Source organism: Callospermophilus lateralis, chromosome 7 (assembly GCF_048772815.1).
Source record: "Callospermophilus lateralis isolate mCalLat2 chromosome 7, mCalLat2.hap1, whole genome shotgun sequence".
Classification (NCBI taxonomy): domain Eukaryota; kingdom Metazoa; phylum Chordata; class Mammalia; order Rodentia; family Sciuridae; genus Callospermophilus; species Callospermophilus lateralis.
Genome location: NC_135311.1, coordinates 121,059,935 through 121,132,023, shown reverse-complemented (window position 1 = coordinate 121,132,023; position 72,089 = coordinate 121,059,935). Strand labels below are relative to the sequence as shown.

Below are 72,089 nucleotides of genomic sequence, written 5' to 3'. Positions count from 1 at the left end.
GCTCTCTTCACTTGGATTCTGGAATGCCATGCCCTCCTGACTCCCTCCTACCTCTAGGGCATGTCCTTCTCAGTGTTCTTTACACTCTGGTTGCTGGCATATTCCCAGAGCTCAGCCCTCTGCTTTTCCATGTCTGTAATCATTCCTCAAGTGATCTCATCAAGTCCTGTGATTTTAAATGTCATAAATTTGCTGGCAACTCTCAAATTTTTCTCCAATTCAAACATTTGTGAATACCAGGGTCATCGTGTATATTTTGATGTATAATAGACATATTGAACTCAATATGTCCCCAAACTTCTGATGTAGCCCACTTAAATTTCCTGCAAACTTTACCACATCTGTAAATAAATGGCAACCTTTTTTTCTTCTGTTGTTCAAGTCCAAAATCTGGGAGTTATCTCTGATTACTCTTCTTTCATCCAAAACTAATCCCTCAGCAAATCCATTTAGCTCTGTCTTTAAAAGAAAACCAGAATCTACTCACTTCTCAACACCTCCACGGCTCCCTTGTAGATCCAAGCCATCATCACCTGTCACCTGCTTAACTGCAGGAACCTTTAACTGATATCTCTGCATCCACTTTTACTTTTTTAAGTTTAGTTTTAGTTTTCCCTGAAATTAATCTTTTTTAAAAACCTAAGTTGGAATACAGTATGGCATTTCCTCAAAAAATTAAGCCTAGAATTACCATGTGATCCAGTGATTCCACTTCTGGATATATACCCCAAAGAACTAAAAGCAGAAACTTGAACAGATATTTATACAACCATGCTCCTAGTAGCATTACACACAATAGCTAAAAGATGGAAGCAATTTAAGTGTCTACTAATGGATGAATAAACAAAATATGAAACATACTTACAATGGAATATTATTCAACCCTAAAATAATTCTGACACATGCTACAACATGGATCAACCTTGAAAACATATAAAAGAATAAATATTGAGTCCCGGCCCGTGGTGCATGCCTGTAATCCCAGTGACTCAGGAGGCTGAGGCAGGAGGATCGCAAGTTCAAAGTTCAAAGCCAGCCTCAGCAAAAGTGAGGCACTAAGAAACTCAGTGAGACCTTATCTCTAAACAAAATACAAAATAGGGTTGGAGCTGTGGCTCAGTCAAGTGCCCCTGAGTTCAATTTCCAGTACTAATATATATATATGATATATACATATCATATGATTCCATTTATAGGAGACACCTAAAGAAGTAAAATTCATACAGGCAGAAAGTAGAATGGTTACCAAGAACTGGGTACAGAAGGGAATAGGAAATCTGTATGTTTGTATGTGTGTGTGTGTGTGTGCTGGGGATGGAACCCAAAGCTTCCTGTGTGCTAGGCAAGTGTTCTGCCAGTGATGTCCTCAGCTTGGAAATACAGATTTTTGTTTAATGGGTATAGTATTTCAGTTTGGGAAGATGAACAAATTTGAGAGATGGATGATTGTGGCTGCACAATAATGTGACTATATTTAATTTGCTGAACTGTTCATTGGTTCAGTTCATGAACCATTTAAGCAAAAATGGGTAAAATTGTGTTATATATACTTCATCACAAATAAGACATCTATCTTATCACAACCCTCCTCTGTTCTAACCAATGTCTTCTATTTAACTCAGAGGAAAAGCCAGTAACTCTACACATTTTCCTTGAAGGTTCTACATGGTTGATATGACCTTGCTCTACTCTAAACGCATTCACTACTTTGTTTTTCTTGCAAATTCCTGAATCTTCCTTGACTCAGGGCACTTGAACTCGCTATTCTTTCTGTTTAGAATGTTCTCACTGCAGATATCCATGTGCTTCTAACTTTACCTCTTACAGATCTTTACTCAAACATAATCTTTTTACCCATTCTTTCCACATTATTTAAAATCGCAATTTGCAGTTGGGTGCTGTGGCTGTGTTTGTAATACCAGATACTTTGGAAGCCAAGACAGGAGTATTGCAACTTTGAGTATCAGCAACTTAAGTGAGACCTTGTCTCAAAAAATAAAAGGGTTGGGGTATGGCTCAGTGGTAGAGTGCCCCTGGGTTCAATCCCCAGTACTGGAAAAAAATAATTGTCATCTTGAGCTTCCAGCACTCTCATCTCCCTTCCCTGCTCAATTTTTTTTTTCTTCATACCACTTATAACCATCCAGCATATATTTTATTTTTTAAATTGCCTTCCTCCTTCTGACCAGATATGTGACCTTCATGAAGGCAAAATTTTTGCTTTGTTCACCTGTTTATTCCCAGCACCTAGAAGCGTCTGGTGTATAACCCACACTCAGTATTTGTTGAGGGAATGAAAGAATAAGTACATGGAGAGCAAGCACTTATTTGGTGCAATATAGAACAACTAATATGAAAAGGAAAAAGAGGAGATGGATGTGAGGCTGTAAAGGTCATTAACATCTGGACTCCAGAATCCCTTGTATTCAGGGCTTAATTATTACTATTTTTTGGAGGGGGTACTAGGGATTGAACTCAGGGGCACTTGACCACTGAATCACATCCCCAGCCCTATTTTGTATTTTATTTAGAGTCAGGGTCTCACTGAGTTGCTTAGGGTCTTGCTTTTGATGAGGCTGGCTTTGAACTCATAATCTTCCTGCATGAGCCTCTTGAGCAGCTGGGATTACAGATGTGCACCATGGTTCCTGGCTGTATTCAGGGACTTAAAATTCAAGGATGAAGGAGAGTCACCAAAGGTGTTTGTTGTCTGACACTGAGTTACACCCCCAGTCCTTCACCAAAGGTTTTGAATCAGGAAATGACTTGTGCTAAGAAGATGTGATCAAATTGTCACATTCCACTATTGACAGATCTAATGGGCCATTTATTAAACAGGTGAGCATTTTAAACAGCATGACTTCTCGGTTGTTCTATGAGGTAGGAAATATTTTTTTTCTTTTAATATTTTTTTTTTAGTTGTAGGTGGACAAAATACCTTTGTTTTATATATTTATATGTGGTGCTGAGGATTGGACCCAGGGCCTCACACGTGCTAGGTGAGCGCTCTACCACTGAGCCACATCCCCAACCAGAGGTAGGAACTGTTTTTTAATTTTCATTTTATAAATGAAGAACCTGAGATTCCAAGAAATGGAAAATAACAGAACTCTGCTTTATACCCAAGGCCACTAGTAAAACCAAGTGTTTGCACATCTCATGTTAGGTCTTAACTTCTTTGAGCACGATGTCCTGACACCTCACCCAAATGATAAACTGCAGACAGTCCAGGACTACATCCTGTCCTTCACCATATGCACCCTACTTCATTCCTCCACTCTCAGGCCTAGCACAGTGCTCACCCGTGAGCTCCTTAGTGCTGGTGGACTTTGTAAGACTCTCCTTGGAATTCTTTTTTTCTTCCTACCTTGTTCATTCCCATACCCTGAAGTGTGGCTCCCTCTCCCTTCATTGCAATGACCTCTGTTTTCAAGTGGATCTGGATTCAAATCCCAGCTTAGCCACTTAGCAGCAATGTGACCTTGGGCAAGTTGGCTTCCTCAGGCTTTAGTGTCTTCATCTTTAAAATGGGGATACTAATCCTGGTTCCTGTGAGGATTAAAGAAAATGATCAAAACACATCATATGGCATGAAGTCCTACATGTGGTATTCATTATTGTTTTAGCCCCTTACTCCTGTCCTCAGTGCCTAGAAAGTAGGCTCTGAGTTCCAGGGCTAATAAGCAGCTGTTGAATTAAACAGTATGTTGGAAGAACACTGGTCTGGAAGTCAGCAGGGCAGGATTTTATTACTGGTTTATGGGCACTTCTCACTTTTTCTCTCTGCAACAATTAATTCACCATCCTTGGTTCCCTAAGATCTCTTGTAGTTCTTAGGCAAGGTATCAATGAGTGCAAATTCACCCATCCCTGACCCTCTGACCCTCCCTTGACCCAAATCCCCCATTCAGCATTACTAGACCTCTTTTGGTAGGTGATTCTTGCCCCAGGATCCTAGCTCTGGTTCTCAAGGAGCCCTGACAGTAGGAGCCACCAGATGGTGCTGTTGACTCATTCACACAAAGCTTACTCTCCAGGCAGGGCTGCAAGGAGTAGTCCTGAGAGACTTTCTGGCTCCTTTGGAAAGAATGACTCAAGCTTTTTAAACTTTCTAGAAGTTTCTTTTTTTTCTTTCTTTCTTCTTCTTCTTTTTTTTTTCCAATATTTTTTAGTTGTCTATGGATCTTTATTTTATTTATGTATATGTGGTGCTGAGAATTGAACACAGGTTAGGCAAGCACTCTACCACTGCGCCACCACCCCAGCCCCACTTCTAGAAGTTTCAAAGGCCAAAACTACTCTGGTTCTGCCATGGAGATTTCAGCATAAAGCTGGCAGGAGGAATGGAATATTGTGGAACCCGATGCCAAATGATCTGCCTAAGTTGGTAGAGGCAGCATAGGAAATGCCTAAAGCCAGCAGAATAATTCTAGTTCAGCCTTCTAGAGCTGATATTAACATTTCAGGACTTTTATGAATTGGTTGTTGAATATAACCATTATTAAAAAGAAATTATATAAACTTATACTTAATAAATACTATATCAACAAAGGTGCTAAGTAACCCCAAAACTCCTCACTACCCAGTTATTAAAATTTGAGTGTGTGTTGGGGGGGGTCCTGATATGTCACCCAGTCTGGCCTTGAACTCATGATCCTCCTGATTAGCCTCCCAAGTAGCTGAGATTATAACCTGTAATTATTTTTAGATACTTCACTATCATCTGTGCTCTTAAAGTGACTTAGATTCATTTTTTTCCTATATGGTAGAAATATTATATAATGGCCTGCTGCTTGCTATATCTTTTCCCAGCCACACATTCAGTGATATCACATTGGTAGCTTAGAATTGATGGAGTCTGCAAACAATGGCTAAATGGTGAAGTTAATCTCTCTATAGAACTATCTAGAGACAATAGTGGCAGAAAGAGAGAGGAGAGAGAAAGAAAAGCATCTATTTATTTTGAGGTGTTTATGCCATTGAATCTACAAAACTACAAATCATGTCCCATTCTCCTCCCAAGCCAGTTGTTAAACTTTTAGTAGCACACCCCTGGTCCTGGCGGTACTCCTAACATGGAGTGGGATTTGGAGCTGTTTCTTCCAGCTTCCCAGATGTTTATGTATCACATTATTCTTACAAAAAGTGAGCCTCCTTTGTGGGGTGGGCACTGAGTGTAACTCTTAAACCACCAGGAGGGAGATCATTGAGGCCCAAAGAGCAAAGGATGCTGCTTCAAAAACAGCTGAAGTCTGGCTCTGGGGGTTGACTCTGTCAACAACACTTCCAGAAGCTAGTGCTGTGGACTGGCTCAGGGGTACAAGCCACCCTTTTCTTTCTCTGCATGGATAAAGCCATTATTGTAATAATGTCTTCCCACTTGCCTCAAGTGTCCTTTTTTGGGGACCCACACGACATTAGCCTGTTCTCTGGCTGTATGTGGGAGTGGGGAGGAGAGATCTCTCACCCTATGTTTCTGTAGAAGCCACAGCAGCAGGAGGAGAGAACTGGAATTTCCTTCATGACAACAGTTAGGTTTATCCCAAAAAGGAGGTGGGTTGACTATCAATGGCCCAAACATCAACTATCTTATATACCCCACTTGCTGCACGATGCACACTCCATGTCCCAAGCTTGGACTTACTTCTCAATTAGCATAAAGCAGCTATCATTTCTGTAAGTAAAAACTTTTAATTACTCCCTAAGGAAGGGACCCCAATGCCTTAACCTACTTCTCCTATTCTCTCTCCATCCTTTCTCAATAATCTGCAACCCATAACTAATCTAATCTGCCCATACAACTACCTGGAGTCAATAGTGGTGAAAGGGAGGAGGAAGAAGAGGAAGGTATTTAAATATGTAAATATAGTCTTGGAAAAAGGAAATTCAAGTAGAGACTGTCATCCTTCCCTCTGCAATCCATTCTAGGCTGATTTGCATCCATGACTTCTCTTCTTCACTGTAATTCCAGATTCCATCCTCCCTCAGTGGCAACAGATGGTCAAGTTCTTTGCCCATGCGACAGACCCAAGCCCTCATCCCTCAGAGATCCCGCCCTAGGGATTCTCTTGTAGAGACCTGTAGGCTCACAGTGACTTGGATCACAGATTATTGCAGTAGGAATAGAATCCTTCAGAGTGCTGGAAAGTCTACCACGATTCCTCCCTGCCTCCACTCCTTCATAACAACCTGTTTCCCCTTGATTATCTGAATTTAAAATTCTCAAAAAATCTTAGTTTCTTTTTTTTTTTTTTTTTTGCCTCTCTGTTCAGTGGCATGAATCACCCCCAAATAATTGAATCCTCATTCAGCTTGTTTTCGAGCTATGTGTCTGACTGAAGGAGAATGAGAACATATACTGCTTCTTGTAGACAACTCAGTCTCGCACAGTGTTGTGGTACCGTGTGTACTAAGTGTAAGTCAGTACCTTACCTGGGCCTTTAATACGCCTCTCCACCATTCCAGAAGCCTGGTTGACAGAACACAAGCTAAAACAATGAATCTTGTGGTATCAGCTAACTGTTTCACTTTCTTTCTCATGAAGTGGATACCATTCAGAAATGGTATAGTGTGGGAACTAAGATGGTGGACTAAGTCCACGAAAGAAGGTTCTGGCAGAGATAAATGAGAGGCAGGGAAAGCAAACCTGAACCTAGAGTAAGTGCCTCTTCCAGGGACACAAATTGCTCCTCTTTCTCAAGGAACATAGTCCTATGTAATCCATCTGTTACCAAGTATTTGGTGTGACACCAAATCAATAACAATTATACACACAATAAAACAATTATACATATTCAGGAGGTACCAGGTGATGTTTTGCTTCATCATGCATACACTGAATAATGATCAAATTAGGGTAAGTAGCATATCCATCAACTTAAACTTTTATCATTTCCTTATGGTGAATTCATTCAAAATCCTCTCTACCAGCTATTTTAAGATATACAATGGCCAGACCTGGTGGTGCATGCTTGTAATCTCAGCTGCCTATACTCAGATCCTCAGGTGGCTGAGGCAGGAAGATGTCAAGTTTGAGGCCAACCTGGGCAATTTAGTGAGACTGTCTCAAAACAAAAAGGCCTGGGATTGAAGCTCAGTGGTAGAGCACTTGCCTGGTATATCTGAGGCTCTGGGTTCAATCCCCAGCACCACATACACACAACAAAGATATACGATGCATTATTGTTAACTGTATTCATCTTTCCATGCCATAGAACACCAGAACTTATTCCTATCTATTACGTTGTACCTTTGGATTGACTTTTGACCTCTATCTCACCCTCTTGTCCAAGAAGTTGTGAAGCCAACAGTATTTTCCAGATTCCCTTGCAGCTGTGGCTCTGAGAGTGAATTACATTCCTTTAAGTAGACACACCCTCATGAGATCTGGAGGAACAGCTTATGTCACCTTTCTGTAGCTATGACTGCTGGCACACAAGGTTTGCTAGAAATACATAGAGCAGCTTCTGTTTCCTGCCCTGAACTGACTGATACAGATGGTGGCAGAGTCAAGATTCCTGCAGACTAAATTAAAGCACAGAGCAGAAGGGCTGGCATGGTTTTGAGGTCGAATTAGAAATGAATTGCTTCTTATATTCTTGGTCATAATGGAGAAAAATCCATTTGCTTGATAAAGTTTTCTGAGCTATTCCCACCCAAAAACCACATCTATAATACCATTTGCAACTGGGGGTCACTACTTGATTAATATTCCTCTGCCTTCTTCAGGACCATCTGTCTTTTCCACTGTCCAAATCCAAGACTTGATTATGGATGTGACAGAATTCACCACCTCTATGTTTTAAGTCTTTGATATTGGCATTAAAGACTTTTTAATCTTTTTTTTTCTTTTTTCTTTTTTTGGTATCAGGGATTGAACCCAGGGGTGTTCAACCACTGAGCCATATCCCAACCCTTTTTTATATTTTATTTAGAGACAGGGTCTTGCTGAGTTGCTTATGGCCTTGCTAAGTTGCTGAGGCGAAATTTGAACTTGTGATCCTCTGGCCTCAGGCTCCAGAGCCACTGGGATTTTAGGCATGTATGCCAACATGCCCAGCTGATGTTGGCATTAATCTTTGCCATGTTTCAGGATTTCTAAAATTTAATTGACATTTTGGTGGGAATGAGGAACTTCAATGAATTCTACTTTGCTTCTCTCTTTTTTGGGGGGAGAGGTACCAGGGATTGAACTCAGGAGCACTGGGCCACTGAGCCACATCCCCAGCCCTATTTGTATTTCATTTAGAGACAGGATCTGACTTAGTTGCTTAGCCCCTCGCTTTTGCTGAGGTTGGCTTTGAACTCGTAATCCTCCTGCCTCAGCCTCCTGAGCCACTGAAGTTATAGCTGTGTGCCACCAGGCCCCCCTACTTTGCTTCTCTTATAATAATAGTTTTTAACCTATGGTCTGGGAGCCAAAATAGGATTCTGTCAGTAGTTTAAGATATTTTTTCCCATTACACAAATAAGGACTACTTCTTGCATTTGGGAACCAGATCCATCCTCAAGTGGATTTTGATCAAAATTCCACTTGTCACCTGACTCTGAATGCCTTGTATCTTGTTAACTTAGCCTCTCACTTGCCATTTTGTGATCTCCCCTCTACTATCAGAGATAGAAACTAGCAAATAATACTTCCCAGATCCATTGATAGCTGGGTCCCAGTTAGGTTCTGCCAATGAAAAGGACTTATTTATATCTGAAGGTGGGAAGAAGGAAGAACCTTTGTGCTTTGGTGTCCAGCTCGGACAGCAGTGGGTGGTAGCAAGAGTGGTTCTATAGGCTTCATTCCAAGGGTGGCAGCTGGATTCTGGATCATGTCACATTTTACCCTTAGCTCCTTCAGTATTGCCAATGTCTTTGTAAGCAAGTTCTTGCATTAAATAAAATTGTAATTTGTGCCTGAAATATTTAGAATGGTCTGTTTTTCTTTTTCTTTCTTTCTTTTTTTTTTTTTTAGATTTTTTTAGTTATACACGGGCACAATATCTTTATTTTATTTATTTATTTTTATGTGGTGCTGAGGATTGAACCCAGGGTCTCACACGTGAGAGGTGAGAGCTCTACCGCTGAGCCACAACCCCAGCCCCGAGAATGGTGTGTTTTTCTTTCTGAACACCAAATCATTCATTTCATAAGCCAAGCCTGCATTCCAGTACAGCACAAAGACTTTTGTGGTCTCTAGGAGTTAGTGTTACAACCTTCTGATTGTCCCCAAAAGGTTTAGGTATTTGCTGGAACATATATCTTTGGGAGAAGACCAAGAGAAAGATTCATAGTTTGGACTTGTTATTATTATCTCTTTCCTTAAGGGTCCTATTTTTTGTTATTGTTGTTGTTGTTGTTGTTGCTGCTGTTCAATGATCTGTCACCCCTGAATTGATTTATGTATGGGAATTGCATAAGAGATAAAAATTATCCATTGTGTCAAAACAAGCCTTGGTTTACTGGGTATGAAGATATTTTTTTTTTTCCTGTTGTTATAAAAGTTAAATAGGAACTTGGCAGGCTATACATGATCAGTTAATTGTTTCCCAAGATTTCTGTAGATCAGACCATTCTGATTTCATATCAACCCTGCTGCTTCTTGGTATCTCTTCCCAGTTTTTGTTGATGGGGAACTGCTACCACCTGGCCTCTACCAACCCAGAATTCTTTCATCCTCCTGAGATCAGAGGAGACCAGTCCACCACATTTCCTGGCTTAGTGAAGATGGTCAGTAAAGTGCTTTTAAATGATTTTTGGCACTTCCCTCATCAATTGTCCTTTAACTTTAGTAATGGAAGTGAAGTCGGGGACTTTTTCAAGGAATATAATTATTGGAGTGGTCAGCAAGGTGTATATATAGATTCAATAAATCATTCTTGTCTCCTGACACCTTTACTTTTCTTCTTCTCATTTATACTAAGAGACTTCTACTGTTGTACAGATTAACAATGGGCCAGTGTGGTATTCAGGTTTGCATAAACCCACACTTCAGATTGCTAGAATAACAGCTGCCAACTGTCAGAGGAACCACACTGGAGGCAGAATTGCCAGTAAATATACTCAAATCAATAAGTTCATTTTGATCTAAAATTATAGTCAGGCTTTTCTTAGTTAAGTACCCTCTGAATCCACCTCCATAAATAGTCCCCAGTTTTTCCACTAAACAAAATAGCAACTTCCTGCGATTTTTTTTTTTTTTTCTTCAGGCGGACCCACTCTTCCCTATTTCTGTCTGCTTTTTGTCCCCCTCCCCAGGACATGCTAGATTTGGATTTTGAGTTCTGGTCCAGGAGTCGGAAGGGACTTGTTTTCTTCAACATTGAGGATAATTTTCTCAATTAAGGGAGAATCAAATTCTTTAGGCAAGAGAGGAAACACTTCTTTGGGATTCAGTAGACAGTTCTCTACACTCTCACTGGAAAATCCAATCTGGCTTCCTAGCTGGGAATAAATGTATTAGGAAAACCTCTCTTAATTGATCTACACCTGACTTTCTGGATTAAGTGACGTGCTGATGTACCCTATGACTACTTTTTCCCCTACAATTAAAAAATTGGAGGTAAAATCCATGTAATATACTTTTCAATTTTTGGACAGAGGATTGAATTCACGTTCACTTAACCATTGAGCCACATCCCCAGCCCTTTTTTTTCATATGTGTGTGTGTGTGTGTGTGTGTGTGTGTTTCGAGACAGCATCTCACCAAAATGCTTTGGGTCTCACTAAGTTGCTGAGGTTGAATTTGAAACTGCCATCCTCCTGCCTCAGCCTCCTGAGCTGCTGGGATTACAGGCATGCACCCAGCTTAACATACCATTTTAAAGTGTACAATTCAGTGGTGTTTAGTGTACTTACAATGTTGTGCAACTACCAGCTCTATTTAGTTTCGACTTTTTCATCACCTTAGAAATACCCATTCCTCATTTCTCCTCCCTCTGGTAACTATGAATCTGTTTTCTAGTCATTTGCCTATTTTGATTATATCACATGTAATACTTAATTTTATATATCAACTTGACTGAATCAGGGAATGCCCAGGCTGACTAAACATTATTTCTGGGTGTTTCTGGATGAAATTCCCAATTGAATTGGTGGGTTCAGGAATGTAGATCATCTCCCCAGGGGAGGTGGACATCATCTAATCAGCTGAGTCCTGAACAGAACAAAAGGCAGAACACAAATGAATTCAATCCTTCTTTTCTGCTTCACTGATGGAACTGGGGGATCTCAGCTCATCCTGCACTCATTCTGGGATTTAGAACATCAGCTCTCCTGGTTCTGAGGCCTTTGAACTTGAATCGGAGCACTGGCTTTCTTGGGTCTCCAGCTTTTTGATGGAAGATTGTAGGACTTATTGGTCTCCAAAACCCCATGAGAGGAGGCTGAGGCAGGAGGATCACAAGTTCAAAGCCAGCCTCAGCAACTTAGCAAGGCCCTAAGCAATTTAGTGAGACCCTGTCTCTAAATTAAAAAATACAAAAAAGGACTGGGGATGTGGTTCAGTGGTGAAATTCCCTTGGGTTTTATTCCCAGTACCAAAAAAATAAATATATAAATAAAATTTTTTTTAAAAATCCCATGAGAAATTCCCATAATATCACTCTCTCTCCTTCTCCCATCTCCTCAGAGATTTATTTTGAGGAATTACTCCTAATTATCTCCTATTGGTTCTCTTTCTCTCAAGAATCCTAATAATGGGGCTGGGGATGTGGCTTAAGCAGTAGCGTGCTCGCCGGGCATGCATGAGGCCCGGGTTCGATCCTCAGCACCACATACAAACAAAAATGTTGTGTCCGCTGAAAACTAAAAAATAAATATTAAGAATTCTCTCTCTCTCTCTCTCTCTCTCTCTCTCATATATATATATATATATATATATATATATATATATATATATCTTAAAAAAATTCCTAATAATAAGTGCACATGGGTTCAATCGTCTGTACAAAAAATTAAACTCAACCTACGATTGATGTAGAAGGATTGTTGAGTCCAGGAATTTCAGACCAGCCTGGGCAGTATGTCAGTTGTCTTTTCACATTCTTTTTTTTTTTTTTTTTTGTAGTTGTAGATGGACAGAATGCCTTTATTTTATTTGTTTATTTTTGTGTGGTGCTGAAAATTGAACCCAGCACCTCACACATGCTAGGCAAACTCTCTGCCACTGAGCTCCAGCTCCAGCCTTCTTTTTTTTTTTTTTTTTAACTATTTATTTATTTTTTAGTTTTAATTGCACACAATACCTTTATTTATATGTGATGCAGAGGATCGAACCCAGGGCCTTGCACATGCTAGGTGAGCGCTCCACTGCTGAGCCACAATCCCAGCCCCCCCTCCTTCTTTTCACATTCTTGATAAAAGTTTTTAATGAGTCAAAGTCTATGTTTCAATGATTATGTGGTTTTGTTTTTTTGTCATCAAATATAAGAATCTGGATCTTCGGTCTTAAAGATTTACCCCTAGATTTTTCTTTTAAGAGTTTCAAAGTTTTAGTTCTTTTATTTAGGTCAGTGATCCATTTTGAGTATTTTTTGGGTGGCAGGATACTGGGGATTGAACCCAGGAGCACACTGACCTACGTTCCCAGTCCTTTTTTTTTTTTTTTTTTTTTTTGCACCCAATTCCAAAGGCTTTATTGGTAAATAGCTTTAGAAAAGAATGATCTACCCTACCCCTTCTAAGTCAGTGGAATGAACAGCTGGGTCCAAGGACTCCTCAGACTGCTAGAGGGGACCCTGCTTTGACCACCTCTACTCATAGACCCAGTCATGAGCCCAAGACTTGTAGTTAACTAATTCTTCATGCTTAAACCATAGGCTGATCTCTTTTTCAGCACTTTTTATGGAATCACTGCCATGAATGATGTTCCTGCCAACTTGAATGCAGAAGTCCCCTCGAATGGTACTTGGTTTAGAATCTGCTGGATTCGTCTCCCCAAGCATCCCTCGGCCTGTCTTCACCACATTCAGCCCCTCCCAGACCATAGCTACCACTGGCCCTGAGTTCGTGTACTTCACCAGCCCTGGGAAGAAGACTCAATCTTTCAGGTCAATGTAGTGCTGCTTCAGATGGTCCTCAGAGGCCCGAAAGAACTTCATGGCCACCAGCCAGAACCCCTTCTGCTCAAAGCGCTTGATGATCTCGCCCACCAGGCCGCACTGCACGACGTCCAGCTTGATGGTGATGAAGTTGCGTTCGAGGTTTGCCATGGTCCAGGGAACTGCTGGACCGGCAGTGGCTGGGCTGCAAGACCGAAATCTCCCCAGTCCTTTTTGTTGTTATTATTATTTTTTAATTTTGAGACAAGGTTTTGCTAAGTTGTGTGGTTTGGCCTCAAAATTGTGATCCTCCTGCCTCAGCCTCCTAAATAGCTGGGATTATAGCATGTGCTATTATAACTGGGTTGAATGAATTTTTGTACATGGAATGAAGTAGGCATCCAACTTCCTTCTTTTGCATGTGATATCCACTGTCTCAACACCATTTGTCAACCCATTGTTCTTGGCTCCTATGTAGAAAATCAAGCATTTGGTTCATTTCTGGACTCTATAAGTTCTATTCCATTAATTTATGTGTCCATCTTCATACCAGCATCATTCTGTTTTGATGACAGTAGTTTTGTAGTAAGTTTTGAACCAAAGAGTATTGAATTCTCTGGAACCAGGTACAGTGGTACACATGGGTAGAACCAGCTACGTGGGAGGTTGAAGTAGAATGATTGTTGAATCCAGGAATTTCATACCAGCCTGGGCAATATAGTGAGACCATGTCTTAAAAATATAAAAAGACATGTGAGTCTTCAATTTTTTTATTTCAACACTTTTGGGGCTATTTGGGTCCCCTTGCAGTTCTATATGAATTTGGAAATTGGTTTTTCCATTTCTGCAAAAGAGGCCATTGGAGTTTTATTTATTTTTTATTGGTTATTCAAAACATTACAAAGATTGCAGAATCACATCGGCCATTGGAGTTTTAAAAAGAATTGTGTATTGTCATCTTAACAGTATTGTCTTCCAGGCCATCAACATTGAATACCTTTCTATTTAGGTCTTCTTTCATTTTAGTAATGTTTGTTTCTATTCTTTCTTTTTAAAAATTTATTATTTTTAGTTATACATGAGAGTAGAATGTATTTTGACATACCAAACATACATGGAGTATAACTTCCCATTCTCATGGTTATACATGATGTGGAGTTATATTGGTTCTGTATTCAGATGTGAACATAGGAGAGTTATGTCTGATTCATTCTACTGTCTTTCCCAGACCCCCATCCTTCCCTTCAGTCTCTTTGTCTAATCCAAAGAACTTCTATTCTTCCCTCCTTACTCCCTTATTGTGTGTTAGTATCCACATATTAGAAAGAACACTTAGCCTTTGGTTTTGGGGGATTGACTTATCTCACTAAACATGAGTATCTCCGGTTCCATCCATGTACCGGCAAATGCCATAATTTCATTCTTCTGTATAGCTGAGTAATATTCCATTGTTTATATATACCACATTTTCTTTATCCATTCATCTGTTGAAAGACACCTAGGTTTTCCCCATAGCTTAGCTATTGTGAATTGAGCTGCTATAAACACGGATGTGGCCATGTCACTATAGTCTGCTGATTTTAAGTCTTTTGCCAAGGAGTGGGATAACTGGGTCAAACCGTGGTTCCATTCCAAGTTTTCTGAGGAATCTCCATACTGCTTTCCAAAGTGGTTGCACCAACTTTTGCATTCCTACGAGTAATGAGCAATATATGAGAGAACTTTTTTTCCCCACATCTTCATCAACATTTATTATTCTCTGTATTCTCAATAATTGCCATTCTGACTGGTGTAAGATAAAGTATCAGTGTAGCTTTTTAAATTTTATTTACTTCTCTTCAATAGATGTCTTTCATCTCCTTAACTAAATTTATTCCTAGATATTTTGTTCTTTTAGATGCCTTTGTAATTGGATCTGTTTCCCTAAATTCTTTTTCAGATTGATCAAGGATAGCATATAGAAGCAAAGCTATTTTCGTGTTATCCATGCCCTCTTTAAACATGCCTGCCAACTAATGCCCACAGCATGTGGAATGCTTTTGGCTTAGTGGGCCACACTGTTAGCATGTGCTGATAATGTTGATCCCACCAGCTGAGATGTGCTTACCAATGTTCATTTCTTCTTTTCCTTCTTACTAACAGAATTCTGGTTTTGGACAGCAATATGCCCAGTTTAAAAAAAAAAAATTATATACTGTAGCTTCTCTTACAAAATAGGAGTGGCCATGTAACTACATTCTGGAACAAACTGTAAATAGAATTTATTCTAGGAAAATGCCTTTAGAATATAGGCTATCTCAGTTGGTATATACCTTCTATCCCTTTACAGGCCTCTTCTTCCTTCCTGGAACTCGGCCTTAATGACTGGAGCTCTAGCAGTCATCTGGTGATCACGAGGAAAACTTGAATATGAAAGCTACGTATCTCACATAGCAGGACAGGACCGCAAAATCCACCTGGCTCCTGGCTCCTTGATGATTTTACAGAACTACAGTCTTGGCTGTCTATCTCCAGACTTCTCATTTCATGAGGAAAAGTAAATCCAGAATTTAATTTACAGTGTTTTGTGTCTCTATGACTTACAATGCCTAATTTAATTAGAATTTCATATCTGTTACCATAGGAAACAGGATCTAAAAAGTGGACTCCCGGAGGAGGTGGGACTTGAATCAGTGAAGAAACAGAATTTGCTGGTTAGAAAACAGGTGATCCCTCGAGTGGAGAAGTTAAATATGTAGTAAGAACGATGCCTGTTTTATCTTAGAAAACAGATCCCGAGCCAACAGAGGCAGTAGGTTTGGAGCAGCAGCAGGAACATCCAGATTGCTGGTGTGAACTGGACCCTCTGCTTCTTGCTACATTGAGCAAAGTCCTTTGACAGAAGGAGGAACTCACAGGAGAATTAGCCAGTTTGCAAGGAGTGATAACAGGAGCAGAGCATTATGAAGGGAGGAATTCTGCTGAAGCCCAGACTGCGAGTTGACTGGAACCCATCATTTAGTCTTCACAGCTGAAAAAGACACCTTTATTCATGATGGACCATTATTCATGATGACCAAAACTTGGCCGCCTTCAAAAGGAGTTAAAACTGTACCTCCAAGACTTTTTTTTTTTTTTGGTACTGGGGTTTGTACCACTGAGCTACATCCCCAGTCCTTTTAATTTTTTATTTTAAGACAGGGCCTTGCTAAGTTGCTAAGGCTGGCCTAGGAATTTGTGCTGGGATGACAGGTGTGTACCACTGCACCCGGCTAGAAGCCTCCTAAGTTTTTGAGCAACTGTGTGGGAAAAACAAAAACACTATGGGCCTGGCTGGTGAAAGCCTGTGACATTTCAACCTTTAAGCCATTCCTAGGTCCCTGATGTCCACACCAGCAAAAAGTAAACTGTGCTATCTATCATCCTGGATTCAATCAAGAGATAGAAATGAAATCAATTATTTTAAGAGAGAGAATTTAATATAAATAATTGTTAACCAGGTGGTACAACACCAAAAATGCAAAAGGGTAAAGTAAAAATTCATAAAGGGAATATCTGCAAGAAGTAGCTGCCAGGCGGGCACAGTGGCACATGCCTATAATCCCATCACCCAGGAGGCTGAGGCAGGAGGATCACAAGTTCAAAGTCAGCCTCAGCAACTTAGTGAGACCCTAAGCAACTTGGTGAGACCCTAGAAAAAGACCCCAGAAAAAGCTCTAGGGGTTATAGTTCAGTGGTAAAGGGATTGAACCTTTTCAGTCCCCTGTACCAAAAATAAATTAGCTGCCACCCCAATGGGAAGAAAGGAGTGAAATTATTTCAGTTTAGAAGCTAGAACTAGATTTACCAAGTAAAATATAGGACACCTCATTAAGTGTGAATTTCAGATAAACTGTGAATAATTTTTAGTATGCACGATACGATATTTGGAACATACCTATACTTTTTTAAAAAACATTTTTATTTGTCAATGGACTTTTATTTTACTTATGTACATGTGGTGCTGAGAATCAAACCCAGGGCCTCACCCAAGCTAAGCAAGCGCTCTACCACTGAGCCACCACCCCGGTCCACATGTCTACACTTTTAAAGACTATTCATTCGTTGTTTACCTGAAATTCAAGTTTACTGGTGTCCTGTGTTTTCCTTTGTGGAATCTGACGATCCCAGCTGCACTCATCTGAGGAGAGGAGGCTGCTTGGTGGTGACAGGTGTTTCTGAGGGGCCACAGCAAAGTTCATTCCATGAAGGGTAGGAAGGACAAACCCAAATCACCCATGGATACTGGAGCAAGCTGCAGCTGACAGGGTGAGCGCCATTGCTGAGGTGGTAAGGACAGGAATGGGAAGTAGATGGGAAGAAGGGTACCCTTCTCCCTCCTCCAGCTTGGCAGCTTCCCCCTTGTGTCCTCCCTTGGCAGCTGGCGAACAGCATCATGGTTTCTGGAGTCGAGCTCTGAATCACCAAGCTGAGCAGAGACAACAGATTAGTGACGGGCATGGCTGGACAGCTGCCCAGGAGAATATTTCTCTAATATTCCCCTGAGATGCCGAGACAGAGAACAGACTAGGAAGATCCTTCCAGAGAAGAGATTCAGGGCTGGCCAATTGGCTAATCAAGAATTTACAATCCTGGGTTTTGGGGTGTAGCTCATTGGTAGGGTACTCGCCTAGCCTGTGTGAAGTTCTGGGCCCAGTGCCAGGGGGAAGAAAAAAGATTCACAATCCTACCTGGACAGAGAATCCTTGCTATTCCTGTCCTAGATGTTTGATAACTGCCATGGATAATGACTTCTGGAGTGTCACATTCTCTGTTTTGTGAATTATAGTGTTTTTTTTTTAATATCTCTTCTTTATTTATAGGTGGACACAATATCTTCATTTTATTTTTATGTGGTGCTGAAGATTGAACCCAGTGCCTCATGCATGAGAAGTAAGTGCCCTCCTTCTAAGCCATAATCCCAGCCCCAGTGAATGATAGTTTTATGGTTACAGTTATCCTGTTTCTTCTCTATCATTGTATATTGGAAATATTGAATCATAAGTAGATAAAACTTTGCCAGATCTAAAGTTGGTGAAGATGCACATCATAGAGATTTTGAGTTATGGGACCTTAGATTGTCTCTCAGGGAGAAGGAAATTATGTTTTATATTTGGGAAGAAATGGACAGTGGCAGAGACTTGAGTATTAGTCGTCAGCTTTCTGCTACTATGACAAAACACCTGAGAAAATCAACTTAAAAGAATTGAAGGGGGGCTGGGGATGTGGCTCAAGCAGTAGCGCGCTCGCCTGGCATGCGTGCGGCCCGGGTTCGATCCTCAGCACCACATACAAACAAAGATGTTATGTCTGCCGAAAACTAAAAAATAAATATTAAAAAAATTCTCTCTCTCTCTCTTAAAAAAAAATACATTTAGCAAAGAATTGAAGGGTTTATTTTGGCTCATGGTTTCAGAGTTTTCAGTCCCTGGTCACTAGGCCCTATTGTTTTAGGCTTGTAGTGGCATAGTATATCATAGCAGGAGCATGTGGTTAAAAAGGCCTCTTCACTCCATGGTGGCCAGGAAAAAAAGAGAGGAAGGAAGGGGCCAGGATTCCAATTGCTCCTGCAAAGGCATACCCTCAGTGATTTAACTTTCTGCCACTAGGGCCTCACTTTCCAAAAGCTCCACTGCCACTGCCTCCCAGTATGCCACAGGTTGGGGATCAAGCCTTCACCAGGTGGTCTTTGAGGGGCATTAAAGACCTAATTGGTAGCAGTGACCTCTTAGCTGAGGCTCTAATAAGGAGGAGTGAGCCACACTCAGATGAAATAGAAAAGCATCCAGGCAGAGGAAGAGCTAATATCAAAGCTCTAAAACAGATTGGAACATGTCTATGAAGCAGGGATGCTACTGAGGTGAGGGGGTGGACCACAGGCAGTCCAGCTTTGTGGGCATGCAGCCGTGCAGCCACATGGCCCTTACTCAGAGGGGCCTGCATTTGGTTGAATGCTCCGCTGTTGCTCAGCTGTAACTCTCGATCATGTTTTAATAAGGAGCTCTGGTTTTTCATTGTTCAAACATGTGTTTATCAAAAGCATAGTTAGTAGTGTGTTCATAAGATTTGAACAGAGTGATTTCTTTTTTCTCAGGCCCCAGGAGAAAGAGGGACGAGGTTGCAGGCCTTCTGCCAGGGCCATCCTTCCCACAAGGGAGCGTTTTAATCTTATGCAGGATATTTATAGTAAATGTACTGTCTTAGTCTGTTTTGTGCTACTATAATAGAATAGCACTGACTGGGTAATTTATAAGGAACAGATGTATTTCTAAAGGTTCTGGAGATTGGGAGGTCCAGGATGAAGGTACCAGCAGGTTCAGTTGTCTTATGAGGGCCCAGTCTAGGATTCCAAGATGGCCCCTCCTGAGGGGAGGAGTGCTGTGTCCTTATATGGCTGAGGCAGAAGGAATGAAGGGACAGACTCCCTCCATCGACCCCTTTTAGTAGGGCACCTAATCTCACTCATGATTCAGTCACCTCCCCAAAGCCACTCTTACCAATATTGTTGCATCGGAGGCTAAGTTTGAATATGAATTTTGTTGTCATTGTTGCTTTGGTTTTAGTGTTGGGGATCGAATCCAGGACCTCACACATGCTAAGTATGTGCTCTACCACTGAGCTATGACTTCAGCCCTTCAACATGAATTCTGAAGGGAACAAAATATTCAAACCATATCATTATGCTCTGGCTTCCCAAAATTCAGTCCCTCTCACATGCAAAATATTCCACTCTAAACCCCATGCATCTTTACATTAAAATCTAAGTCCAAAGTCTCATCCAAACACCATATTGGGTGAGAGTCAAGGTATGATTCTTCCTGAGGCAAATTTCCCTCCCACTGTCAGACTGAAATCAAATAAGATATGTGCCTCCAAAATGCCATGGTAAGACATGCACGGGAGAGACTTCCAGTCCACCTGGGAGAAATAGGAAAGAAGAAAGGACTAACTTGTCTAAAGGAAGTCCAAAATGCAACAGGACAAATGACATTACATCTTTTTTTTTTGGGGGGGGTGCGCTACTGGGGATTGAACTCAGGGGCACTCAACCACTGAGTCACATCCCTTTTTTCTATTTTATTTAGAGATAGGGTCTCACTTATGCTGAGGCTGGTTTTGAACTTGTGATCCTCCTGCCTCAGCCTCCGGAGCCACTGGGATTACAGGAGTGCACCACCTTGCCTGGCAGACATTAGACATTACATCTCAAGGCTGGAGAATATCCTTTGATGTTCTACTATCCTGACAGAGCGGGGCATGGCTTCTGGCAGCTCCACCCCATGGCCTTGCTGGGGGTGGAGCTTCGGCTCTTGTGGTTGGAGCCGGGTGCCTGCCACTCTTCTAGACTGGTGCTGCACGTTGGTGGCTGGCCCCATGACTGCCCCTTCTTTCTCCACTAAGCATTGCCCTGGTGGAGGTTCTCTTTGGTGGCCCTGACCCTGCAGTTCTGCTGGACATTGCCCTCGTGAGGACTCTGCAGCAGCCCTGCTCCTACTACAGGTCTCCAGATGAGTCCCCAGGCTGTCTGAAGCGTCCTTTGAAATCTAGGTGGAGGTAGTCACGCCTCTGCACCTCTTGGACATCAATGGAGTTAGTACCACACGGAGGCTTGCAAGACTTCCCACTTGTGCGCTTCAGAGAGATGTCCCTGGCTGCCCACTTGAACCACAGTTGGGGTGGGTGAGGACCATTGCTCCAGAACATGGGAGCAAAGACCCAAAGTAGCCCTCTGCCATGAACCCCAAGGTCCATAGGTGCCCAGAGCCCCTTCTGGAAAACCATTCGGCCCCTGAGACCCTAGCACTTTGGGCCTGTGATGGGCATGGTAGCCATTCCCTCCCATTGCCCACCCCTTGCCCCAATATCTCCTAAATACTTTGGGGGTCATTTTCCCATTGTCTTGATGAAGAAAGAGCACCTAGGTTTCCTTCTAGCCACACGAATCTCCATATCAAGGGTGCCATTTGGCCATATTTCTAATTTTTTTCTCCTAAATGTAATTTCTTTTTCTTTTCCAGTACTGGGGATGGAACCCCAACCACCGAGCTACATCACCAACCTTTTATTTTTCATTTTGAGACAGGGTCTTGCTAAGTTGCTGAAGCTAGTCTCCAACTTCCCATCCTCCTGCCTCAGCCTGCCAAGTTGCTGGGATTGCAGGCATGCACCCCACCCAGTTCTGAACATGCTTTTTTATTCTTTACATGTCCAGGCTGAGAACATTTACTTTCTGCTTCCCTTTTAATTATAAATTCCACCTTAAATTGTCCCTCTCTTCTCACATTTTACCATAAGCCATCCAGAAAAGCCATGCAGCATTCTAACCACTGCTGCTTAGAAATTTCCTCTGCCAAATATCTTAACTTGAACAAGATAGTTATCTAGAGGTACCTGGTGCTCTTCCCCCATAACAAAAGGCCAAAAGAAAGAGGCAACAGCAGCAATTTCACTGGAGTGTGTGAGACAGAGCACCAGAGCACAGTGAGGATGTAGTGAGATACAGAAAGGAACTAAGGCTGGGGGTGGAGATCCATGGTACAGTGGTGGCTTAGCATACACGAGGCCCTGGGTCCAGTCCCTAGCTCCACAAAGCAAAAACAAACAAACAAACAAATAAATAAGGTGGGAGTAAACAAAGCACACAGCATCTACCATCCATTCTTTGAGATCAACCTTGAACCATGAATGACTTTGGTGGGAAAAGGTAAGCAGGAAGCTCCCAGCAGTCTCCATTCACACCATGGACACTTGCACATTTACTGCTGGAGAAGCCTGAAGTCCTCACAGGCCCTGAGCCCAGTTTGGGGAGCTGCTGGGTTACCACACTGCATTGCCCCACAGAAGGAACCCCAACCCACACTGTATCCCCACTCCCCAGGTTCTTGCTGCATGTGCAGTGCTGTCTTGAGACTCCCCCATCTGGGGTCTTGTGAAAGATGCTCATCTATCCACACCCTGCAAAGCAAATCAGATGGGTAGCTCTTCCTCTCCACTTTCCTCAACAGACCAGTTCTGGGAAAAGCTGGGTGACCTTCCCCACCCTTCTAGAGCAGCATTAGGGCAGGCTTCTCTAAGTGGTTTGGCTTACCGAGGCTCCCAGGAAGCAGAAAGGAGGCCTTACCCACCAACCTTCAAACAGCCTGGTAGCCAGCCCTGAGCAGCTTGGGCCACAGGGGCCCTGGGAATCAAAGGGCAGCTTGCCCATCCACCTGCCACCTCAGCAAACAGCTGAGTGGCTCAGCCCACCAAGGCCCCAAGGAAGCAGCAGGCAGCCCTACCCTTCCTCCCACTGTCCTCAAGTTCTCAGAAACTCAGTCAGCTAGGGATGGTGGAAGCAGCCAGGTGGCCCTGCTCACCCATCCATACCCTGCAAGGCAAATGGGTGGCCGCTTCTTTCCACTTACTGCCCAGAAGCAACAGAGTAGTCTGCCCTCCATGACTTGCCTTGCTAAGGCCTGTGAAACAGAAGTATGGCCTGTCTTCATGTGGGCCTCAGGCACTGAACAGTGTCCCTCCCACTCCAGGGCATGTTGCACCTCACCCACCTGGGTCTACCAGAGTGAACCTCACTTCCACTGGTCCTCAGAAACTGACGAGAGCCATGCCTCTGTGCTGGGCCTCTAAGCCTCACCTGCATGGGCCTGCCAGAGGGCCCCACCCTCACAACAACCTGCATAAACTGCTGGTATCTCAAACCTGCAGCTGGGCGTACCATACAGAGTTGCCGGTGAACTTGTTCCATGTAAGAGAGCTGCATCCCAGGCTGCAGTCCCATAGCCTGGGTCTTACAGACCACCGACACACCCACAGACGTTGCACATGTTGATGACAGCCAAAGAAACTCACAAACATGCCACCTAGAACCAAAGCCAATACAGTCTACCCATCTGACACCCTAGGATGCACTGCCAAGAGAAGGTCTTACTACAAAGTTACCCTATAAAGTCAGTAGAGGCCATGGATTCACCAGATGCAGAAGTATCAGGGTAGCATGAAAAAACAAGGCAACAAAGAATGGCAAGGGACAGAACCCTTCCAAACTTCTCTACCCAGGCCAGCATTATCCCTATACCAAAACCAGACAAGGACACAACAAAAACGAAAACTGCAGACCAATATCCCTAATAAATACAGTTGCAAAATGTAGAAGACCAAATTATTCCTGTTTTTAGATGGCATGATTTCACATATAGAAAAACCCACGTTCATATATTGGAAGAACTAATATTGTTAAAATATCCATTCTACCCAAAATGATCTGCAGATTCAACACAATTTCCATCAATGACAGCTGGATGTTGTAGGGCACACCTGTAATCTCAGAGACTTGGGAGGCTGAGGCAGGAAGATCACATATTAGAGGCCAGCCTCAGAAACTCAAATGAAATTTTTAAAAGAGCTACAGGTGTAGTCAGTGGCAGAGCAGAGCACCCCTGGGTTAATTTCCCAGTACCACAAAAGAAAACAAATAAACAAACAAACCAAAAAAAAAAAAAAAAAAAAAAAGCAAATGCAAACAAAAACTAATGAATTCTTTTTTTTTTTTTTTTGTACAGAGGATTGAACCTAAAGAGTTCAACATTGAGCCACACCCTCAGCTCTTTTTATTTTTTATTTTCAGACAGGATCTTCATAAATTGCTTAGGGCCTCACTAAGTTGCTGAGATTGGTTTTGAACTTGCAAGCCTTCTGCCTCAGCCACCTCTGAGTCACTGGGATTACAGGTGTGTGCCACTCCCTGCCCACCACCGGCCCCCCATTTATATGACATTATATGACAGCAGAATGCATTACAATTCTTATTATACATATAGAGAACAATTTTTCATATCTCTGGTTGTATACATAGTGTATTCACACCAATTCGTGTCTTCATACCTGTACTTTGGATAATAATGATCATCACATTCCACCACCATCATTAATAACCCCATGCATGCCCCCTTCCTTCCCCGCCAATGGATTTTTAACTTTGTTTATTCATATGTGGTGCTGAGGATCAAACCCAGGGCCTCACACATGCTAGGCGAGTGCTCTACCACTGAGCCACACCCCAACCCCAACAATGACATTCTTTATGGAAAAAAAAAAACAAAACACCTTTTTTTCTTAAATACTTTTAGTTGTAGATGGCACAATACCTTTATTTTATTTATTTTTGTTTATGTAGTGCCCAGTGCCTCACACAAAGCAAGTGCTCTACCACTGAGCTATAACTCTAACCCCATAAAAGAACACTTCTAAAATTTATATTAGATCACAAAAGACCCCAATAGCCAAAGCAATCCTGAGCAAAAATAATAAAGCTGGAGGGGCTAGAGTTGAGGCTCAGTGGTAGAGCACTTGCCTAGCTTGTGTGAGACACTGGGTTAGATTCTCACTTGCCTAGCTTGTGTGAGACACTGGGTTAGATTCTAAGCATGACATATAAATAAATGAATAAAAAAAAGTCCATCAACATCTAAAAAAATTTTTTTTTAAAAAAAGAATAAATAGGGGCTGGGGTTATGACTCAGAGGTAGAGCGCTTGCCTAGCACGTGTGAGGCACTGGGTTTGATCCTCAGCATCGCATAAATATAAAATAAAGATTGTGTCCACCTATAACTAAAAAAATATTTTTTAAAAAAGAATAAATAGAATTGGAGGCATTACAATACCTCATTTAAATCATAATACAAAGCTAGAACAACCAAAACAGCATAATACTGGCATAAAAACCAACAGAGATAAGTGGAACAGACTAGAGAACCCAGAAATAAATCTGTGGGGCTGGGGATGTGGCTCAAGCAGTAACGCGCTCGCCTGGCATGTGGCAGGACGCTGCGTTGGATCCTCAGCACCACATAAAATAAAATAAAGATGTTGTATCCACCAGCGAAAACTGAAAAATAAATTAAAAAGAAAGAAAGAAATCCGTGCATTTACAGCCAATTGATTTTAACAAAGGCTTTGAGAGAAAGGCAAGTTTCTTCAATAAATGGTGCTTGGAAAACTGGATATTCAATAAGCAGAGGAAAGATACTGGACCCCTGTCTCTTGCCACATACAAAAATTCTACTCAAAATTGATCAAAGACTTAAATGTAAGACACCATATTATGGGGCTGGGGTTGTGGCTCAATGGTAGAGCGCTTGCCTTGACCTTGTGAGACCCTGGGTTTGATCCTCAGCACCACATAAAAATAAATAAGTGGGCTGGGGATGTGGCTCGCCTGGCATGTGTGCGGCCCAGGTTCGATCCTCAGTACCACATACAAACAAAGATGTTGTGTCTGCTGAAAACTAAAAAATAAGTATTAAAAAAATTCTCTCTCTCTTAAAAAAAAAAGAAATGTCATGTACATTTAAAATAAATAAATAAGTGAAATAAAGGTATTGTGTCCAACTACAACTAAAAAAAATATTTTAAAAAGACACCATATTATGAAATAATGGAAGAAAACACAAGGAAAACACTTGAAGACATTAGTTTAGGCAAAGACTGTTTGAGATACAATCCCAAAAACACAGGTAATGAAAACAAAAATTGACAACTGGAATTACATCATATTAGCAAATTTCCACACAGTAAAGAAAAATAATCAGTCAGGTTCAGTGACACATCCCTGTAATCCCAGCAGCTGGGGAGGCTGAGGCAGGAGGATCATGAGTTCAAAGCCAGCCTCAGCAACTTAGCTAGGCACTTAGTAACTCAGTGATACCCTGTCTCTAAATAAAAATTTTAAAAGGGATGGGGATATGGCTCAGTGGTTAAGCACCCCTGGGTTCAATTTCCAGTAAAAAAAAAAAAAAAAAAAAGAAAGAAAGAAAGAGAAAGAAATAATCAATGAGTAAAGAGACAACCTATAGAATGAGAGAAGATATTTGCAAGCTCTTCATCTGACAAGGAGTTAATATCCCAACTATATGAGGAGTACAACAAGTCAATAGTAGGAAAAAAAAAAATTCAACTTAAAAATGGGCAAATGGCTGGGCTGGAGTTGTGGCTCAGCAGTAGAGCGCTTGCCTAGCTTGTGTGAGGCACTGAGTTTGATCTTCAGCACCACATAAATTAAATAAATAAACCAATTAAAGACATTGTGTCCATTTACAACTAAAATTATATTTTTTAAAAATGGGCAAATGGGGGGCTGGGGATGTGGCTCAAGTGGTAGCGCGCTCGCCTGGCATGCGTGCGGCCCGGGTTCGATCCTCAGCACCACATACAAACAAAGATGTTGTGTTCGCCGATAACTAAAATAAAATAAATATTTTAAAAAAAAAAAAATGGGCCAACAGGCCAGTGGTTATGGCCAGCACAGTTTCTGTTAGAACAAAGAGACCAGGCTGGACGCAAACTTCACAGATTATTTCAGCCTTTATTCAGGAACAGGAGTACACCTGTGGGAATGGGCCCACTTTCCTGGTGGAAAATGAGCCACTGAACAAAGAAAGGGACTGGGCTTATGTAGGTTATACTGAGAGATGACTTAATTAATGAGCATGTCAGCTTGGGCACTCAGGAATTTGGGGTCTAGGGTCAGCAGTCAGTGTCTGGGATTTATCTTACTGGAGGGCCTGGGGTCAGTGGTTGGTATCTGGAAAGAATTTACTTAGGGAAGGATTAATGCTTTGGCCTCTTCCCAGAGACTGCCTTTCCAGATTTGATGGACACCTCTTCCCCAGGGTTTGTTTTATCACTGGGAAAGAATGTATTAGGAAAGGATCAATGCTTTCAGTATATGGCTTTCCTTCTCACTCCCCCTTTCCCAGGTCTCACTATTTTGGGAGTTTTTCCATATCTAATAGCTACAGCACAGGTTATAATGACCTGACCCAGGGCTCAGCAGGAGGAGACTGCACCAAGGACAGCTACGGTGGATCATCACAGGCACCAAACAAGTCTGTAGGTTCTGGGCCTGGGAAAGGAGTATCAGTGTATTTAAGTATCACTGGCCTGCTTGGTATGACTGGTTCTGTCTACAAAACGAAGACTTTTTTTTTTTTTTTTTGTAGTTGTAGATAGACAGAATGCCTTTGTTTTATTTATTTATTTATTTATTTATTTATTTATTTATTTGTATATGGTGCACATGTCAGGCAAGCGCTCTGCCACTGAGCTACAGCCCCAGTCAAAACACACAAGCAGGGATTTCATACAGGAACACTTCCACCTTTCAGCCTGCCCTTGGCCTTGGGTTCCAGTGGGACTATGGCCCCTGGAGCAGCCCCTGGCTATGCGCCCCACCATTCCTGTACATCCTGACGGCTGACCAGCAGCTTCACTCATGGCTGCTGCACCACTCCACTCCCCAGAACACCCAGAGTGGTTCAAGTCAATGCAGCCAGCCCAGCTCCCTGCAGCCCAAGTCTCAACCCTCCAAACCCACCTATGGTAATTCTCCATACTGGACAAACTAGACCCCTAAGAGAGGGGTGGGCTTTGTGGTAGGGCTTCTCCTGTACTGGAGAGAACACTTGAAGCACATTTCTGGGAGCCCGGTGCCTTTCCCTAGAATTCCTGAGACAAGTCAGCTGAGCCTCAGTGGGGAGCTCCCAGACTCACTATTGTGTGTAGTGAATTCATAGAAATAAATGTGAGAGAAGCCCAGGGAGTGGGGGTATAGCTGCTGAAGGCAGCCAATTCTGCTTTCCCCATTCAGACCCCCTTTCACTGGAGCCAAGTAAGACTCCTGCAAGTCTGATGCCTTCAGGCCTCCCACAGGGTCCCCTACCCCATGGGGTGCTAGGAACTGCCACTGGAAGGACTGGTTCAAGGCACATTGTGTAATGGGGTCAGATACCAATGAAGAATCCTGACTTATCTCACTCCCTTGTAACCATTATTTGAGTTTTCTTCAACTTACAATTGCTTTATACCTGTTTATGAAAGACTGGTCCTTTTGTCCTTTGTCATGCTCGTATTCCAGGGAATCTTGATCTGGGAATAACAGGGATGATCCTGCTGCCCAAAGTAAACCTGGGTCTTGTCTGTCTTCATGTAGATCAGGGGCTTCTTCTGGTCTGGTCCTATCCCTAGAAACTTGCTGCCTTCTGGCTGACCACTTAAAAAAAATCTGCTCTCAGAGATGTTTAGCCTGTCAGCTCCCTTTTAAAAATCTAAGATCTGCTTCCACTTCAGGGAAAGCCCATTTCCAAGCAAAAACTCCTCTATTCCAGTTGTCCTGAACCAGGTCTCCTGCCCAATCTCCACCTAATAAATTTCTGAGAACATTAAAAAAAAAAAAAAAAGAGGCAAATGTATTGGGGGTAGAGTACTTGCCTAGCGTGTGTGAAGCCCTGGGTTCAATCCCCAGTGCTCCAAAAAAATAAAATATAAAAGGGGGCAAATGACCTGAATTAATATTTCTCAAACAAATAAATAAATAAAGTAGACATGAAAAATATCACTAATTATCAGGGAAGTGAAATTCAAAATGACGACGGAATATCATCTCATCCTAGATAGAATGGATAATATAAAAAAATAAGATAAATGTTGGCAAGTATGAGAGAAGGGGAAACTCTCACACACTGTTGATGGGAACACAAATGAGTACAGCTATTATGGAAAACAGTATGGAGGGTCCTAAAAAATATTAGAAATCAAACTGTCGTATGATCCAGCAGTTCCACTACTGGGTACATTCAAAGGAAATTAAGTCAGTATGTTGAAGGGACATATGTGCTCCTGTGTGTGTGTGTGTGTGTGTGTGTGTGTGTGTCTATTTTTGTACTGGGGATTGAATGAATCTAGGGCTCAACAACTGAGCCACATCCCCTTTTTTACATTTTATTTAGAGACAGGGTTTCGCTAAATTGTTGAGGCTGACTTTGAACTTGCATCCTCCTGCCTTAGCCTCTCAAGCCTCTGAGATTATAGATGTACGCCATCACACCCAGTTTGTACTTATATGTTTATTGTGGTTCTATTCACAGTAGCCAAGATATGGAATCAACTTAGGTGTCCATCAATAGATGAATTTATAGAAAAAATATGGCCCATATATATGAGCATATATATATGATATATATATAGAATGTATATCATACATATATAAGTACATATATAATCTCACACTATATATGTATCTCCTTATATAATGTATACTATATTATTTAGCCATTAAAGAATGAAATTCTGTCATATCCAGCAACATGGATGAAAATGGGGGTATATTATGTTAAGTGGACTATGTCAGGCACAGAGAGAGAAATACTGCATGTTTTGACTTACATGTGAAAGTGTAAATGTCGATCTCATGTGACAGCAGAGGTTATTAGAACATGGGTAGGGTGTGGGAGAGGGAAAGATGAAGAGAGGATGGTTAATGAGTATAGAGGTACAGTTGGATAAGAGGAATAACTTTAAAAAAAATTTTTTTAGTTGTAGATGGACACAATAGCCTTATTTATTTTTATGTGGTGCTGAGGATGGAGCCCAGTACCCCACACATGCGAGGCAAGCGATCCACCACTGAGCTGAAACCCCAACCCCAAGAGGAATAACTCCTAATATTCTGTAGCACAATAGAATAATTATAGTTGACAATCAATTGAACATTTTAAAAATACCTAGTAGAGAGGATTTTTATTGTTCCGAACACATAGAAATAATAAATGTTTGAAACGATATATGTGCCAGTTACCCTGATTTGATCATTACAGATTATATACATGTATCCAGTCACTCTGCACCCCACAGATATATATATATATATATATATATATAATTACTATGTCAATTAGTAATAAAAAATGTTTTAGAAAAAGTTTAGAAAACAGTAATAAAAAACTTGGTTTTTTTAAAAAAAGCAATAACAAAAAGAATATTCTATTTTACTGTTTATAAGTTCTGCTTTCTAGAATAGTCTTAGAACAGACAACTCAGCCAGTCACTTCCTAACAAAGATGGCCTTTCCTCCAGTTTCCACTACTTTGTTCTTCACTGCCATCTGTGACCTCATCAGAAAGGCTGTTTCTGTTCGTATTTCCTTTATTTTGGTACTGAAGATTGAACCCAGTGTTTTACCATTGAGGTATATCCCTGGTCCTTTTTTATTTTTTAATTTGAGACAGGGTCTTACTAAATTGCTGAGGCTGGCCTTAATTTTGTGATCCTCTTTTCTTAGCCTCCAGAGTTGCTGGGATTACAGGTATGAGCAACAGGGCCTGACTAGGTCAGAGTTTCAACTGGGAGTAAAATATAGACTGAGGGGCAATTTGGAATGTGACTCAGAAGGCAGTATTTAGTCAGGGAAAAATGTGTTTACCTAAGAATAAAGCCAACTTCCCATATTGGCAGATCCAACCAAGAGTTGACTTTGGGTTGAATTGACACTGAGAAACAAAAGACAGGCCCTAGGTCTGTACCTAACTAGTATAGCACATGCCCAGCAGGCACAAGGCCCTGAGTTCAATACCCAACACCACAAAAACAAGACAAAACAAAACAAAAAATAATTAAATAAAGACTGGCTTCCACTAAGGAGCAACATGTTTGGTGGTAAGTAATTCATGATTGCTCCAAGAAGAGGAGAAATGGTTGTCCAAAATGGAAAGTGTTGGGTGTGGTGGTACAGGCCTGTAATCCCAGTACCTCTGGAGGCTGAGGCAAGAGGATGAAAAGTTCAAGGCTAGTCTCCTCAATTTAGCCAGACCTTCTCTCAAAATAAAAAATAAAAAGGGGCTGGGGATGTGGCTCAAGCGGTAACGCGCTCGCCTGGCATGCCTGCGGCCCGGGTTCAATCCTCAGCACCACATACAAACAAAGATGTTGTGTCCGCCGAAAAATAAAAAATAAATTAAAAAAAAATAAAAAGAACTAGAGATTTAGTTTGGTGGTAAAGTACCACTGGATTCAATCCCTGGTAAAAATAAATAAATAAATAAACAAATGAAACAACCCAAACTAGAAGGTGCAGAGGGGATGGCCTTGTTCTTGGTATCATTACAGCTCCTTGTTGGGTGGGGGGTGTCAGGTGGAGCTCAGATCTGTAGCAGCACAAGCTATCTATACTCCAGCATACTACTCTCGAGAAATCAGATACCTCTTGACCAGATGTGCAACTTCTATTCTTGTTTATTATTGAGAAGTTTTCAGTTGCTCCTGGCTCTACTATCTCCTACATCAACTCTCAATGAAACTTTAGAGGATCCCTGGAAAGTGGTGAATTGTCTGTAGTTCTTCAAGAGGCATTCTTTTTTGTTTGCTTGTTTGCGATTTTGTTGGTGGTGCTGGAGATTGAACCCAGGGCCTTGCATGTGCAAAGCATACACTGTACCGCTGAGCCACCTTCCCAGCCCAAGTGGCACTCTTGTTCCAGGTGCCTCTTACTAGGTCAGATGTTGGCAGTGACTAGCCATTTTAAAGCAGAACTTATGCTAGGAAAAAAAAAATATACTTATGGCTTTACGTTTAACACTATAGTATCTGCAATGACCATCTTCTCATAATTGGCCCTGTAGCAGGCCATCCATATGCCAAATCCTGGGGACAGCCATAGTCTGACTCCCTGGTGAGACCCTGAATGTTCTTAGATTTTGTCCATTGCCAAGGCTACCTAAATGCTGACTAGAGAAGTTCTATTGGTGGCCTCTTCCTGACTTCAGAACATGCTCTGTAACGTTCTAGGATGGCTGTAGGTGTGACGTATTTGCAATTGTTCTGGCCCCTCCTTCCCTGGAGAACAATACAGACAATCTTAGTGAAGGGCATGAACTTTTTCTATCTTGCCCAGTCAGAAATCATACATAGCTAATGTATACAACTTGGTAGCTGGGCACGTCTGTATGTGCTCCATGACCCTGAACATGCAGCATGGTTGTCATTCCTTATTTAGTCTGGGGGGCATATATATTGCCCTGTGACTACTCTGTTCAATGATTTCATTGTACCCGAACTCTGGGGGTACTGATTATACTAGACAACCTTTCATCACTGTGACAGATACCTGAGAAAACAACTTAGTGGAGGAAAGATTTATTTTGGCTCACAGTTTCAGAGGTTGCAGTCCATGGTTGGTTGACTCCAAGACAGAAACCCAGTGGCGGAAGGGTGTGGTGGGGATAAGCTGCTCATCTCATGGCAGCTGAGAAGCAGAGAAAGAGAGAACAAGGAAGGGGCCTGGGACAAAGAGATAATCCCCAAGGACACACCCCAGAGACTTATTTCTCTAACCATGGTCCCCCAACACCTACCCAAAGTTTCTACCTACTCCCAGTAATCCATCCATATTATTAATTGTTCAAATGGATTAATCCACTGATGAGGTGAGAGCTCTCATGATTCCCTCACTTTCCAAAGCCCCACTTCTGGACATTGGGGACAACTTTTCAACACATGAGCTTTTGGAGAACATTTCAGATCCAAGCCCTAACACAAATGTCACCTATGCATTTCTATGCACAATCCTTACGGCACCAAGTTGGGAAACTGATCATCTTAAAAATGCATCATCCACACAGAAGACAGTGAAATGGAATGGACTCATGGGAGAAGTCTGCAGGACATCATCACAGGATGTCACCCTTACATTTCTTCCTAGAAACTTCTTTCTTACAGCCTATGGATTGGGCCACCTAAGATGGAAAAAAATATTTTTTTATTAGCTGTTAGCTGCTGGGAGCCATTAGCCAAGTAGGTATGACAATTTCCTTGCCAGCGTACCCCATGTTGCTTAGTGGAAGGATTCCTGGAAATAGGACATTTTGCAGTGACATTGCATGTAAGGTGACCTTGCTCTAGGACCAGGGCGGATCCGGGTTTAGGGCGTTCCGGTTTAGGAAGGTTATTCCTGCTGGGAATAAGGCATATCCTGCTGCCTGAGTTTCTCTTGAGTTCTCACGGGATTCAGACAGTATTTTTGGGAGACAGAAGCCCAGTGGAGGTGTGGATTTGGGCAGAGAACGTGGATTTCCCCAGAACGTGTTTGTAGAAGGCCGGTGTGAGATCGGGAATAAAGAATTGCTGTTTGAATCTACAAAGCTGTGAGTGGCTCGTGATTTGTGCCCAGCCAGACTGCGGCAGTTAGCTCCTAAGGAGGCATCACCTGAGGAATGCCCATGGGCATCACACATTTCTTTCCTACTGTTTTAATGTAAGGCATTGCCAGGCCTTGAGAAGGAGTGTGCTCCTTGCCCTACTTGGAGCCCATCCTAGTCATCTTAGCCCTGTGTATATATTTGTTGTTTGGTGAAGACTAAGTCTATAGTGTCCTATCCTGGGTCAAGTAGTTGTACCACTAGGAACTTAGAGCCAGCTAGCATCGTTGACACTATTGCTTTACCCATGGCAGCAAGTGCTTCTAAGGACATCATCAGGCCTGAATATGTCCTATGATGTTAGGGGTAGAAAATTCCATGTTTTTTATTATTATTAAAATATTTTTGGTTATAGATGGACACATATCTTTATTTTATTTATTTATTTATTTGGTTCTGAGGATTGAACCCAGTGCCTCACACATGCCAGGCAAGTGCTCTACCACTGAGCCACAAATCTAGCCCCTCAGTGTTTCTTTATTATAGAGCAAAAGCCACTTCATGGGTTCATGGGTATTCACAATTTGTCCCTAGCCATCCATTAGCGTATATATATATATAAATAATTTTTACATTCCAGAGGGAGGTCATTGTTTCCTGCACTCCTGATGCTAGGGATGGAATCCAGGGCCTTGTGCAAGCTAGGCAAGAGCTCTACAACTGAGCTACAACCTCAACCTCTCTGATGGTTTTAATCAAAATGATTAAGGAACATGCAAGGGAAACCCGTTTCATTGGTGCCTGCTGCAATGGTTTTTCATTCCCCTTGGGAATACAGGAAATCATCCCTTGTGAGTTTTTACTTCTTTTTTTCTGTGGAGCTCCTAGGTTTTAGATTCAATGTCACAGTGCTATGCCATTCATGGGCTGAGTGTGCTGGATATTGTTGATTGACACTCAGCTTCCATTCCCACCTTCTAGTATCCCTCTCTGTACTGCAGAAACTGGAAATGCCATGGCCAAGACTGGAAGGCAGAAGTGAGAGGAGGTCATTTCCCCACTGCTTGCTGCTGATGGCAAGTGCAACCTCTGGAGGAGAGGAGAGGAGAGGAGAGGAGAGTTGAGTTTCTGTAGTAGGATTCCAGGATCTGGTCACTAGTCTCAGGGTTCAGAGGATCTTTCAGGGCAGTGACTTCCTGACTCAGGGATAATAGTCTCAGCAGTGTTATTGTTTAGTTCAACAGGTACAGTGACAGTTTCCTGACTTCTCACCTTCCTGACTACAGAAGAGATAGTACCACCCTGGTAGGACTGTTTGAAGTCATTCCTTCAGGGTCACCCTCTCCCAGCTCTTGATAATGTATATAACATCATTTCTTTTCTCTTTTTAAATATTTTATTTTTTAATTACAGTTGGACACAATACCTCTTTATTTTATTTATAATTATATGGTGCTGAGGCTCGAACTCAGGGCCTTGCACGTGCTAGAAGAGTGCTCCACCACTGAGCCACGACTCTAGCGCCATAACCTCATTTCTTATGTGAATGCTTTTTTGTTGAAACTAGCCAGGATGGTTTTTTTTTTTGTTTGTTTGTTTCATTTTGTTTTGTTGTAGTTGTTGTGGCTTATTACAACTGAATCTTGAAAATACTGAAGTTCAGCACTTGTAATGCTAAAGGTTTTGTTTGTCTAGGTGGAGATAATAAACCCCATAACAGACCAAATCAGATTGAGGGACCCTATGATCCCTAGATATCCTCTATGCCTAGTTGCCAGAGGCATCGCCTCTTCAGGCCACTCCAAAATGCCCCTTTTCTTTAGCAGTCTGGAATGTTACTGTGTCTTCCAGAACAGGACTCATGTCCTATAGCCACAAAATTTTTTACCTGAAATTTGGATCCTGGATGTAGGAGGTATGAAATTAATACTACATATTGTTGTAATTCAGACAAAAGCCCCAATGACATGACTTCCCAGGTTAGAAGATACAAAAGGCTTATTGTTTCTTACTTCTGATGACTTTTCTGCTGTTCTGACGATCCACAGGTCTTGAGAACTGAGCTAACCTTTGGAAACTGTGTGGCCGGAGAGCCACACTGAAATAGCAGATATAACTGCTACTGTCTCTTTCTGTGTATCTGGTTTGGCAAGATATAAGTAAGCTGTTCGTCTTTAATGGAATAGTACAGTGGTGTTTGGCTGACATTTTGCCACCTAAAATTAATAAGCTATCTTTATAGTGAATTGGAGTTTATTTTCTTCCTCTTTCTTCTTTTTTGTTGTTGTTACTGTGCTGGGAATCAAATCTGGGGTCTTGTGTATAGGAGGCAAGTGTTCTATTACTGAGCTATACCCCTAACTCCAAGTGCACATTTTTTGTTATGTTTTTGTTTTCTCTCCTTCCCCCATTCCCTCTCGCCCTCTCTTTTTTATGCTGGGGATTAAATCCAGAGCTTCATGCATGTTAAACATTCTACTATGGAGCTACATGTTGCTGTTGAGCTTCTGACGTGCTTTAAAATATATCATAGGCTGGGGTTGTAGTGTAGTGGCCCCCCTCCTCCACAGAAAATCTTAACTAAGCTTCTCCAGAAATATTCACCATAATTGATTTTAGGACTATCAGCAAAAGAGTCTCTACAAAAGAGTTCAGTGTAGGTAAACTTCCTATTTTCCTGTTGCTTTATTTTACTTGGCCACTGGCCTGGAAGAAATCAGCATTCTAGGTGTTGAGCACTCCTTTACTAGTGTTCAACAAACATTTATCCAGTATAGTAGTTTGTAGAAGTGTGTTTGCAAATGCAATATGTAATATATATATGAAAGATAGATCCTTTAACAAGGCCTCTGGCCTTAAGCTGGAGTGTCACAGAGATGTTTACATTTCTAAGATAAGAGAAGTTACCAATTGGGCTCCATGGTAAGAGCTGGCAGGGAGAGGAAAGAAAAAGGGAGAAGATGCTCTCCCCTTCTCAGGTGCTGTCCTTGAAGGAGTAACTTGACTAGACCAGTGAAAGAAAAAGCTGCTTTTATGTGAACTGCAGACTGTGAACTTCTGAGCTCCTCCCTTTACATGCTGGGTATTAAATTCTAAAACTACCTGAACTTGGGGTTCAGGGGATTAATTGATACAGCAAAAGCTGTACTCTCTGAACCTGGCTGCAGCCAAATAAAACTGTTTCCTGCTATCTTCGGTGCCCTGCCTCATATGTCCTTACAACAGTAGCTCAGTGGTAGAGCACTTGCGTAGCATGTGTGAGGCCTGGGTTCAATGCTCAACACCACATAAAAATAAATAAACAAAAGAAAGGTATTGTGTTCATCTACAAACTTAAAAAAAAAATAAATAAATAAATAAATACATAAAATATAACCTAGACCAGCCTTCTCCATCTCTACCATCTCTATCCTAACCCCAGCTAACAGTAACTTTTAGGGAGTGAAACCACTACAGTCACATCATATCTCTCTGCTGATTAACATTCTTCAAAGCTATTCAATTGCACTTAAGAAACAAAATCCAAATTTAACTTGGTCTCAAATCCCTATGTAACTGGGGACTATCTATTCATATTTCCTGTTACCTGGTCTGGCTACATAATTTGTGGGCTTAGTGCAAAACGAAAATTCAAGATTCCTTGTTCAAAAAGTGTTAAGAATTGCAAGAGGTCAGTGGTACAATATTTAACCATGTGGCCTCTTTCTGAATCTGGGGCCCTATGTGGCTGCATGTCATCCACTCCCTCACCTCAGAATCACTCTCCTGTTTCTTAGACATTTTCCAATCTGTTTTAGAGCCTTTGTTTTGTGCTTGTTTGTTCTTACTATTGGGGATTGAACCCAGGGTGACTACTATTGAGCTACATCCACAGCCTTTTTGTTGTTGTTGTGGTACTAGGGATTGAACTCAGGGATGCTTTACCCTTCAGCTGTATCTTCAGCCCTTTTGATTTTTTATTTTGAGACAGTGTCTCATGAAGTTGCTAAGTGCTGGCCTTGAACTTTTGATCCTCCTGCTTCAGCCTCCCTAGTTATTCAGATAATGGCATTCACCACCACACCTGGCTTGTTTTAGCTCTCCTTCTGCCTGGGATGCTCTTCTGTTTCATGTGAGCCTGACTTACTCCTCATCAGGGTCTCTGCTGACGACACGAACTGAGAGAAGCCATCCCTGACCCTCAACCTAAAGTAGTCATTGAACCACTCTTTTTTTGTTGTTGTTGTTGTTGTTTAATATTTATTTTGTAGTTCCCAGCGGACACAACATCTTTTTATTTTATTTTAATGTGGTACTGAGGATCTAACCCAGCTCCCCGTGCATCCCAGGCAAGCGTGCTACCACTTGAGCCACATCCCAGCCCCATTGTTGCTTGTTTTAATACTTTGCCATGCACTTCATCTATTTACTTATTTCGTTGGGTGTTGAATTATTGGCCATTCCCCCCTGTTATGCTCAAATTGTGTCTCCACCAAAATTCTTATGTTGAATCCTGTCTCTTAGTTTCTCAGAATGTGACCTTATTTGGAAATAGGGTCATTGCAGATGTAATTAGTTAGTATGAGTCATATTGGATTAAAGCTTTTTTTTTTTTTTTTTTGGTAGTGGGGATTGAACCCACAGTCTTGGAAGTGTTGTCTAAATGCCCTACCACTGAGCTACAACCCCAGCGCCAATTTCTGTTTGGCGCGCTCTTTTCCTTGAGATAGGGTCTCAATATGTTGCCCAGATTGTCCTGAAACTCTGGATTCTCTTGTCCGCAGCTTCCAAAGTAGCTGAGACTAGAGGCATGCGCCGCTACGCCTGGCTTCACATTATTTTAGAGTGAACCCCTAATCCAATATGACTGGTATCCTTATTTGGACAGTGAAGGAACATGCTGTATGAATATGTAGATGATCATCTACAAGCCAAGGACATAGCCCTTGGAACAAATGCTTCCCACACCGCCTTCAGAAGAGCAAACCCTGCTACCTCGATTTCAGACTTGTAGAATCGTGAGACAATACATTTCTCTTTACACCACCCAATTGGTGGTACCTCGTTCCAAGTAGCCCTCAAACTAATATGCCACCCCGCCCCGCGCGCCCATTAGAACTAAGCTCCTGAGAGCTGTAACCGGTCTTGTCTTGTTCACAGTTGTCCCAGAACGTGCCAGTACTGTATTTATCACCTTGTACGGCTGTTTCACTGGTGTATAGGAACCTGAAAGTCGAAATAGCGAAAGGAGTTGTATCTTTATCTTTTGTAACTACTACTCGGTGAAGGTAGATGGCGGGTGTGCAAGAAAAACCTGTTGAGTAGATTAAACCATTTCCCTAATTTCTGGAATTCTGCGGAGAGCGCCCTAGGTAAAATGCGAGGGGACTGATAGGACAAAGCTCTAATTCTCCAGGCTGCCTTATTATCCACGACGTGCTTTCAGATCTCGGGACAAAGAGACTGATACTTGGCAGATCTCTCAAGTGGGACTCAAAGACAGAACCGAGACAGCTTTTTACAACCACTGGTTCTTGCCCCTTTTGGCATCTTTGTACTTGTAGTTTTGTCCACTATATCTTCCCCCGAAAAGCAAGAGCTGAGACCACAACTCCCATCACTCCGCGAGCACTGGAGCCTTCAGAGCGCATCCTCTGGAGGGGGCGCCAGCGCCATTGACGAACCTGCTGGCCGAAGGCCCGCCTTCCTGAGCCCAATAGCCTGTACGATTGGCCAGCTGCCCCGCCTCTCACCGGAGGGGGCGCCAGGTGAATGAAAGGGGGGCGTGTCGGTGCGCGTAGCTTGGTGGTGGCCGCGCTGCTGGAACCCGGTGGAAGGTGAGAGCCGAGAAGCAGGTTCGCGCTGCCTCAGTCATTGGTTTGGGGAACATTGGGGGTTCCCCGGGAGGCCAGTCCGGTGGGTGGATTGCAGGCAGGGTTGCTCCCATCCAGTCAGCCTCCTTCCGAGCGCTTGGCCCTGGCAACTCCTGGGACCCCGGCGGCGCGAACCGGCACTCAGTGGCCGATCCCCTCCCTCCTTCAGCGTGGGGAGAGGCGGGCGCGGCGGCACAGCCACCCCACTCCTTGGCATTGGGCTGTCCCTCGCGTCGTCCAGCCGGGGTCCTGGCGTCCACTCATTACGATGGTGAATGGTGCTTGGCCCGGCTGGGGCAGTGTCCGCCGCTGCGATGGTCACTTTGTCGGGGAGGCTGCGGGAGGGGCAAGGCCTCGAGGCCCCACCCTCGGGAGCCCTGGACTACCCAGTAGCTGGTTCCGGAGGTCTCCACGGGTCAGGCTCTGGATAGGGGAGGGTCCTCCTATCTTGGGGTAATTTAGCCTGTGAACTAAAGAAGCAGTTGGCCCTGAAATTCTTCCTGAGCAAATGAAAACTCTTCTCCTCTGTGGTTCCCGTTCTTTCCATGTGTCGGAGAAGGGAGTGACTTTCCCAGCCCAGCCCAGGATATCCAGGAGGATTTGGGGGAGATCGGTTAACATAGTGGTTAAGGATGTCAATACTGGATTCAATTGATTTCAGGTTTTTGGGTTCCTCCTAGCGTGGACGTTTTATCTGTATCTTTGAACCTCAATTTCCTTCTCTGAGAAAGAGGATTATTATGAGGTTAAGATTAATATGCTTATAAAGTAGTTGATATCGTGTTTTGTACTGAACACTTTACAGTAAATGCTAACAACTTAAGAGCAGTTTTTATTCTCAGGTTGCTGAGACGGGAGGAGTATTGTCAGGAATGGGCTGGAATTCAAGGTTGCTTTAGCCTCTGATCAAAGATAGATGTGTGTCTGGTTAGGATTCCCTCAAGGGCATATGGGAGTTTGTGTTGCAGGTGGTGGTATGGAGCACAGGCACTTTACTTGATTAATTTTTCTATTCCTGACATCATCCTTATGTCAGGCAGTGTACCCGTGGCTAGTAACTGTTGAATTGGAACCATAAGAAGGTTAGAAAGGTCCCTGCCAGAGTGTGGATAAATATGCTTCTAAGAGTGTGGTCAATGAGAAGTCTACTCTTACCTGCTTTACCAAGGGAAGTGGTGATCTTCAGCATGTCCCAAGGATGCAGAGCAAGTGGGGTTGATGTAAATAAATATTTCATAAGTACATACCAAATGCAGAATTGGGGAAATCTTTGGAAAAATATGTAGTCTTTCTGAAAGTCTTATCCTTATACCCATTCTTCCTATTTTTTAAAATAAATTAACTTATTTTTTTAGGTGGTACCAAAGATGGAACCCAGGTGCCTCACCCATGCTAGGCAAGTGCTCTACCACTGAGCCATAGCCCCAGCACACCACCCCCCTTTTTTTAATTTTAAAAAAGAATGAATCTGGTCATGGTGGGACACTTCTGTAATCCCAGCAATTTGGGAGGCTGAGGCAGGAGGGATGCAAGTTTGAGGCCAGTCTTAGTAACTTAGTGAGACCCTGTCTCAAAATAAAAAATAAAAAGGGCTAGGGAAGTTGCTTAGTGGTAGAGCATCTCTGGGTTCAATCCCCAGTACCAAACAAACAAACAAACAAACAAACGAAACCTTTCTGTGCATTTGGAATGTAGAACATTTGGAATGTTCTACAATGTTGTATGTATTGCTTTTGTTCTTTTTTTGAGATAAGATCTTGGTAAGTTGCAGAAGCTGGTCTACAACTTGGGATCCTCCTGCCTCAGCCTCTCAAGTCACTAGGATTAAAGCATGTGCCACAACCCTTCAAGATTTGCTTTGTATTTTGAGATGGGGGTCTCTTTATGTTGCCAGACTGGTCTCACGTAATCCTTCTGCCTCAGCCTCTCTAGCAGCTGAGACTACAGGCCTGCACACCACACACCCCCAGTCAGGAAGATTTAAAATGAAAAGTGAAGGTCCCCTGACCACATTCATTCATTCATTCTTCCCTCCCTCCTTCCCTCTTTTCTCCCTCCCACTTTCCTTCTCGCCTTTTTTTCTTTCCTGTACTGTTAATTGAACCAGGGGCACTTAACCACTAAGCCACATCCCTATCTCTTTATAGTTTTTATATTGAGACAGGGTCTCACTAAGTTGCTGTATTGCTGAGGCTGGCCTCAAACTTGCAATTGTCCTGCCTCAACCTCCTGACTTACTGAGATTACAGGTGTGTGCCACCAAGCCCTGCCAGACACACTTTTTATCCCTAGTTCCTCTCCCCAAGGGTATCCATTCTTAACTCTTTCTCATATAACTTTCCAGAAAAAAATTACATGTATGCTAGAAAATGCAAATATACATATATGTGTATGTGTGTATATACATATACACGTGTGCATAAACTATACATTTTGTTTTTGATTTTTTATCTCTTAATTTATTTTGTGATCTTTTCATATAAATGTAGATAGTTCTTATATGATTGTATCAACCTAAATAGCCATCCGAGAGAGATTCTTTAAAGATGAATTAAGTTTATTTGGGAATAGAATAGCATAGCAATGGCAAAGTACATGCCATAGTAAACTTGATATAACCAATGAGATTAGTCAAAGGGAAGTTTTTAAAGACAAAATGAGAAGAATTACATATTTTGAAACAATAATTCTTGGCTACAAGGATTGCATTGGACTAATATTAAACAGGCAGTTGTTGGGCATGTGTCCTTGTGGCATTTTGGGGGTAAGGTAGCAGTGACCTTTGTGCAAGATTGTGGTTCTAGAAGTCTTTGAGATACTTCTTGTTATCAGGAATTAGCAGGAGATCCCCTCTTTCACACTCTCCTGGCTTAATTTAATTTAATTTTTCTAAGGTTTAACTCAACTTTGCCAGGTATGGTGGTGCATACCTGAAATCCCAATGACTCAGGAGTCTGAGATAAGTGGATTGCAAGTTTGAAGTCAGCCTCTGCAATTTAGTGAGAACTTTTCTTAAAAAAAAAAAAAAAAAAGAAAGAAAGAAAAGAAAAGACTGGGGATGTGGCTCAGTGATCGAGTGCCTCTGGGTTCAGTCTCCACTAATACACCCCCACACACACACACACCCCCCACACACAAAGACTCCACTTTGATTCTGTCAGATTTCACAGTTGCTTACTATTCTATGGTGTGACTGTAATATCAGTGATTTAACTTCTCTCCTAATAATGCAGGTTCAAATTATTTCTACTTTTGTGATAGTACAAAAATGTGGTAATACGTAAAACTCTGAATATATGATTTGTTGTATTTTGGTGACTACATCTCAACAGGTAAATTTATTGCAATGAACTAGATGTGATAAAAAGTGTATGTATTTTAAGGATTTTTTTTTTCCTTTCTTCTTTTTCTTTGAGACTGGCCTTGTTATGTTGCCCAGGCTAGCCTTGAACTGCTGGGCTTAAGAGATCATCTGTCTCAGCCTCCTGAGTTGATGGAACTATAGGCCCTCACTAACACCCCAGCTTGCATTTTTTTTTCTTTGACAAGTATTGGGGATTGAACCCTCTACCACTGAGCTACATCCCAGCCTTTTTTATTATTATTTTATTTTGAGACAGAGTCTCAAGTTCCCTAGCCTGTTCTGCAACTTGTGATCCTCCTGCCTCAGCCTCCCAGTTGCTGGGATTACTGGTGTGTGCCAGCATTCCTGGCCCAGCTTTCATTTAAAATTTTAAAAAATTTTTCCAAATCCCTTTCTAAAATGATGCTCCAAATTATATCCTCACCAACACTGGGAATTAGCACATTGAAAAATGTGATTTTTATCAATCCGAAATGTTTTTTCTCAGTTCTAAGAAAGAATAAAATATAGTATTTAAATGTGGTGTTTTTCTGTATCTTGATTTTACCTTAATATTTTAATTGTCAAAGGCGATACAAGAACTGCTAAGAATGCCTGGTTGGGTCATTAGAAAAGGTGAGAATGACCCTGCATCTTGTGACAACTTTCAGGGTTGATTTATTTGGGAACAGAATTTTTCATCTGAGTGTTTTCTTCCTTTTGTTTTTGTTTTTATTTTTGAACCAAGATGTTAACTTTAACTACTTTGAATGAAAAAACTATCAAAATTTTGGTATAATTTCTTTGAGTTTAGAATGAATATAAAAAGGAGAATCTTCTTGATGCCTTAAGTCCTTCAATTATAGCCTTGGGCTATAAGTTATTCATGTCCTTAGGCCATTTTGAGTGTGTAGGATCTGTTAATACCTTTAGCTAAATGGCCTTAGGCTGATATTTTAAAAATATTCCTTGTTCAACTTTTTGAATTTTCCCTGTTAGTTCTCACTTTTAAGTTTGTCAGTTGATCTGTTTATAGAAGTTCCTCTCCATTACCTTCCTAATTGGTTCTCTGGTTTCTAAATTTATTACATCCCTTGTTGTAAATATGCATAAAGTAGATGTAGATTGCTATTCAAGAAGGTTGCAATGGGTCTTTATGAGTAAAGTCTGTGCAGTTAATGTGTAGGCCTCAGGGGACCTAATTTGCAGGTGGAGAGACCTTTTTGGAAAGAAGGGATTGCCTTGTCTTTGGGTTGGGGGACAAACACTTTGAGCTCTATTTGTAGAAAGGTAGTGTGGTTGAAGAGTTGTTAGCAGATCTAGGTAGCCTTTTGTGATTCCGGTAAAGGGGGATGATACACAGTTGTCCCTTAGCATGTATAGGGAATTGGTCCCAGGACCCCAAAGGATAACAAATCCCTTCTATAAAAATGGCCTGTAATCCCAGTGACTTGGGAGGCTGAGGCAGGAGGATCATGAGTTCAAATCCAGCCTCAGCAATGGAGAGGCACTAAGCAATTCAGTGAGACCCTGTCTCTAAATAAAATTCAAAATAGGGCTGGGGATGTGGCTCAGTGTTCACATGCCCCCAAGTTCAATCCCCGGTAGCAAAAAAAAAGGCCTAGCATTTGCCTATAACCTGTGCACATCCATTAAATCGTCAATGTATCTGCTGTGTAAATAATTGCTATACGGTATTGTTTAGGGGATATTGACAAGAAAAAGGTCTGAACATGTTCAGTACAGACACAACTCCCTCCCACCCTGAATATTTTCAATCTGCAATTGGTTGAACACATGGATGCAGGATCCACAGATACAGAGGGCCGACTGTACTTGGTTGTAGGAACTTCTCTGAGCTTGGAGGGTCAGTGGGTAAAGGGGCAGTTATGGTGGTTCTGTGGTTTGTGTGATGAGAGAAGATGAAGGGGAGAGCTTGGGGAAGAGGGCCAGCATCTCTGTCTTCATTACCAGGTGGACTTGAACTTGATTTAATACTTGTTCTACTTAGCAGTTAAGTTCCTTTTAACTTAGCAAACATACTGTAACCAAAACACTATGCCAGGTGCTGAGGGGCTGTCATGGTGAGTAAGACATGCACATGCCTTCAAAGGGCTTGTATTCCACTGACAGAGAAGGGCCAGGAAAGAAAGAAAGAATAGGAACGAGTCAACCAAAGGTAGTGGAGTTCTGTCAATTATGAGTCTTTTAGTTGCAAGCAATAGAAAATCGAACTCAGACTAGCTAAAGCAAAAAGAGACTTAATTGGCTCTTGGCACAGCTTGAGCTGGGGCTCAGATGGTATCCCCAGGTTCCATCAGCTGACTGGGCTGTGGTCTTTGTGAGGCTGGTTTCCCTGGTGGTGTGGTAGCAGCGTCTCTTACATCCTGTATGCTCACAGAGCAGAGTGCTCTTTTTTCCACCCCCTCAAAAAACCCAGCAAATGTTTTATTTCTTTTCATTGGCTCTGACCAAGCCTTATAGCCATCTCTGAGTCAACCACTCTGATCAGAGGGTGGGATGCAGTGATCGTAGTAGCCTGCATTGCATCTTACACACCTGGAGCCTGGGGATAGCACCATCTTTATGCAAAGCCCATTGGCCAAGAACAGGGAAAGGATGGTTCCCCAGGAGCCTACAACCACACCAGAACTATTAGAATAAGTAGTATATACTGACTTGCCCAGGAAGCCACCAGATGTTTCCACAAAGTGGTGATTGTACTTGTCAATCTCAAAATCCATAGTGAGACACTAGAGACTGAACAGTTCTTTTTTAGGTTTGGGGTAGTTTTTCGTGTGTGGTGCTCGGGATTGAATCCAGCTACCGCAGAACTACAATCCCAGCCCTTTCTTATTTTTATTTTGAGTCAGAGTCTTCCTTAATTGCATTGGTGAGGCTAGCCTCAAACTTGGAATCCTCTTGCCTGAGCCTCCTGAGTCGCTGCGATTTCAGCTGTGTGCACCATGTCCAGATAAATTTGGATATTTTCTGTAATTTGAGCCTTAAAGAAAGGAGAATGTGGGGGCACAGTGGTGCACACCTGTAATTAAAGAGGCTTGGGAGGCTGAGACAGGAGGATCGCAAGTTCAAAGTCAGCCTCAGCAACAGGAAGGCACTAAGCAACTCAGTGACACCCTGTCTCTAAATAAAATACAGAATAGGGCTGGGGATGTGGCTCAGTGGTCCAGTGCCCCTGAGTTCAATCCCCCCCAAAAAAAAATTTAAATAAAAAATAAAAAAAAGAAAGGAGAACATAGGGCATAAAAACGTTGACTCTGGAGGACCATAGACACAGTTCTGGGTCCTGTCTTTGTTATAGCTAGGGCATCTCCTGTCCTCAACTATCTTGTGGGAAAAATGGGGACAATGTCATTATTTACTCACAGGGTTTTTACAAAAATTTATAGAAAATATCCACCTAAAACACTTAAGTATCATGCTCACTTGCAGTTAGCTATAATTATTTTTGTTCTTCTTTTATCAATTAGCCTAACTGATAACCTCTGATTTTTTTAATTTTTTTTTTCACTTGTTTACTTATTTATTTATTTATTTATTTATTTTTGTATGTGATGCTGAGGATCGAACCCAGGGCCTCGCACATGCGAGGCAAGCGCTCTACCGCTGAGCCACAACCCCAGCCCCATGGATAACCTCTGATTTTTATTAGATCCCAAATATTTCATGTCATAAAGACACTATTGAACCAGTGGTTTTAGAAGTTGTGTTTTTGTTGTTGTTGTTGTTGATGATGTTCCAGGGATTGAACCCAGAGGTGTTTAACCACTGAGCCACATCCCTATCCCTTTTTATTTTTATTTTTTTTATTTCGAGACAGGGACTTTCTAAGTTCTCAGGGCCTCACCAAGTTGCTGAGGCTGGCATTGAACTTGTGGTTTCCTTGCCTTAACCTCCTGAGTTGCTGGGATTACAGGCATGCACCACCACACTGAACTACAAGAATTTTATTTTATGTTTTTAATGAGCATTTTGCCAGGTGTGGTGGTACACACCTATAATGCCAGCTGTTTGGAAGACTGAAGCAGGCAGATTGCAAGTTCCAGTCCAACCTGGGCAACTTAGCAAGACCCTGTCTCAAAATAAAAAAATTAAAATGGTTGAGGATGTAGCTCAGTGGTAGAGAGTTCCTGGGTTCAATTCCCCGGACTGCCAAAACATAGTAAGCATCTTATTTATAAGGTTGGAGTTTATGAGTTAACTTAAACAAAAATCTTGGCAGAGATACAGGCCACTTCAGAGCAGCCGCAGCAGCTGGTGGCGAAATGGAGATGCAGTCCTATTATGCCAAGCTCTTGGGGGAGCTGAATGAACAGCGGAAGAGGGACTTTTTCTGTGACTGCAGCATCATCGTGGAAGGGCGCATCTTCAAGGCCCACAGGAACATCTTGTTTGCTAACAGCGGCTACTTCCGAGCCCTGCTCATTCACTATATCCAGGACAGCGGCCGGCACAGCACCGCCTCCTTGGACATCGTCACCTCCGACGCCTTCTCCACCATCTTAGATTTCCTTTATTCCGGGAAGTTGGATTTGTGTGGGGAGAATGTGATTGAAGTCATGTCAGCCGCCAGCTACCTGCAGATGAACGACGTAGTGAACTTCTGCAAGACGTACATCCGGTCGTCCCTTGATATTTGCCGGAAGATGGAGAAGGAGGCCGCAGTGGCAGCAGCGGTGGCCGCGGCCGCGGCAGCAGCGGCAGCAGCTGCAGCAGCTCATCAGATCGACAGTGAGAGCCCCAGTTCAGGCAAGGAGGGGACCTCCTGTGGCACCAAGAGCTTGGTGTCCTCTCCAGCCAAGGGAGAAGAGAGTGTGGACACGACAGAATCTCCTTGCGATGACTGCGGGGACTGTCACCCCTTGGAACTGGTGGTGAAAGACAGCCAGAGTGGAGGCTCGACTGATAGTGACTTTGCCACTCTGCCCAAACGGGTAGAGCCCAAGGTAGAATTCGATGCCGCTGAAGTAGAGGTGGAGGTGGGTGAACAGCTGCAGCAGTATGCCGCCCCCCTGAGTCTGGCCCACATGGAGGAAGCCTTGCCCAGCGGCCAGACCATGGACTTGGCTTACAGTAACTACCACGTGAAGCAGTTCCTAGAGGCGCTCTTGCGCAATGGTGCTGTCCCGAGCAAAGACGAGGCAGACCATCACTTCCCTCGGAGTCTGGAGGGAAGACCGGAAGGTGCAGGGGTAGCTATGAGTTCCATGATGGACGTCCAGACTGACTGGTATGGAGAGGACTCAGGTGAGCTCCATTGACATTCATCGTCTCTGCTGGTCATTTAGCATGCACCTTCTGTGCCTTGTGTTCTTCCATCATCGTGTTCACCATCACCATTGTCGTTTGTCACTGCCATCATGGATGCAGCCCTCAAAGAACCAATGGTGTCTTTTTGCGGGGGCAGAGGTATCAGGAATTGAACTCAGGGGTACTTGACCACTGACCCACATCCCCAGCCCTGTTTTGTATTTTATTTATAGACAGAGTCTCACCGAGTTGCTCAGCACCTTGCAGTTCCTGAAGCTGGCTTTGAACTCTGGATACTCTTGGCCTCAGCCTCCTGAGCCATTGGAATTATAGGTGTGTGCCACCACACCTGGCCCAATGGTGTCTTTAGAGAAGATAAGACATGTTTAGAAATGATGTCATCTCTTCCTGGCGCTGAGAGAGAGAGTTCTATGTTCATAGTGGTCTACCAAGAGAATGATTTCTTACTGGAGATTCCACAGACATGGCATTCCAGAGTAAGAGAAGGAGACTGGGAAAAATTGATTGGAGTCAGACTGCAGGAAATCCTCAATGCTTAGTGAGGCTTTATCTGCAGGACAGAGTAGTTTTGGATAATTTGTGAGCTTGGAATAGACCAGATATATGCTTCAGAGAGATTAATTTGGCCTCAACACGAGATGGCATGAGACAGGGCAGGGACCCTGGGAGGTTGCTGCAATAATCACAAATCTGCATTGCTCATCCCTGATGTAGCAGACACTATCAAAGCTAAGATCCTCCTGTCATCTTATCTCCTCCAGACTCTTCAACCCCAGCTCTAGCATCCCTCCTCTTCTTGGAAAGTTCACCCTACATTGGTTGCCTGCATTGTTTTGCTTCCTAGTGAAGATAGGACATCTAGGAAGTAAATTGGAAAGAGAATATAGTGATTAGAAATTGTACAGATAACAGGGAATGTTCCAGACAGGGAAAGCAAAGTGCAAAGGTCCATGTGTATGATCATGCTTGTGAGTGAACAAAAGGGACAGCACAGATTCTGAAGTGGCTTTAGTGGGCTGAGCAAGGCTGAGAGTGTAGAGGGATGAGGAGGCCAGGTGAGGGTCAACCAGGTCAGGCTTTGCAGGCCATGGGAAGTCCTTTAGATTTTTTTTTTTTGGTACCAGGGATTGAACCCAGAGGGGCTTAAGCACTAAGCCACATCCCCAGGCTCTTCTTAGTCTTTCTTTGGAGACAGGGTCTGCTGAATTGTTTAGTTGCCTCACTTAAGTTGCTGAGGCTGACTTTGAACTTGTGATCCTCTTGCCTCAGCCTCCTGTGTTGCTGGGAGCCAGTGCCACCACGCCTCGCAGGAGGTTCTCTTTTGATGTCTCTTTTTCTCAATGAGTTAAGAAGTAGGAATAACTGCTGAAATTGAGGAGTAAAAGTTGGGGTTTGAGTTTTGAGCAAAGGGAAGGATTAAAATAGTCACTTAGAAAAGTGGAAGAGTGAATAAACCAGAGAAACAGTTAGGATGCCTGGGCAAAACCAATGGATCTTATGAGGTTAGTGGTCACGGATTTAAAATGAGATCAGAAGTGGGATGGATGGCCCAGTCCTGTAATCCCAGCTACTTGGGAGGCTGAGGCAGGAGGATGGCAAGTTTGAGGCCAGCCTTGGCAATTTAGCAAGAACTTATCTCAACATTTAAAAAAGGGTTGGTGATGTAGCTCGGTGGTAGAGCACTTGCTTGCAATAGGCTCTGGATTCAATCCCCAGTACCACAAAACAAACAAATCAACAACAACAAAAAATGAGATCAGAACACACAGTTGTATATTTTTCGCTGTTGTTGTTAAGTTGCCTTGTTTCAGGTATGGACTAGGTAGAAAGCACTGGGTTCATGATTCTCATCATTGACTGTGCATTAGATTTGGAAGGACACTTTAAAAATATGATGCTAGCCAGGCTCAGCGGTGCAAGCCTGTGATCCCAGTGACTTGGGGGGATGGTGAGGCAGGAGGATTGCAAGTTTGGGGCCAGCCAGGCTTAGCAACTTAGTGAGGCCCTGTATCAAAAAATAAAAAGAGCTGGAGAGGTAGTTCAGTGGTTAACTACCCCTGGATTCAGGATTCAATCCCCAGTAACCCCCCACCCCCCAAAAAGATGCTGGACTTGTAGCTCAATAGTAGAGCACTTGCCTAGCATCTGTGAATTCTGGGTTTGATCCCTAGCACCACACACACACACACACACACACACACAAATATATAAAATATATATATATATATATATATATATATATATATATATATATATACACACACACACACACACACACATACACATACATACATAAACACATATATATAAAATAATATATTTATAATATATATTAATATTTTGTTTAGTTGTAAATGGACACAATACGTTTATTTTGTTTATTTATTTTAATGTGGTGCTGAGGATCAAACCCAGTACCTCACCTGTGAGGCAAGTGCTCTACTGCTGAGTCCCAGCCCCAGTCCCTGGACATCAGTATATTTTTAAGTGTTCCAGGTAATTCTAATATGTAGGCAAGTTGCATCCTGGGATCTGTTGGTTGTCTAGGATCAGGGTGCTGATGTGGGTAGAGAACAAAGGTCTGGAGAAGAGGAGGTGAAGTCAAGGGACAGAAAGGCCGGGGTATTATAAGGGTGGTTTTCAGTATTCGTGCCAAGGATTAAACCAAGAGTTGCTGAAGGCCAGGTGATTGCAACTTTAAAGGATGGGATGGCCTAGGGCTGGGTGACCCTAAGGGAGGGGCAGAAGTGGGATCATCTGATGACAGGAGTTTCAGAGGTCTCAGGGCTTAAGGAAGGAGGCAGAGACAGAGTGAAAAGGGCAGTGAAGCACAGGGAGGCCCCTCCCTGCCTCTGACCCAGGGGCAGCAGGTGCTCAGCAGGGAGCATGGACTCAGCCCAGGCAGTCATTCCAGTCCATGGAGGACTCTCCAACCTGTGTCCTTCCCCCACCCCCAGCTCCAGATTTACCGTCTGACCTGGGCATCCCCATGTGGACACTCTGCACACACCTCAAACAGTGAAATCCAAGCAGACACCTGTTCCTCCTGTACCTGCTCTCCTCCCGTGTTCCCTGCCAACTCTGCCATCCTCCACCAAGTCGCCAACCCACAATCTGTGTCATAATTTAGAGCCTTTTCTTTCCCTGATCCCCACATGCAAGGTGGTCATCAGTGCTGCTGGTTTCCTTCTCCTCAGTGTGTCCACCCCAGGACCACTGTTTTAGTCATCCCCTCCCACTTGGACTTCCTACCTGTTTTTTTTTTAAATATGTTTTTAGTTGTAGATGGACAAAATACCTTTATTATATTTTTATGTGGTGCACAGGATCGAACCCAGTACCTTCCACATGCAAGGAAGTATTTTATCACTGAGCTACAACCCCAGCCCCGACTTCCTACCTTTAATCTTGCCTCCTTTAATCTTTCCTCTGAACTGTCTCCAGAGGGATCTTTTAAAATCAAACTTGGCCAGACGCAGTGTCCTATGCCTGAAATCCCAGCAGCTCCAGAGGCTGAGGCAGGAGGATTGCAAATTCAAAGCCAGTATCAGGAATTTAGCAAGGCCCTAAGCAACTCAGTGAAATCCTGTCTCTAAATCAAATATTAAAAAAGGTCTGGGGATGTGGTTCAGTGGTTGAGTGCCCCTGGAGTCAATTCCCGATTAAAAAAAAAAAGTCAAATCTGACCATGAAAAATCTGATCATATACCTGCCCTGCCTAAAATCATAGATGTTTATAGAGCAAAGTTCCAGTTCCTTAACATGTCAGCTCCACCAGGACAGGTAGTTTTGTCTCTTAATGTTCACTGTTGTGTCCCCAGGGCCTAAAGACAAAGCCTTACACATAGTTGGTGCTCAGTGTAAATTTGCTGAATAAACAAATGAATGAAACCCTCACAGTCTGGCTCTTGCCTCTTCCTCAGCCTCATTCCTAATTCCCCTTCTCATACTCCATATGATCGTTAATCTCTATGCTTGAGCATGTATTCTTCCTCTACCTGGGATCCCTTTATCTGGAACTTCTGGTGAACTCATTCATCCTTCAAAACCTTGCTCAAAGGTCGCCTCTTCTCTGGAATCTCCTCTGAATTCCTAGAGAAATCCTGACTTTCTTATCTATATTTCTCCAACACTTTGAACTTTACATGTGTTACATGGTATTGTATAGGTATATTCACATGTCTGCAAACACAGCAACTAGGACGTAAATATGTATTCAAGGGAACTGTTGTTGCACTGGGAAGTTAGATTATGAATGAGAATGGAAAGTACTGAGATAATTCATACCTTTCTGATGAAGAAATGGTTAACAGTTTCCCACCCCACCCCCAGGACTTATGCTGGGCCCATTTTACTTTATGTTCCTGTAGATAATCAAGGGTATAGTCCAAGACCAAGCTGAGGGGGTAAATGACAGGAAGACTGCACAACGCCAAAGGCATTTGGCAGGAAGATGAACTATGAGCTGCTGCTTTTATCCCAGGAAACAGATTATCACTCCTATTTCACGGGTATCTCAGGACCTACCCGTGAAATAGGAGTGATCAGTAAGAAAGATCGTAGTCCACCCTATGTATGGTGTTGAGCTATGAGGTGCTGCTTTATCTTAGGAAACAGATTTTAGAGTCCCCATATAGTTTGTAAAATGTTAGGCATTATCAGGGTGGGAACCAGAAACTGAAGAGAATATATCCACCCCTCCACCAAAAGATGTTGGGCCCTCCCTTGGAATTCCCTTACCATATTTTTGCCGCAGCTGGAAAAGAATTAGGTGTCTTGAGGTGGTCCCAGAGACAGAGTGACTCCAGTGTTGAGAGAGACCACAAGAGCCAAAGAAATGATGATGATAGGGCTGGGGTTGTGGCTCAGCAGTAAAGCGCTCGCCTAGCACATGCGAGGCCCTGGGTTCAATCCTCAGCACTGAAACCGCTGTTGACCGGTGACGAGTTCTTGCTTCCCCAATGTTGAAGAATAACACCAAAGAAGCACGCCGAGGCAAGCTCAGAGTAGAAATTAGAAGTTTATTAAAGGACAGCAGAAAAGACTTCTCCCGGAGGAAGAAGGGGACCCAAGAGGTGGAATCCGTGGAAGGGCTGTTCTTTCCCCTTTTTATAGTTCTTTCAGTGATGGAATGTAGGTTGGAGGCCTACAGGTGGGCTTAATTATCACCTTTTGGGATGGGCTATCTCCAAGTCTGTTGGGGCTGTTTTCCTGGGCTCCATTAACATTTCTTTGAGGTGGACTTTGGCCTAGGGCCTTTTCAGGCCTTCATTAACATTCCATGAGTTGTCCTGCGTTTTCCCTGAGTCATTCCCAGCATGGCCTCCATTTTAGATTTCACTCGATATTAGACCCGATTTACCTAACTACACTGACTACCTAACTTTAAATCTGGCTTCAGCACCACATAAAAATAAATAAATAAAATAAAGGTATAAAAATTTATTTAAAAGAAAAGAAAAAGAAATGATGATGATGGCAAAATGGCTAATATTTATGAGTGCTTGCTATGTGCCAGGTGCTGCACTTTAGGTGTTAAATTTCATTTCATTCTTATCACAATCCAATGAGGTGGGAATGATAGTCATTACCTGTTTACAGATGAGGAAAGTAAGTCACAGAGAAGTTGAGTGAGAAGTCCAAGGGCACACAGCTAATAATTGATAGAACCAGGACTTAACCCAGTTTTCTCTCTTTTTTTTTTTCCTCCCTCCCTACCTCCCTTTCTTTCTTCCTTCTTTCCTTCATCCACCCTCCCATCTCTCTCTATTATTATTATTATTATTTTATTTTTTGGCAATGGGGATTGAACTAAAGGGTGTTTAACCCCTGAGCTACATCCCCAGCCATTTTTATTTTTTATTTGGGGACAGGGCCTTGTTAAGTTGCTGAGGTTGACCTTGAACTTGTGTTAACCCAGTTTTCTCTACCCAAAAGGTTTGAGTCACTAGTGTCCCCATGGATATGATGACCAAAGTTGTGAATCCTGAAGGGCACAGATAGAAGGAATAAATCTCAGAATATTGCAGTAAGTGCAACTCAGAAGACCTGAGAGGAACCGTTTTTATATGTGTGGGTGACAACCATGACATCACCTTACTGGTTGTATAAGCAAGGTGGGGGAAAAATGTTGGAACAAGATTTAAGTGAATTCCGGGGTATTTGATGATTTCAGATATATTGAGTTAATATGAATTCCAAACAACTTAAGGTCTGCATTATAGCAGACCTCTTCTACATATTCCCTGGAAGATATCCTTAGGAACTGTTGTCCATATTCCTGGAAGATATTCTTAGGAACTGTTGTCCAGGCATGAATTCTGGTCCAGAAGTCTGTTCCTCCTTAGGATTTTTTCAGTTTTGAAGATAATGAGATAATTCAGAGTCTGTCTTCTTCTCAAACTACTCTAACAAAGTATACTTATAGTATAACAGAAATGTATTTTCTCACAGTTGGAAGGCTTGAAGTCCAAGGTGGAGGTGCAGGCAAGGTTGGTTTCTGGTGAGGCCTCTCTTCCTGTTTTGCAGATGGTAGTTCCCACAGTGTCCTCACAGGGGCTTGTGTGAGCTCTAGGGTAGGGAGGGGAGACCAGAATAAGGGGGATAGAGTGAAAGATCAGTCATTTCGAGTGTCTTCTCTTATAGGGCCTCCAGAGCTATCATTTAAGCACCACCCTTATGAGCTCTTTTAGCATGAATTACCCCCTTAAAGGCCTTATCTCCAAATACAGTCAGTTTAAGGGTTAAGCCTTTAAGGTATGAATTTGTAGGGGGACACAATTCAGTCCCTAACAAGGTCTCATTTCTCACCATCTCAAAATGAAATCAAACAGAATAGACATACCAGAGGGAGTATGTTTCAGGAAGCATCTCCAGCTCTCCATGTGAAGATACTGTGTCCTGGGATGTATTTCCCAACTGTGAATCACAGAGAAGTGTGAGAGCTGTGTCTGTGGCGGTTCCTGCAATCTAGTGTCAGAAGCCCACCTTACCATCTGGCTGACTGGGAGCCAGAGCTGGAGTTAGGCTGGTCTTTTGATACCCTCCCTGTGAGTCTGGGCTGATGGAATCCCCCAGCTCAGGATCCCATCCATCAGAGGGTGGCCAGGGTTTCCGCGGCTTAAGGTACCGCTAAATCAATCCATTGGGTTCTACAGGTGACGTGTTGGTCGTCCCCATCAAGCTGCACAAGTGTCCTTTCTGCCCTTACACTGCCAAACAGAAGGGCATCCTCAAGCGGCACATCCGCTCGCACACTGGCGAGCGGCCCTACCCATGCGAGACCTGCGGGAAGAGGTTCACCAGGCAGGAGCACCTGCGGAGCCACGCCCTGAGCGTAAGTGCCCCGCCCCAGGGCTCTTCTGGCAGGGGCAGCTCCTGATATTACGTAATGTAAGAGTAAAGCAGCTTGTCTTTCCCTTCTCTGTCCTCTGAGGTATTATCAGAGAATTTTGAACATATTTCTCCTACTGAATTAAAGCTGGGCTGTTAGCACTTAGAGAAACTAAAACACAGATGATATCAGACTGGTTTTCTTTCCTTCCTTCCTTCCTTCCTCCTCTTTCTTTCACTCTCCCCCGCCCCCCAGACCCCTTTCTGTTGGGAACTGAACCTAGGGGCACTTTGTCATTGAGCCACATCCCCATTAGGGCCTTGCCACACAGACTAGTTTTCTACAGAGAGAGTCAAGGACTTTTAGATCCTGCTTAGGAATGGTTGTCAAAAGGCAGAGAACAACAGGGCTTGGACAGGGAAGTGGGGATCTTCCCACTGGTGTGATCCCAGAGATAACCTGCATCCTCAGTTTCCCCTGGGGGTAGAGGAAGGGTATGTTACCATTTATAAGGCTACCTGTAGGCAGCAAAAAGGGCTTCAACCCAAAGGTACCCCTCTTCTATCTAGCTGCCCCTAGGATTCTATTTTCATGTGAGCTGGTGATTCCCACCAGCCACAGAACCTTCCAGCCATTTAGAAAGACTCTGCATTTATGGTCATCTCTGAGCAAGGCAGTTAATCTTTGGAAAAGCCAAAATAAGGCCAGGGAATGTAGCTCAGTGGTAGAGCGCTTGCCTAGCATGCACGAGGCCTTGCATTCCATCCCCAGCACTGCCCCCACCCACCAAAAAAAAAAAAAAAAAAAGAATGAGCCGAGTACAGTGGTGCACGCCTGTAATCCTAGCAGCTTTGGAGGCTGAGACGGGAGAATCATGAGTTCAAAGCCAGCTTCAGCAATGGTGAGATGCTAAAGCAACTCAGTGAGACCCTGTCTCTAAAAATTATACAAAATAGGACTGGGGATGTGGCTCAGTGGTCAGGTGCTCCTGAGTTCAATCCCTGGTACCCCCGCCCCCCCCCCCAAAATGCAAAAACCCATAGAATGAGATAAAATCTCTGCAAGGCACATGTTTGATAAGGGTCTGAAAAATTTAAAGAACTCTTACAATGAAACAATTAAAAAGCCATAATTTAGTTAAACATGGTCAAAGAATTTGAGTAGGTATTTCTCTAATAAAAAGACATGCAAATGGCCAATGAGCACCTGTAAAGATGCTCACCATTATTACTTATAGGGTAAATGCAAATCAAAGCCAACTGAGATGCTACTTTACACCCACTAGATGCTATCATTGTTGGTTGTCTTTATCAGTCTTTCTTGTCCCTCTCTCTTGTATGTATCCTGGTTCTCAGAGCTGCTGTACCCTGGAGTCCCTATAGAGTGCACACATTACCTGGGGCTGGGGATATACTTCAGTTGGTAGAGTGCTTGCCTTGAGTGTACAAGGCCCTGGGTTCAATCCCCAGCACCACCAAAAAAAAAAAAAAAAAAAAAGATATTTCCTTATACAGAGGGAGTGACACATACCTGTAATCCCAGCTCCTTGGGAAGCTGAGGCAGAGGGATGGCAAATTCAATGCCACCCTGAGCAACTTAGCAAGACCCTGTCTCAAATTTTTAAAGAGCTAAGGGTTCAGCTCAGTGGTGGAGTGTTTGCCCAGCACATGCAAGTCCCTGAGTTCAATCCCTAGCATCAATCCTAATCAGTTCATTGAATGCCCTTTATGTGCCAAGAACTAGAAATTCAGTAATGAATGAGATAGCTTCTGTCCCTGCCCCTGAAAGCCTACAGTATACTGAATTTTGTCAATGATTTATGAGGCATACAACAAAGGAAGAAGCATAGGTGAGAATATATAGCTGGGAACCCTAAGCTGGCTCAGAGCATCAGGGACAACTTTCTTGAAAGGCATTAGGGAAGAGCGAGGAGCTGGAGATGGGAAGGGGGAACACTCCAACACATCCAGTGATCCTGGGGTGGAAAGGACCTTGGCGAGACTGAGACTCTGCAGAGAAAGCAAGGGGGAGAGGACATGAAGTGAGGCTGGAGGGTCAGGCAGGGGCCAGATCACATGAGGCCTGTGGACCTTGGCTCAACCCCTTTTCCGTGATATTTACTGTGTCTTTTTGTGATCATAGGTACACAGATCTAACCGCCCAATCATCTGCAAGGGCTGCAGAAGAACCTTCACGAGCCACCTTTCTCAGGGGCTGCGGCGCTTTGGGTTGTGTGACAGCTGCACCTGTGTTTCAGACACTCATGATGACGATGACGATTTGATGCCCATCAACCTTAGCCTGGTGGAGGCGTCATCTGAAAGCCAAGAGAAGAGTGACACAGACAATGACTGGCCAATCTATGTGGAGTCTGGCGAGGAGAACGACCCCACCGGAGAGGATTCTGATGACAAACCACAAATTCAATCCAGTGCATCAGAGCGGAAGACACTGACATAGCAATAAATGGGTGGGGAAGACATCTTAGAATGCATTCTTGCTCATTCTGCGGCAAAAGCCCCCATTGGTTCAATATTGTGCAACCCTGGGAGGAACTTTTTTTTTTTTCATTGTGATTATAATTGCATTTTTGTTAGGCTACCCAGTAGAGGCCGAATTTTGTGATTTAAGACTGATAACTTTAAAAAGTTTATTTTTATTTTATTCATTTATTTATATGTGGTGCTGAGAATCGAACCCAGTGCCTCACATATTTGAGGCAAGTGCTCTACCACTAAGCCACAACCCCAGCCCAAGACTGATAACTTTTTAGTGTGGTACCCTCCATTTCTGTGAATTGCTGACCACTCCTTAATTCTGAGTGAAATGAGGGTAGCCCAAAGTTTTCCTGTTTTTCCTGCTGTGCATCCAACCTCTGGTTAAGAGGAAGATAAGAAAATCCAGATGCTTGTTTTCACATTGTCCCAATCCTCTGCATCCCTTTTTTAACATCCTTTTTCTCCAGTAGGCAAGACTACATTAAGTTTTGGGATCAGTCTTCCCTTCGTCAAGCCTGTGCTAAAGATTTCCACATTTTAATTTTCTGGCAATGTATTCAAGGGAATGTTTCTTTGATATAAAACAGACTGACTACATGATCATAAAAGGTACTCCAAAACTATAGTCTTAAAGACTGGGAGTATTTATGTGCAGAAAACCCTGGAAATGAACTGAAAGGTTCATTAGGGCATCCCACTTGCCCAGTTGAATTATATTTCATAATATTATATTATAATTCCCAAGAAGGGAGCCGTGAGCCAGGGCTGGATGGTTTCCCTGTCTGGTTTGGTATTCAGCAATTCTAAACACACAAATAACCTGTTCTGAGATCATAAAGCAAGTTACTTGGGCAAAACTCAAATTGCTGCCCTACTTGTTCCAGCCATTTCCAAAGGACATCTCTATGTAACACAGAAATGAAGCTTCCCATGACATTTCTTTCATTCTTTAACTTTGTCTATGCCCAGAACTTTAATTGGAAGGAAATTATAAGCCCATCTAAACAAGTTCTATTTCTGAATCATTTATCTTTTTTTTTTTACTTATTTATATGCGGTGCTGAGAAACGAACCCAGGGCCTTACACATGCCAGGCAAGTGTGCTACACTGAGCCTCAGCTCCAGCCCTCATTTACCTTTTAAAAGACCCTCTCTAAGGAAACAGAAAATTAATTGAACAGGTTTTGAAGCAATCTGCTTTTTATCTATGCTGCAGCTGTATGATCATTCTAACAGAAGAGGCTGAACATCTTTAAAGGGTTAAAGAGCATACTCTTTAGGAGACATTAGGGACAAAGGATGTACTTGAATGCACTTTCAAATTTTGTCTTAAAGTATCCAAAATGGATTTTAAAAAATCCCTTTGCCTTTAATTTTTCATATAGTGTGTTTCAAAAGGATGTAAAATCAACTTTTCTTTCTGCCTCTTGAACAAAAACAAAAAATCAAGAGCAAGTGTAAATTGTAAATTGGCTTGTAGGTGTTGGTCTGGTTCCTGAAGGGTTAAAGAGGGCTTTTTTATTGTCCTTGTTTGTTTGTTTGTGGTACTGAGCATTGAATCCAGGGCCTCTTGCATGCTAAACAAGCACTCTACCAGACAGGACAGTCAGGAATTAAGAGTATATAGAAAAAAAAAAAAAAAAATTTTTTTTTTTTTGGTTCTGGGATTGAACCCAGTGTGCTTTACCAGTGAGCCACATCCCCAGTCCTTTTTATATTTTGAGACAGGGTCTTGTTAATATTCTTAGGGCCTCACTAAATTGCTTATGTTGGCTTTGAACTCACACACACAAACATTCTGCCTCAGCCTTCCAAGTTGCTGGGATTATAAATGTGCACCTCCATGCTTGGTTAGAAACTTTTATAACACTTTGGTCTTGTGATAGCCATACAATTGATCAGTGGCCTATTCTTCAACCAGGTATGGGCCAGCTCAGGCATGGCATGGCCAGCTGTGAGCCATACTGTACAAAGACTAGATACTAGGCCATGCAGAAGATTGGAAATTTAAAAATTGGTCTCTCACCACAAACTGTCAGAAAAATAGTTGTTCTAAATCAAGAGTTATACATTGAAAATTATCAGAGACCAGAAATACTTCTTACATGAAATGGAAATATTAGCTATAATTTCAAAAAATTGATTATTTTTATTTTTTAGACGTTGATGGGCCTTTATTTTATTCATTTATTTATATGCAGTGCTGAGAATCGAACCCAGTGCCTCATACATGCTAGGCAAGCAGTCTACCACTGAGCCACAACCCCAGCTCCTCAAAAAAGGGATTTTAACAAAGGAAAACTTTTTTTTAGGTGTAGATGGACACAACACAATGCCTTTATTTTTATGTGGTACTGAGGATCGAACCTGGGTCCCGCCTGTGCTAAGGGAGTGCTCTACCGCTGAGCCACAATCCCAGTCCTGCAAAAGAAAACTTAGATGGGTGTTTAGACTTGTTTTATAAGGACTTATATTTAATATTTTTATTTTCTTTTTAATTTATTTCTGATTTTTTTTTTTTTTAGATGGAGGTGGTCTCACTATTTTGTCCAGGCTGGCGTTGAACTCAGGACCCTCCAGCCTTAGCTTCCTAAAAAACTGGGATTACAAATATGTACTATCACACCCAATTTATTTCTGATATTTTGTTGTTGTTGTTGTTGGAGGGTACCGGGGATTGAACTCAAGGGCACTTGGCCACTGAGCCACTTCCCCAGCCCTATTTTGTATTGTATTTAGAGACAGGGTCTCACTGAGTTACTTAGCACCTCACTTTTGCTGAGGCTGGCTTTGAACTCGAGATACTCCTGTCTCAGCCTCCCAAGCTGCTGGGATTACAGGCATGTGCCAATGTGCCCGGCAACTTCTAATGTTTTAATACTACTTTTCTGGACTGGGGTTGTGGCTCAGTGGTAGAGCACTTGCTTAGCACATGTGACGCCCTGGGTTCAATCCCCAGCACCACATATAAATAAGTAAAATAAATGTATTAAAAAATACTACTTTTCTACCTCACAGTTCAACTTCTGTCTGCCTTTTCTGGAAGAGCCTTGATTCTCTTCAGTGATCCTGTAACCTATTCATATCATTTGGTAAAGTTTCATTGTAAGACATTGATTTTCAGTTGACAGTGATTTTGCCCCACAGAGGACATTTGGCAATGTCTGGAGTTGTTTTCAGTTGTTAGGACATGGGGCAGGGTGCTGCTGGTATCTAATAGATAAAGACTAGGAATGCTAATAAACATTCTACAATATGTAGGTCAGTGGCCTCACAGCAAAGAATCACATAGTTCAAGACATCAGTAGTACCAAGGTTGAAAAACTGTGGGTATTTGTCAGCTTGCTGTTGCTGTGATACAATGCCTGAGAAAAAACTTAAAAGGAGGAAAGATTTATCTTGGCTCACATTTGGAGATTTTAGTTCATGGTCACTTGGCTCCGTTGTTTCTGGGCCTGGGTTGAGGCAGAATGTAGGGGTGGGGAGGGTGTAGTGAAGCAAAACTGTTCACCTCAGGGCTGCCAGGAAGCAAAGAGAAGAGGAAGGTACAGGGGACAAAAACATAGCCTTTAAGTGCATGCCCCCGCCCCAGGACCTACTTCCTCCAATTAGGCCCCACCTCCTAGGGTTGTTTTTTTTTTAACCACTTCCCAACAGCCCAGAATCCATCAAGTGGATTAACTAATTAAGGTAGTTTGATCCAATCACCTTCCAAAGGTCTCACTTCTGAACACTTTGCCTTGGGGACCAAGCCTTCAACACACCAGTGTTTGGGGGCATTTCAGATCCAAGCCATAACACTCTGCTGTAAGATATGGTAAGATTTTTTTTTTTAAATGACCTTTAATGTGTGAACTTAATTTTGTGTTCAGTTACTGAGGCCAGATGGTTCACAGCTTGGTTTAGGTTTATGATTCAGAGACTTAGAAATCTTGACTCTGATTCCTCTACCAGAACAATTGTCTCTGTTCATTTTTGTTAAATTTTAAAGTAGCAGAATCATTAGGAGCAAAACAGAATGTGAAGCTTAATATGGAAAAGATTTTCTTTCTTCCATGATATCTCAGGTTGTGACATTCCTGGTCGACTGTCTGAAGTTTGTGTGTGATACACGATATGACCAGTCACTGGGTATAACTGGATTGCTGAATTTTTTCACTTTTAAAGGAGATACTTCCTTTGGATCATCAAATCATAAAAAGGTTGTCATTTAAATTTATATCATATTTGATGGTCAGTATTTACAATCATAATGAATTTGAGGTTTCATTCATGGAGTTGGTGATTTTTTTTTCCTTTCTCTCAGGACTGGGGATGGAACCCAGTGCCTCACACGTGCTAGGCCAGTTCTCTGCCACTGAACCACATCCCCAGCCCACAGTGATATTTTTATAATAAGTAAATTCATAGTTGGGCCCCAAACAGACTATTACTAATTTCATTTATATTCCAGCATCATTCTGGCACATTCAGTTTAAGTTCACAAAGGGATATTTTTGTCTCACAATAGCTACATTGCATGGATGGGAACAGGATTCTTATAATGGAATTCAAAATTGGTGTTCTTAGGAAGCTGTTTCTCTTGAGAGATGGGGGTTCCCCTTGCCAAGTGTTGGGAAAGAGTGTAAAAAGGACCTGTAACTATAATAATTAAGAAATGAAACTGCACATCATAGGTTCTGATCATTTGGCAAAAGGATGTAAATATTTTGGTGGCCACTAGTCTCTGCAGATTCTTTAAGGAAACTGCTGACCTAGCGATCTACAGAATGTTGTGGAATTGAGTGTTCTGGTGATTCAGGGTACTGTGATGGGTTTTTTTGTTGTTAATTGATGTTGCAACAAACCCCACTGCGAGGAAGGCAATGGGTAGGGGCTACATGCACCAATTCTGAGAGTAGTGGCAAGACTGTAGTGGCCTTTGGTCCACGGAGTCATACTTTCATTAGCTTCTCTAGGTTTGCTTGTGTGTCCCTTGTGCATTGAGAATAGAATTATCTATGTGAAGTCTAGCATAAGGGGCTAGGGAGGGGCAGAGGGTTGGGTGGGTAAGAAGTCCCTGTCACACTGTTTTGAGCATTGCTGCTGTACTTCCTGTTGTCATTGGTCTGTGTGGCTTGCCTTGTGCTTTCATGCGATTGCTCACATGATCTTCTAACCCCAAAAAAGGGGCCCTTTATTTGGTTGCTTATAATGAACAATATTTTGTTGACTTTTGCTTCTTTATAGGTCTATCTTTCTACCCTGTATTACTCTGTTTCTCAAACCTTTCATTGTAGTGCTGGAAATTTGAATTGTTTTCTTCTAAAGATGCTTCTGTAGAGATAAGTGAAACTTTTGGTGGGGGTGGGTGGATAGGAGTAGTTTGGTTGATTTCTAAAATGTCTCTATTTTAGAAAGTGACAGTAACTCACATCATGATTAGATGACAAAGAATCATTACTACTGAAAGAGGACATCCATTTTGACCCTCCAGGGAGATAATTTTGCTATTACCAATTCTTCATTAACAGCTGTGGTTTTAGGGAAGTACTTTTTATACCCATCATTCAGTTTTTGGACCTTTGTCAGAAAAGTAAAGTCAGTGAAAGTTATGGTGGGGATTGTGTACTATAAGGAAGAAGGTTTAGTAGTGACAAGCTTGGGGATTTTTAGGGGAAGTATCCATTTGAGATACATGTCTTGGTGACTTGATATGGAGATGGATTATATCTGTGAAGGGTATGGTCAGGATTTTCGTTGGAAGCAGAAAACAACTACCAGAAGTTGCACATCTTTTACTATTGTCTGTAGCTCCTGTGGAACAGCTACTTTACCAGGAAGCCAAGCAAACGGTACTGCAGTGCCTTCTAGGGGCCTACTGAGGCTCAGCTGAATGTTTAGAAACATTCAGACTCATAAACTGCCACCCTTGGCATCAGTGTCACGTAGAAGGCTATAGAGTGGGAAGTACAGCTTGGCAGCAGAGCAGACCAGCTGTTGTTCTATGGGAGTCCCTGCAGCTGTCCATGTGGCATAGCTCATGTGCAGGGAGACAGATCAGGTATTAATGTGGAGGCTGCCCTAGCTTAGAAGCTTCTTGTCTCATGGGAGCAATTATCTCTTAGAACAACATAGATGTCTTAGACATAGCCTCCTGGGTCTCCAGGCTTGTTCTAAGAGTCACCAGTTGGGGAAGCCCAAAGCTGTGGCTTCTCCTCAGGCATTTCTAGTTCTCCCAGCCCAGATGCAATTTACCACATAGGGGTCATTCTCCTATATGTAATGTTGCCTGGAAACATAGTTGATAGATGACTCTATTATGTTGCCAGGCGAACAGAGCTAGAAAATTTAACCAAAGGTCAAAATCTCAGCAAAAGGGGAATAGATTTTGTTAATCCTTACCTAACAGTATGTGAAGCAACTGCACAAAGATATTCCACCTAATTTAAAAAAAAAAAAAAATATATATATATATATATATATATATATATATATATATATATATATATATATATATATATATCAGGTCCCAGTGTTCCAAACATCCAGTTTATTAATTAATTAATTAATTAATTTTTATATGGTGCTGAGGATCCAACTCAGGGCCCCACACGTGCTAGGTGAACACTCTGTCTCTGAGTTACAACTCCAGTCCTCCAAGTAATTCTTTTTTGCAGGTGGTGGGGAGACTGGGAATTAAACTCAGGGCACTGGACTGAGCCACATCTGAGTCACACCTCAGCCCTATTTTGCATTTTACTTTGAGACAGGGTCTCACTGAGTTGTTTAGGGCCTTGCTGATGCTAAGGCTGGCTTTGAATTCACAATCCTCCTGCCTCAGCCTCCAGAGCTGCTGGGATTATAGGCATGCACCACCGCACCCGGCTCCTCCACCTAATTCTTATAAAATAGAGCCAGAGGAGTTTCCTGTGAGAAGGCAGCCAACATTTCTCTTCATTTGAATAATATTCATTCTTTGTGCTTAGCTGTTTATGATTAATGTAGTGTTTATAAATTTTACTGAGGCAGGTGGAAGAGTTGGCTAAATAGTCAAAATGGCCCCATCAAAATGTCATATATCCCTTGGTGCTATTTGTAGTTGGCAAGTACAGTATGTCATACTATAGGGACATGATTTAATGGAAATTTCTGAGGGTTACATCAGTCATACTTTGAGGGGAATCCATGTCCTGCTAGGAATCAGCAAGCACTGGGCTCCAGGTCACGGTCCCCGTCACTGCTGCATCATGTATTGCTACTCTTGCCTCCTTCAATTGCTCTTGGCACATCAATAAGTGAGGACAGCTGTTTATTTATTCAACAGTTATCCACAATTATTTATAGAGTCCTAACCATGGGTCATTCACTATGGTGTCTTTAATGAGCCTGCCCAATCCCTGCCTGGAAGGATCTTGCAGCGTGCCATCAGGAGCCCAGCAGGTAAGCAATTATAATGTAGTGTGGGGCGTGACACCTAGAACTCCTAGCCCAGTCTCACAGCCTTGGAGAAGGCTTTCTTATCTAAGCTGCTGCTGTTGTGATCATCCCATTCCGTAAACTTCTATTTATAAGCAATTTAAACAGTTTCTGAAACACCCTGCCTTTTCTAAACATGGTGGCTTTGGACATTAACAGTGTTTAAATAACCTGTTTTATTCAGATGTATAAAAATTGTATACACGTTTCAGAATATCTCTAGTCTTTAGAAAATATGCGCCAGATGCTATTGCTTTCTTATTTCAAAAAAACTATCTATAATGTGTGTATATATATTATTTGTCAATTAAAAATAAAATTAAAACAACAAATAACTTTCCATTATATTGATCTAGTGTAATAAAACAAAAGCATTATTGCTGTGACATGCGGAGAGAGCCCAGTGGATTGGGTCTTGGTTGGCTGTGAACTAGCTGATACTGCAGAACTCAGGATAGATGTAGGACAGGACCATTCAGTCACAGGATCTGAGGGCTGGAAAGGACCCTAGAGATGGTCTCGTGCAACTCCATTTTACTCTGGAGATGAAATGACTATAGTTTCTAGTCCCTACAAACCAGGTCCTGACAGGCCAAAGCCAATAGCAGGCATGTCTGGACAGACAAGAGAGAACATCCACAGACAGCACTTTTTCTTTGGTTACCTATTAGACAAAAATGCTGTTTGGGCCTGATATGATCAAATATGCCTTGTGTGATCAGGGCCTGCATTCTTGTGATGCTTAGACAGGGAGGGGGGAGTCTTAAGTAGAACATAGGATAGTTAATCTAATCTTTTTGTTCTATAATACCCACGAGTATCTACAACAACATAACCAGAATTGAACATACAAATAATACAAATGGAAATTTCCATTGTCCAGTTATTTTTTAACATATATCATTTGATTTTAATGTATTTGCTTTATTTGTAAAAACTTTCAAAAGTAAAAACTATCCAGCATTTTCTAGAAATTACTTTTCCCAACATCTGTATATTTTATTTTATTCTGGTACTGAAGATTGAACCAGGGGTGCTTTACCAATGAACTACATTTCCAGTCTTTTTTGCTTTTTTTTAAAAAAAATTGGGTGGCACTGGGGTTATGGCTCAGTGATAGAGTGCTCGCCGACTAGCAAATGTGAGGCCCTGGGTTCCATCCTCAGCACCACATGAAAATAAATAAATAAAATAAAGATATTGTGTCCAACTACAACTAAAAAATAAATATTAAAAAAAAAAGATTTTTGGTATACCAAGGATTGAACTCAAGGATACTCAACCACTGAGCCACATCCCCAGCCTTATTTTGTATTTTATTTAGAAATAGGGTCTCACTGAGTTGCTTAGTGCCTCACATTTGCTGAGGCTGGCTTTGGACTAGCAAGCCTTCTGCCTCAACCTCCTGAGATGCTGGGATTACAGGCTACATTTATAACTGATTTTTGAAACATAATTTGTACATGATTTTGGGAATTCGAAAGGAACAATCTTATTTGAAACAAAACCACATATCTTTAGTTCAGCAGCCCACATATTATTTTTGGTATTGAGTGACAACATATTTTAAGTATATCTTGACTCAATGAATTTTAATAAATCTGCAAAAACTCATTTTCGGTAAAGATCTGCAATGATATACAACAGTTATCAGCAAATCAGATTACCACTTAACCAATCTAAAAATACCTAGAAGTAGTGCTGCTGGGCAAGCACTCTACCTCTGAGCTACAACCCTGGCCCCTTGAGAGGAGTTTTACGAGGATTCATTTTAAATTAAAATGCATAACTAGGGTTGGGGTTGTGGCTCAACAGTAAAGCTCTCGCCTAGTGTGAGGCCCTCGCCTAGCACATGTGAGGCCCTGGGTTCGATCCTCAGCACCACATAAAAATAAATAAACAAAATAAAGGTATTGTGTCCAACTACAACTAAAAAATATTTTTTAAAAAATGCATAACTTGGGCTGGGGCTGGGGCTCAGCGGTAGTGCATTGTCTACCATGTGTGAGGCACTAGGTTCGATTCTCAGCATCCCATATAAATACATAAAGGCCTATCAACAACTAAAAAAAATGCATAACTTGATGAATTTCTCAGGAAATCTCAGATCATCTGAAATTAAAAAGGAAGGACTAAGGCTGCCTGGTGGGTCATATTCTTTGACCAGTTTCCTTGCCTGTTTTTCATGGGGCTCTTAGACTGGCTTGGTTCTGACCATTTACCAGCTCCAAATGACTGCCCCAGCCCTGATGTGACCACTGTCCAATCCTTCAGTTAAAATCTTCCAGAGGAGGGGCTGGGGCTGGGGCTCAGTGACAGAGTGCTTGCTTAGCATGTGTGAGGCACTGGGTTCAATCTTCAGCACCATGTAAAAATAAACAAAATAAAGGTATGCTGTAAATCTACAACTACAAAAAATAAAATATAAATCTTCCAAAGGAAAACAGCTTAATCTCTGCCTAAAAAAAAGAAGAGGTTCCCTCAGATCACACAGCACACTTGGGTCAGGCAGCTGGGGGCTCTAAATGGGGAGCAGGGCATTCTTGGAAATTGGAGCTGAGTTGGTGGATATGTCCCGTGAGCAGGAGCCTGGAGGAGACAAGAATGTTGACCTCTATGTTGCCTAGATCAAGAAAATTATAGCAAGCAGCGTGTTTTGGGGGCCACAGCAGATATTTATTTTAGAGCTCAAAGACTGTTTTTTGTCTGTTTGGGTACCAAGGATTGAATTCAGGGCCATTGCTTAGTGCCTAGCAATATTGCTGAGACTGGCTTTGAACTCCTGATTCTCCTGCCTCTACCTCCTGAGCTGCTGGGATGGAATTCCAGGCATGTGCCACTGGCTGGGCTTCAAAGACTGGGTTCTTTTTCCCTCTAGGCATGACCCAAGCATCAGTTGAGCAGTGCAGTGAAGGAGAATTTTTATTCTTGGCCAGGAATAGGAGAAATGGAAGGTAAACTCACAGATCAATGTCTCACTCCTTGGGGGTCAGAAGGTTAGAGATACAAGGTAAAAGAAATGAGCAGGGAGAGATGGAATAATAAAGGGGAGGAATATTCATGTCTTTTATTTTAATGAAGTTAGAAGTGGTCTGGAGGTCACCTGGCAGCAATCTTAGACACACTAGTTCCAATTTGTCCAACTGAAAAGGAACTTCTGGCCTTGAGGCATCTTGTCCTCAAAGACAAGAAAGATTAGGGCAGGGCAAAAATTCAGCGAGGTCACCCAGACTGTACAAGACCAAGGCAGGGTAACAGGATACTGCAAACAATCCAAAGTAGTTTTATTCACAAGAGCCAGAAAGTGAACCCAATGTCCATCAACTGATGGATGGATAAACCCAATGTCATGTATGCATACAGTGAAATATTATTCAGTCATCAAAAGAATGAAATGCTGATACAACAGTACATCACAGATGAACTAAGTTTCATGTGAAAGAAACTGCTTTCAAAGGGCCATATATTGTTTATTTCCATTTATATGAAATATCCAGAATAGGCAAGTTCATAGAAACAAGAAGCAGAGTGGTAGCCAGGCGCAGTGGGAAGTTAAGGCAGGAGGATGGCGAGTTCAAAGCCAGCCTCAGCAACTGCGAGGACTAAGCAGCTCAGTGAGACCCTGTCTCTAAATAAAATACAAAACAGGGCTGGGGATGTGGCTCAGTGGTTGTGTACCCCTGAGTTCAATCCCCAGTACCCCCCCACCAAAAAAAAAGCAGAGTGGTGACTACTAGGAGCTAGGGGAGAAGAGACTGTGGAATAGATAAAATGGAAGAAATATTAAAAAATGATAGGTAGAAAGGAGACAAAAGAAAAGGAGCCTGTAACTTGAAAATGAAAATCTTGTGTTAAAGTTTCGCATACCTTCCCTCCCCAAGTCAGTTCCCTTTCCCAGGCCTGCCTACCACAAATTTCTGGGAAGTCTAAAAATCTTCATTCATAATCTTAAAGTCACTAAAACTTCATTTGCTTATGAAAATTTGTTCTATGCACTGTTAATTAATCCTCTAATCCATGTATTTTTCGAGTAGATTAAGCAAAGTAGGTATGAAACCTGTTATATAAAGCACTTTCCTAATTTTATCTATTGCTCATATTACCGAGAAGTCAACCTAAGGAGCCTGAGAACTGTCAAACCACAAACCATCCTCACATGCCCGCCCCTCACCAAATTCCCCTTCAAAAAACAGCCTGAAAACTCCGAAAACATATCTCACGCTGGACGTGGCATGCTCCTTACTTCTGGTGAATGCACATTCCTCAATTTCCTAAATAAATCTGTACCTCAATATCTGACACGTGCTAAAATTATTACCTCTGTCCAGGACCCCATTCTCCTGAGCTGAGATCCCCTCTATAGAACCCCCTAGAGAGGTGACCTCCTGGACCCCCTCCTGCGACAGAATGACTGCTAGTGGGTAACAGTTTCCCTTTGAGTGTTGAAAAGTTCTGGAACTAGATAGTGTTGGTGGTTGCTCAAGACTATGAATGTATTTAATGCCAATAAATACTTCAAAATGATAAAATTTTAGGGAATACATATTTCACCACATTAAGGGGGGGAAAGTCTTGCGGCGCACGGAGGCACACACGAATGTAATCCCAATTACTCGGGAATCTGAGGCAGAAGGATGGCAAATTGTAACCAGCCTGGGCGACTGAACAAGAGCCTGTCTCAAAATAAAAAATAAAAAGGGCTGTCAGGGTAGCTCAGTGGCAAAACGCCCCTGGGTTCTCCAATACCACGGGAGCGCGGCGATCCAGCTCTGGGTGCCGGGACTCCCGCAGGACCCCAGGAGGGTGGCAGGTATATATCAGTGGCTGTCCTGACTCGCCGCTCGCAGGCGTCGCCGGCTGGAGCCGCAGGAGGCGAAGAAGACAGCGGGCGCCATTTGCAGCTGAGGGCGCCGCGTGGCCATGGCGCGCTGGCTCCGAGGGCTGGGGACGGTCACAAAGGAGGCGCGGGCGGCGGCGGGCACCGGTTCTGGGATGGCCCTGCCTCGCCCGCGAGGAGCTGCGGGGCCATGACCTGGGAAAGGCAGGAAGGCACGTGGAGCCTCAGGGCTGCGGCGGCGCCAGTATCGGGGAACAGTGCACGGCGCGGGGCGTGTCTGGAGCCGTCGGGCGCCCCGCACTCCAAGGGTCGTCGGCTGCCGGGCTCGGGCTGCAGTCGGGGCGCGCCGGCTAGTCTGTAGCATCTCCTTCCATTGGTCGCGATGGTCTCCGGTAGATCGGGTTCTGCACCTCAGACCGCACTATCGCAGAAATGATGCTGCGGGCTTCGCAACGCACGGTGTCAGGCGGCGCGCAATTTCAGTCTGTCATTTCATCTCACTGCTGATGGCTCGCTTTTTCCCCCCCCAACGAAGATGACATCTGAGCCGGGAGCGGTGGCTCACGCCTGGAATCCTAGCAACTCCGGAAGCTGAGGCAGGAGGATCGCAAATTCAAATCCAGCCTCAGCCATTTAGCAAGGCCCTAAGCAACTTAGAGAGACCCTGATAAAAATAAAAAGGGCTGAGAATGTGACTCAGTGGTCAAGCGCCCCCCTGGTTCAATCCCTGGTACCAAAAAAAAAAAAGTCTGCCAGCCTTCTAGACTGCAAAATAACACCTTTCCCCTTGGCAATTAAAAAGTATTTTGTACATAAATTTTGTTCTTCATCAAATTTTAAAAATTGTATTCATTCATTTATTTTTTATATCATGTGGACTCATGGTTTTGAAGCCAGATTTAAAGTTAGGTAGTCAGTGTAGTTAGGTAAGTTGGGTCTAATATCGAGTGAAATCTAAAATGGAGGCCATGCTGGGAATGACTCAGGGAAAACGCAGGACAACTCATGGAATGTTAATGAAGTCCTGAAAAGGCCCTAGGCCAAAGTCCACCTCAAAGAAATGTTAATGGAGCCCGGAAAACAGCCCCAACAGACTTGGAGATAGCCCATCCCAAAAGGTGATAATTAAGCCCACCTGTAGGCCTCCAACCTACATTCCATCACTGAAAGAACTATAAAAAGGGGAAAGAACAGCCCTTCCACGGATTCCACCTCTTGGGTCCCCTTCTTCCTCCGGGAGAAGTCTTTTCTGCTGTCCTTTAATAAATTTCTAATTTCTACTCTGACCTTGCCTCGGCGTGTGCTTTCTGGTGTTATTCTTCAACATTGGGGAAGCAAGAACTCGTCACCGGTCAACAGCGGTTTCAGTTTTATTCTTTGACTTGTAATCCATTGCTGCCATTTATTTTAATGCTTGAATTGTCACAGGTCTGGCCCACAAAAGCCCATTCAAGCCAACTTTTGTGTCCATCTCACTTATCCTTATGGTTTTCTGAATACTTCCTTCCTTCCTGATACACAGTGTCTCAAGAATCATCTTTTATTTTTTTTTCTGTCCAGCCCTGGAATCAGTTACTTCTCCAAGGAGCCCTGGTTCTATTTAATAGAAAGTGGTTAATTTAGAAACCAAGATCTGGATACTAGGAGTGCTCATTGCTTTTGACGTGTGGCTGCTTTCAGGCCCTCTTAGTAGACACTTTTCATTTGTAGGTAGATAGGTAGGTAGTAGGTAGGTAGGTAGATAGAAATGATAAATAGAGTCTTAACCAAAAGCTCCATTCCTGTCCCCAATGCCAATTAATGTCAATTTAATAATGAAGACATGGTTTTGAGAAAAAGGAAAAAGAAGTTTTATTGCTTTGGTAGCAAAAGAGAAACACAAGGGATTCCTGTCCCAAAGGCTGGGCCTCTCCTCACTATATTTTGAGACAGGACCTTGCTAAATTGCTGAGGCTGGCTTTGAACTCCTCCTGCCTCAGCATTCTGAGCTGCTGGGATTACAAGAATATGCCACTGGGCCCAGCAAAATGTTCCTTTTTGGGGAGCCATTTTGTGGCTCAGTGGTAGAGCGCTTGCCTACCACATATGAGGCGCTGGGTTCGATCCCCAAAACCACATAAAAAAGCTAAACTAAATGAAAGTATTGTGTCCATCTACAACTAAAAATAAAAAATAAAATAAACCTCAGGCCGGGCCAGGTGGAGCATGCCTGTAATCCCAGCAGCTTGGGATGCTGTGGCAGGAAGATCAAGAGTTCAAAGCCAGTCTCAGCAAAAGCAAGGCACTAAGCACTTAGTGAGACCCTGTCTCCAAATAAAATACAAAACAGGGCTGGGGACGTGGCTCGGTGGTAGAGTTCAATCCTCAGTACCCCTCCCCCCCAAAAAAAAGTAATAATAAAAGGCCTGAAGAATGAAGGGATAATTAAGACTAAAAGTAGTGAACCAGCCTCTACCTCAGAGCAAAGC

The 72,089-nt window shown here is 42.6% G+C and overlaps 1 protein-coding gene and 1 pseudogene across 1 annotated transcript; one reads left to right on the top strand and one right to left on the bottom strand.

Moving 5' to 3' along the window:
* Window positions 1–12,740: 12,740 nt before the first annotated feature.
* LOC143404811 (nucleoside diphosphate kinase B pseudogene) lies at window positions 12,741–13,199 on the bottom strand (annotated as a pseudogene).
* A 33,290-nt stretch (window positions 13,200–46,489) lies between these two features.
* On the top strand, window positions 46,490–57,288 carry Zbtb8b (zinc finger and BTB domain containing 8B). Its single transcript, XM_076863362.2, has 3 exons — window positions 46,490–47,471; window positions 54,653–54,831; window positions 56,971–57,288. Exons 1-3 carry the CDS (start codon window positions 46,490–46,492, stop codon window positions 57,286–57,288), a joined length of 1,479 nt encoding a protein of 492 aa, XP_076719477.1.
* Window positions 57,289–72,089: the final 14,801 nt, after the last annotated feature.

What these genes read in the sequence shown, in the direction of transcription:
- Zbtb8b (XM_076863362.2), top strand. Translation starts at nt 46,490, where the DNA reads ATGGAGATGCAGTCCTATTATGCCAAGCTCTTGGGGGAGCTGAATGAA. An exon ending in CTGGTATGGAGAGGACTCAG is followed by an intron (nt 47,472 to 54,652) that starts GTGAGCTCCATT and finishes TGGGTTCTACAG; the next exon opens with GTGACGTGTTGGTCGTCCCC. An exon ending in TGCGGAGCCACGCCCTGAGC is followed by an intron (nt 54,832 to 56,970) that starts GTAAGTGCCCCG and finishes TTGTGATCATAG; the next exon opens with GTACACAGATCTAACCGCCC.